The sequence below is a fragment of the Dasypus novemcinctus genome, chromosome 12 (assembly GCF_030445035.2).
Source record: "Dasypus novemcinctus isolate mDasNov1 chromosome 12, mDasNov1.1.hap2, whole genome shotgun sequence".
Classification (NCBI taxonomy): Eukaryota; Metazoa; Chordata; class Mammalia; order Cingulata; family Dasypodidae; genus Dasypus; species Dasypus novemcinctus.
The window spans coordinates 25,502,874-25,574,962 of NC_080684.1; the positions used below are offsets into that span (position 1 = coordinate 25,502,874).

At 37.6% G+C, this 72,089-nt stretch overlaps 1 protein-coding gene across 1 annotated transcript; it reads left to right on the forward strand.

Annotated features, from left to right (window-relative positions):
* Positions 1-30,797: 30,797 nt before the first annotated feature.
* LOC101430359 (olfactory receptor 6C74-like) lies at positions 30,798-31,736 on the forward strand. The gene has a single exon (XM_012518531.2). The coding sequence runs from the start codon at positions 30,798-30,800 to the stop codon at positions 31,734-31,736; it is 939 nt and encodes a 312-aa protein (XP_012373985.2).
* The last annotated feature ends 40,353 nt before the right edge of the window (positions 31,737-72,089 follow it).

Below are 72,089 nucleotides of genomic sequence, written 5' to 3' on the forward strand. Positions count from 1 at the left end.
AATCATGCACATGTGAAGAATTCCCAAACAACACCCCTGTATCAACAAACCACACTGTGGTGGAACTTTTGTTAAAGATTATGAGATAATATCCTGAGATTATTACCAGATACACAGCATATATTTGGCACACTTTTTCCATACTCCTCCATTATTAACACAGTACATCTTTGGCATAGATGCATGGATATTGCATTATTACTGTTAACCATTGTCCACAGATCACTCCAGTTGTATTTTTTCCATGCTTCTCCACATTCCCACCACCCTGCAATAGTGATTAGCTAACAAAGAACTCTCTTGTTTCTGTACCATCACCACAATTCTCATTCACCTCTGGGTTTACCGTGCTATTCAGTCCCTAGATTATTCTCTAGACTTCTGTAACTGGTATTTACATCCCTAGTCTATCATTTTCAGCCACATTCCCATTTATAAACCAGCAGTTACTCTCACTATAATGTGTTACCATCAACTTAACACATCTACATACTTTTATAGCAAAGTTAATTAAAACTTCCACATACATTAAACATCAGTTGTCCATCTCAGTTCTGCTCTTATCTTCAAGATTCCACCATCTAATACCAGGTCTTGAAGACATTTTCCTATATTTTCTTCTAGAGGCTTTATTGTTCTCACTTTTACATTTAGGTTTTTGATCCATTTTGAATAATTCTTTAATAAGTATGAGATAGGGGTCCCTTTCCTTCTTTTGGCTATGGATATCCAGCTCTCTAAGTACCAATTGTAGAAAAGACTGTTCTGTCTGAGCTAGTTGGGTTTGACAGGCTAGTCAAAAATCACTTGAACATTCATGTGATTTCTGAACCATCAGTTGGTTCCTTTGGTCTATGTGTCTGTCTTTATGCCAGTATCATTCTGTTTTTAACACCATAGCTAGATAATATGATTTAAAGCCAGGCAATGAGAGTCCTCCAACTTTTCATTTCCTTTTAAGATGTTTCTGTCTATTCAGGGTCTCTTACCATTCCAAATATATTTGATAATTGTACTTTCTATTTATTTAAAAAATACTGGTGGAATTTTTATTGGCAGCACATTGAATCTATCTATCAATTTGAGTAGAACTGACATCTTAATGTTTTCCAATCTGTGAGCATGGAATGTTGCTCCAATTTTCAGGTCTTTTTAAAAATTTTTTTAACAATGAGTTGTAGTTTTCTGAATACAATTGCTTTACATCATTGAACTTTATTCCTGAATATTTGGGTTTTATCTGTTGTATTTTATTTTTGCCACTCTTTGGACACATTTAGTTACTTTTATTTATATAATCTTCATTTGTAGACTCTCTTCCAGGCCTCTTTCTCTTGCCTTTTCTTTTAATGATGCAGCACAGCCTTTAATATTTCCTGCAAAGCCTGTCTCTTGGTTACAAGCTCTCTTTCTATTTATCTGTGAACATTCTAAACTTAGCCTCATTTTTGAAAAAGAATTTTGCTGGATATAAGATTCTTGGCTGGGAGTTTTTCTCTTGTAGTAACTTAAATATATAAGACCACTGTCTTCTTGCCTTCATGATTTCTGATGAGAAATTGGTACTTAACCTTTTTGGGTATCTCTTATATGTTATGCATTGCTTTTCTCTTGCTGGTCTTAGGATTCTCTGTCTTTGGCATTTGACATGCTGATTAGTATGTATTTCAGAGTTGGTCTATTGGATTTATTCAGACTGGAGTATGTTGTACTCCTTGGACATGGATATCTATGTTCTTAAATAGGGTTAGGAAATTTTCTACCATTATTTCTTCAAATATTCCTTCTGCTCCTTTTCCCTTCTCTTTTTCTTCTGGGACACCGATGACATGTTTGTTTGCATGTCTTTTGCTGTCATTTAGTTCCCTGAGACCTTGTTCAATTTTTTTTAATACTTTTGTTTACCTGTTCTTTTCTGTGTTTGCTTTTAGAGGTCATTTCTTTAAGCTACCAGGCCTTTCTTCTGTCACCTCAAATCTGCTATTATATCATTCCAGTATATTTTTTGTTTCATTTATTGTATCTTTCATTCCCATAAGATTTGTTCTTTTTCTATGTATGCTTTCAAATTCTTCTTTGTGCACATTCAATCTCTTCTTAATATCCTTAGTCATTTCATTGAGTTTATTAAGGAGATTTGTTTGAACATGTATGATTAGTTGTCTCAGCTCCTTTATGTCATCTCAAGTCTTATATTGTTCCTTTAACTGGGCCATACCTTCCTTTTTCTTGGTTTAAATTTTAATTTTTTGTTGGTGTCTTGGCATCTGGCTTACTAGAGTATTTATTCTCAGTGTATTTTGTCTTTTTAGTTTAAGGCTTTCTTGCTCTTTCTTCCTTGCTGGTTGTCTAGAAGGAGACATGGATATAGTTGTTGCTATAAGTTGTGGAGTCTAAAGCTGCCCTCATTGCCTCAGTGACCAGTGAAGCTTTTCCTAATTTTCTCCTCTCCTAGCGGTTTGAGTAGAGTAACAACCATGTGTAATAATCCAGGTCATGTGAGCCTAGACTCTCGTTGCCCAAAAAGACTGATGAAGCTTCAAGTCCCTTTATCCCCCGTCTGGAGTGGAGATGGTGGTGCAGATGTGAGCAGAAATCTATGCCATGCTGGTTCAAAATGATCACAGTTGCCCAAGTAGACTTCTGATTATTCAGTCATCTCAGCTAAGTGCACCTTCATTTTACCAGAGAGGTTCATACAGGGCCCACCACCTTCCTCCCTGCTAGAGATAGAGCTAGTAGTTCAACCCAAGCACATCTCTCAACTTGAAAAATGATTCTTCCCTCAATAGTGCCTAGATCTGTTTTGACTTTGCAGAGAAGCAGCAAATATTTTCAATATATAATAGATAAAAATTTCATCCAATAATAGTGTAGAGTTTTGCACACAACCCAAAACACCAACTTGTTCCAAAATTGTGAAACTGAATCCTCACCCAAAATCTAAAACAAAAAATGAATTTTGATGTTGATGACATATTGTTTAAGTCAACACATATAAGAAGAGAAAGGGCAAGAAGAAATGTGAGGTGTTGGAAACAAAAGCTGAGTGAAAAACTACAATCACTCTGGTAGATGTTTATACTAAGAGTATAATGGAACATAAGGAAAAGCTCCATGTGGATTCATATGCACCTGTCTGGATGCACCAGATCCTTCCATGGCAGATACAAGTACAAGGAATAGACCAAGGTGGCCATTCCTGTCATTCTGGTGTTAGAAGGTCCATGTCAAAGATGATATTGGAATTTGGTGGGATGATGTTTGAATGGCCAGTGGCATCATAGGCATGGAATGAGGCAATAAGACAGTTTGGATTTCTCACTCAACTCATCTGCCACACTTGAATCACCTCCTGCTTCCCTAGCATGAACTTAAAGGGATGGTTTCTGTCCTGAGAAGAATCAAATTTCTTTCCGTCTTCAAGTATCCCTGTGTAGTGCACATGCAGGTCTGACAATGCTTCAGGAAGGTGCACCCATTTCCAATGAAGATGGTCTCCACCTGCACTCCCATGGTGGTGGAGGACTCTAGGCAGTTGATGTGTTCAAAGGGCAGACCTGGCAGGAGTTTTGTGACCTTTCTCATCCTTCTGGGTCTACTTTTAGGTTTTGCATAAACCTTTTTAGTTAGCTTTACTGAACATCTTCACTTCTTCACTTTATTCCATGCCACTCTTTCCTTTCCATTTCTTTAAACTGAAAGAATTTTTTTAGAATTATTGTAAGGTTGGTCTTTTTTTTAGAACATTCTTAGTTTTTTATTATCTGTGCATATTTGAAAGTATCCTGTATTTTTGAAGGACATTTTTGCTGGATAAAGAATTTTTGCCTGGCAGTTTTTCTCTCATTACCTCAAATATATTATATTACTACTTCCTCACGTCAATGGTATATCATTAGAAATTGGTATTTAATCTTACTGAAGATCCTTTGTATATAACAAATCATATTTCTTTTGCTGCTTTTAGAACTTTCTCTTTATATTTGGCATTTGACATTCCAATTAGTGTGTGTCTTGGTGTTGATCTATTAAGGTTGATCATTAGAAATTGGTATTTAATCTTACTGAACATCCCTTGTATATAACAAATCATATTTCTTTTGCTGCTTTTAGAACTTTCTCTTTATATTTGGCATTTGACATTCCAATTAGTGTGTGTCTTGGTGTTGATCTATTAAGGTTGATCTATTAAGGTGTTGCTCTATTAACAACCTTTTGGTTGTTAATTTGGAGTATTTCTTTATATATTCTGGATAATAAACCTTCAACAAATATGTGGTTTCCAAATATTTTCTCCCTTTATGTAGGTTTTCAATTTACTTTCTTGATGAAGTGCATGCTTTTTGAACATGTATATTTATGTCTTTCATAAGAATTCAGAATTTATTTGGCCATTAATTCCTGAAACATTCTTTTTACCACTTTCCTATTCTCTTTCAGTGGTGCCCAGGATGCACATATTCGTATATTTCTCTGTTACTCAAGTCCCTGACACAGTTTTCCATTTTTTTCTAATCTTCTTTTATTGAGTGCATGACTTTGATTGTATTGTATTCTTGTATGTTTATTCTTTCTTCCATCTGCTCAAATCTTGTTTTCTATGTTTAGTATATTATTTTCTTTGTTTAAAAATTTTTTTTAGAAAAGTTATTAGTTTCCAGAACAATCATCTCTAAAGTACAGAACTCCCATATACCACCCACCAACTCTTTGCATTTTTGTGGAACATTTGTTACAATTGATGAAAGTATATTTTTAAAATTTTACTATTCTTTGAAGTCTTTGGTTTAACTTATGATTCACTGTGTAGTATATTTTATGGATTCTTTTAAAAAGTTTAGTCTGTTACCATATATATTCTGTAACACTTCCTCTTTTAATCATATTAGTATATATGTGTGTGTATGTGTATATATTATAAATATATATGTGTATATATTATATATGCTGGATATGGATATGGATAAGAGTTTTGGTTAGCTATGATTTCAGTAACAGATACTATTGTTTTCAGTAATACCCTGGTAATCAAATGGTCACAGCACTCAGAAAATAAGGATTCTCGAGGGAGCTGGTAGTTCACACATTATATCATCTGGGCTCTGAGACAGGGCCTTTAACAAGACTCCAAAAGAGACACATCCTCTTCCTTGACAGCAAACCTTCTGGCTTTCCATAGATACCACACCACTGAGCTGCAGGGGTGTGTGTGTGTGTGTGTGGTGGGGATAGCTCCAATGTAATATACCACAGACCTCACTGCTTTTTAACTGAAGTCTGTTTGTCTTGGATAGATGGTTTTCACTTTAAATGTGACTTTGATTAATTTACAGTGTCCTAAAATCATTTATTATAGTTGTTTTGACAGTAAAATTTTATTCTCATAGGAGAGAAAATTCATTGAGGTACTTAGTCTGCCATTCCAGAAATAGATATCTCATCATTAATTACTTTTAAGCATTCCTCACAACTACAGATATGACTGGTATTTCTACCTATATTGTGGAAGTCAACACTTAAAGTGCTATTTCCCAGAAGTCAACCTTTAAAAGGTAGTAATTATGAAATATATATTTGTCTTACTGAAGTATGATGACTAAATTAGCCATTACAAATAAACATGTCTTTGTATCTGTTTTCCTGGAATTTTTAAAAAAATTTTCTGTTATTGGTATGCTTTATTACCACAAGTTGATATCACATTAGTTACAGCACAAATTAGTAGTCCAGAAAAAGCATAACATCATTATAGCCACCACACATCTTTCTCATTTTGTGTACATATTAAAATAATCACGTGGAAAACCTTGAGGTATGTGGTGTTTCATTGGATGTTTTTCATAATAAAAAATAGAGTCTCACTCCATTTTTTATGTTTGCCTACAACTTTTAAGCTTTATGCGTCCCTCTTCCATTTTGTCACCACGTCGGTGCTGCATTTGATGACTTCTACCAAGCCTGTGTTACAGATGTAACTAACATAAGACAAAAAGTTTATATATTTGGCATTTAGGGACTGGCATATTGGATTAGGGGCCTCCATTAAGTGGCTTTCAGTCAAGTTTCTCATCCCAGACATATCTGCATCTTTAAAGGAAAAGTGTGCCTTAATTCCAGCATAAATTGTGACTAATGTAAAATTCAGAGGAATGTCTCTTACCCTGACTGTTGATTGTGTGATTCAAGCAGGCCTTGACTCTCATTCTCTACAATTTTTAAGGCAAGACTTTAACCTTGTGTGATATATGGACCCATTGAGGGGCTTCTCATGAAATTACAGTTATTAGAGAATGAAAAGCAAGTCATTACAGAGGGAAAAAAATGCTCTTATGAGGCATGCTGAACTCTATACTCCTAAGAGCAGTTTTGCTGCTGATGCTGCATATTCCTCTATTGTAAAAAAAGATGTTAATCTTCAGAGATATAGGTAAAAGCATCAATAGCATCACAGTGATTCTGTCACATGGTTAACTCCATCATTATGATGAAAGGCTCCTAATCCTTATGATACTGATTTGAGGATATTTTGAAGGGAAAAAAATTAATAAATTTGTAAATATGAGCAGGGTAGAGAGAACCTCTCCCACAGAGTCTATCCAATAAAGAGGAATGAGAGAGAAAGAGAGAAAGTGAGAGGGAGGAGGAGAGAGAGAAAGACAGACATAGAGAAAGAGGAAGAGAAAGAGAAGGAAAGAAAGAAAAAGGAAGAGGAAGTAATGGAGGAAAGAAAAGAGGGATGGAGGAAGGAAGGAAGGAAGGAAGGATGGATGGAAGGAAGGAAGGAAGGAAGGAAGGAAGGAAGGAAGGAAGGAAGGAAGGAAGGAAGAAGGTTGCCTTTCTCCTAGATATCTTTAGATCCTGGGTTGCCTTTGGGATCAACTGAGTGAACACCAATGGGATTTGGAAACACTATGGATGATATTGCCACCATCATAACTGCTCAAGAACAGTGGATAGCTCCTACTTTTCAGCCTTTGAATGGTATATCCCTGATAAACAATCGGACCTAAATATCAGCACAACTGGTTGAACTTGAGGTAGGCATTTTAACACTTGATGTTTTGGCCAACATACAGCCCTGTCTGCACAATGTTACAGGATCTTGGATCATTGTCAATTGTTTGGCCATCTGGTCTGGCCAATGGCATCAGTGACAATTATTTTTTTAAGTTTACCCCCTTTGGGATAAAAAATTCTTGGAATCACTTGCTTCACAGATAACCAAAATATAAATCAACACCATATATATACATATCTGTACACCTACTAAAGCTTTAATACAAGACATTACCATGATGTTCATTATTCCCTTTGGAATTTCAGACAACACTGATAGTGACAAAGACACATATTTCCCTTCTCAGAATACAGAATGCTTGAGTATTGAACAAGGCATTAAACAGAGTATTCACCTCTGTTTTTTTACAGGCCTCAGGCTATAGGCTTCATAGAGGGTCATAAGAGCTTACTTAGACTTGTTCAATTATAGTTAAATAAAGCATGGTATTTTTCAGTCATCAGTTACACATCACAGATGAATTTTATTAAATTGTCTTATATCATTTTTGATTTTTTAACTCCTGACAGTTATTAAACTTCATCTTCTTCACCTCCAATCCTGTCTCTTTCCCTGGTCTCTCTCAAGCCATTTTTAGAGCTGTTTGAAATTCATGGTACTCCTCCCAAAAGACACATTATGAGAATAATAAAATCTTTCATAGTTGTTTGGTATGTGTGTGGGTGTGTGTTTATGTGTAATGTCATCAATGTTGGCAGCCAAAAACTTTTTGGTTATTATTTATCCTGCATTGGTAGGTTGATCACAAAGTTACATTAGGCCCAAATAAGGATAATGTTTCTCTTCGTGTAAGAGAATAGACTAAATCATGGGAAAATGTTATACTTTATTATTTGATGTAAGCTATGGTCTAAATAATGTGAAGGATAAAATTTGGATATTTCACATGTGATATAAGATATTTCACATGTCACATAAAATAGCCTCTAAACAGTTAAGAATGAAAAGAAATGCAAAATTGGCTAGTTGGTAATAATGGTGACTAAGTTTGATAGAGTTATTCTTGTCTTTTGATTCTCTCTGATTTCAACAGGAGCTGTGTTATTGAAGCATGGTAATACACAATAAAGTGATAAAATAATACTGTTCCTAATATTAACATCAGGGAATAAGAAGAATTAACTGGCTAATAAATCATGTATTTGCCCAAGCAGTATGAAGTAATCACATAGTATAAATAATATAGAAGAATTGTAAATTGTAGCATAGTAAGAAAAATAATAGAGAGAAAAGAGGATATAACCTGGAAAATTAAAATATAATTGGAGAAATGCATAAATAATCAGGGATTTGCAAAAACAGGGTTAGGGAGAGAAAAATTACAGAGAATATTAGATGCTCAACATCATTAACCGTTAGGGGGATGAAAATAAACTCCAATCAAACAAAACATCTCAGGATGATGCTGGTAATTAAAAATACAAATAATGGCTATTGATGAAAATGTTGAGAATTTGAATGCCTCACACATTCTTAGTAAGAATGTAAAATAGTTCAATAAATTTTCAAAATAGCCTGACAATTCCTCTAATTATTAAACATCAGCAAGTTGGAAGAGTAAGAATTCCAAATGCATGTCTTCTCGCAGAAACATTGAAAAATATTCATGAAGTGTTAGAACCAACTATCTAGGAACTCTAGAATACAGTCAACAGTACACAATAGCCAAGTGAATGTTGACTCATGAAAAAGACAACCTAAAAACAGTGGAAAAGTTGCATGTCCTTTTATTTGCTCTGGAACTACCCTCTCCTTTTGCCTGTATGCTCCAAGGCCTGTGTAATGTCAGCCCATGATCTCAGTGGAGGTCCCTGGTATCTAGTTATAGAGGCAGTAAAGTGCAACTAATGTCCAAATTAAGTGGGTGTTAAGCCTGTTTCTACTGTGTAGTGGCTCCCTGAAAGACTGACTTGGGCACTAGCTTTTTTGTTTTTTGTTTTTTGTTTTTTCACTAAATCCAGAACTCACTTGGAGCAGAGAAATGGTGTGGAGAAGTGTCATGGTCCTAGGAAAATGCAGCCAGTTGAGATGAAAGATTCCAGGTCACAATAATAGAGCACCAACACCTGGGAAGGAAAGCTTAGAAGAAAGTTAGGGGAATTAGAACATTGAGGAGCATTTGTGTAGAATGGGGAAGTTTGAAAGTCTGTGCACGACAAGGCAAGATGCATATTCAAAGAGACTTGAGAAAAACCTGAGCACCCACCTTAGTCTGATATAGACGCTCGGTGTAAGCTGGTCTCAGTGTTGAAGCAGAGCCAGAATACAGAGTCAATTTCAAGGACAGGGAGGAATTTGTTTGGTTCATTGGTTGATGGTGGTTGTTGTTTCTGAGTTCCTGGTATTCAAGGAAATATCTGTTGATATACTACTTAATACCAGCTCTCCAAGTAGACTCAAGCTACTATATTTCTCTTCTTTTTTTACATTGGCAACCTCTTTAATATCTAGAGACTATATACTATAAAATTAGCATTCATTTGTCCAACATGTGCACAATATATACAGTACAGCAAGGTTAAATGAATGCACATACAGAGCAATGCATGATCAGAAATTCTGTAGTACACACTAGCAAACTACCTTTTGCAACTTCTTCCCTCTTAACTCCCTCAAACCAAAGAATAAGAGTACAGTTTCATTTCCAAAGACAATATTTCCCACCAATTTTTAAAAGCTATTTACAGTGTTCTTCTACTACCTATATTTTTAAGCACATCAAAGCACTTCTAAAATACTTAGAAAGACAAGATATGTCAAAGAAGAACTTACTTGTCCACTACAAACATAATATTGTTCAATAAAATTGCACACACATAGCAAGGTTATAATCTGAGGTATCTCCTAAACATGACCATCTTGGCCTGGAACTATTCCCCCCTCACTCCACCACCAGTTCAGAGGACAAGTATAGGCAAGTGTAATGCTTAGTGGTGGTTGAACAAATTCATATCAAAAGTCAGTAACAGAAAACAAACTTTCCAATGAATTTCAACACAAAGTATACAAAACATGCTAATTTTACTAACTCTACTTTGTCATACACTATCAACCTCTTTAACATCTGGATGTTGCAAAATTAGGAGTCATTTGTCCCCTATTTACACTATATATAAATCAAACAAAATGCACAGAACATAACAAAGCTTTGTCTGAAATTGTCCAAGTATGGATATACTAGCATATTACCTTTGGCAACTGCTTCCCTTCCACGTCCTCCAAACCAGTGAATGAGTATATAGACAGTAGTATGCTACTCACAGAAATGGTTTAACAATCCCATTTCCAAAAGACAGTATTTCCCATGAATTGAGCAAAACGATATTTACAAAACAATATTTTACTACTTCCACTTTTAACATATGTTGGGAACTTCTAAACATCTAGACAAACTAGATGATTCAAATAAGAACTTATTTTGTCCACTATACACAGAGCAGCCTTGACTAAACTGCACACATTTAACAAGTCATAATCTAAAAGTGTCTTCTAAATGTGAACATTCTGGTCTAAACCCTTTCCTTTTATCCCTACTCCACCATCCCTTCTTATAGGCTATAATGCTCAAATTTTCAGAAGACAATTTTTCCTAAGAATTTTAACACAAAATGTTATTAATTTACTATTTTTGTCATACATTGGCAACTTCTTTAACATCTGGAAGACCAGCTGTAAATAGGGTATGTTTGTTCATTATATACACCATATACACAGCAAAGTATAAAACCAAATGTTGGAAAGTAGGGACAATGGTTAATCTTGCCTCATTCTAAACCCACTAGCATAGAGCCCCTTCTACTTCCTTATTCCCCTCCCCCAAACCAGTGCACAAAACGTGAACTATTCAGAGAGGTGGTTTAGCTATTCCAAAAACCCCACAATATTTTATATGAATGTTAACAAAAAAGATATTTATAAAATGTCTTCTTTTATTACTTCTACTTTTTATGTATGTCAGCCACTTCAGAACATTGATGAAGAGATATTTTTAAAAAGTACTTAGTATTGTCAACTATACATAGAGTAGTGAGGAATAAAAATGACATTCTGAACAATGGTTACAATATGAAAATATCTTCTAAATATGACCAGTCTGGCATAGAACCTTCTCATTCTCTTCTCAGCCTTCTCTGCTTTACATCCTCTAACCCACAGAATATGGATGTATGCCGCTCTCGGTGTTGCTTCCAGAGGCAGTCTAAATTCCATCTCCAATTCATTTCCAGAAGACATTTTTCTATGATTTTTTAAAATAAATGGTCATTACAAGACATGTGATTTTCTAACTCTACTTCATCGTAGGTCAGCAATCTCTTTACATCTAGAAAGCCTACATGGGAAAAAAGTTGAGAACAGCTTTTTCATATTATATACACAGGCCTTCTATAAATGGTAAGTAAATCTCCCCAAAGGGTGGTGGCCACTTCCTATTGGCCAAATATCTCATGTTATTCTACTATTTCTCTCTTTAAATATTAAGCAATGTCGTTAGAAGATGAGAGCCCAATGGCCTGCTCACCTTCAACCCGCCCTTGCCCAGGACTCCGCTCACCTTCCAGGCCCATTGATGCGGGAAGTGACATCTTGTCCACTTGGGACAGAACGACCACCCCAGGTCCCGAGTCTGTTCGGCCCCACGGTCTGTAAAGGTGGAAGACCTCGAGTGCACGGGCCCTGGATGCCTCCAGGTCCTCCTCATGTCCTTTCATAGCCCCCTAGTCTCCCCGCTGCGCCTGCAGCCCCAAGGGCCGCGTCCTCACATCCTGGTGGGACTCAGTCCTGGACGGGTTTGGAGGAAGAAACGTGGTGGCGCGGAAAGCCCAGGCGGAGAGACCACCCCGCCTACAGGACCTTGTGGGGAAGGGAGGGCAGGGTTCTGCTGCTGCCCCAGGGCCTAGTCCCGCCAGTGGGGGGGGGGAAGGCGCTGAGGCTCTGCAGGACAGGGGCCAAGCGCCAGCCCCGCACCCCAGATCCCCACAGCCCCTGTTATATCAACCAGTCTCAGACTAAAGTTCCAGTTGAGAGCTTTATTAGCCACACAGCAACAGCCTCATCCTACGCAGAGGGGAGAGCAGCCCCGAGTTGTGCTGGGAGAATGCTTATATAGGCCTTTAGGTTCAGGGCAGGGGGCAATAGCTCAGCAAGCAAGCACTTACAGAAGCAGGTGTTTGTGGTTAATTAAGTGCTGGGGATTCTATCAGGGCAGACAAGCAGTTGGGGAGTTCTTGTTATTTACAAGGGTCTGGGTCAGGTTGGTCTTTTGGCAGGGGCTGATGAAACTTTCTACAGGAGAAGGCCTTGAGATAAGGTTTTACAGTCAAGCAAGCTTGTTACAGAAGTGAGATATATGCGGTTAGGGGGCTGTCTAATTTTCCTCTCGGGTGGGGGTGGTCACAGGCTCCTACTTCTCCACACCCCGAGGCTCAAGTGCCCGGAGAGGGCAGCGGCACTCAGCTTTTCACCACGTGCTATGGGGAAACTCTCAAGCCATTATACTTCATCTTGTCTTCAGTAATGAGCACTGTTTACCATAATCATCACTTCCAGCCCCACAAATGCTCTCCATAGTGAAAAGTAGCAGATGCTACTTCACTTTTTAATTTTTTTAAAGATTCATTTTCTATTTATCCCACCCCTGTCTGTTCTGTGTGCCCATTCACTGTGTGTTGTTCTGTGTCTGCTTGTGTCAGCGGCACCCAGAACCTGTCTGTTTTGTTGCACCATCTTGCTGGGTCAACTCTCTGTGTGTGCTGTGCCACTCCTGGGTGGCTCTCCTTACAGGGCACACTTCTTGCGCATGGGGCTCCTCTACACAGGGGACACCCCTGTGTGGCATAGCGCTCCTTGCGCATCAGCACTGCGCATGGGTCAGTTCATCACATGGGTCAGGGGGGCCTGGGTTTGAACCTTGGACCTCCCATGTGGTAGGCGGATGCCCTAACCGTTGGGCCAAATCCGCTTCCCATATTTCACTTTTTATTAGCATGGTAGATCATGGAACAAGGTCAGACATTCCTGGCTGTGTATAACAATTTTTAAAATATATAAAATATAAAATATGTTCATATTTATATAGTATACAAATATACTTTATATCCATAAAGTATATAAATATATGTATAAGTATACAAATATATTTTATATTTACAAAGTATGCCTGCAAGTATACTTTGTATTTAAAGGTATGCAAATATACTTTATATTTACAAGGTTTAAGTGCATACTTTATATTTATAAAATATACAAATGTACTTTATATTTAGGCCTGGAATCAAACATTTTACAGACCCATCTCGGATTTCACCCAAAAAATATCCAACACCAGATCACCCATTTTATCTATTTTCTCTAAATACAAAATGTCAACTATTTATTTAAGAAAGTTGAAATGCTTTGTTATATCACTCCACTAAAGACTCATGATCTTTTCAAAGCAGAACCTCAATATATTCTGAAGACTACTTATTCATCCTGGAGCCACTATAGAATTACCTGGATTATTTTTAGTCCTCATTTAAATTCTGCCTTTTTATATCATGTTTTCCCATTGAAATAGAATAGAGAGTTATGGTTAATATCTCTTAATTTTAAATTGTAATGAGATGGATAATTTATAACCAGCAGATCATTATTTCATCAGTCTTTCCCTTGGCTTTAAAGAAAGTCTAGCTTTATAGGTAAAATTCTATATTCCTCCAATATTCTGCAAATGGCTTCTGAAGAAACCTATTTAAAATATGTTGCCAAAATTAACTGCATTGTAGATTCTTTAGTTATTATGTCTCCTGGGAGATATCAATTATTTCCTTCAATTAAAAAATACTTCCTCTAGCATATTCAAAAACAAATAAAATGTGTCCATTTCTTTTGAAGAAGAGAAGTTTGGAAGACCTGCATCACTTGACAATATTAGAAAAGCTGTGAAATACATGTCATTTGATTTCCAGGACAAATACTTTCAGAACACCAATTGGATTTTCTCCAATCAGTATTTAATAGATTTGACTTAAAAGCTTAAGACTTTTTCTTTCTTCCAACCATGAAGTCTGTTAGTCTTGTAAGGTACTAGTTTATATGTATAGATTCTTTTCTACCCCTTACACAAATCCACATAGACACATATAGATAATTTTTATATAGGTATACATATATGTACATGTATACATTTTTTATTAGCCAGCTCCATACTTGGCTAAAGGTATGGTGAACTAGGCACCATTCCAATGGTATCATATGTTCTTGCCTTCATATATGCTTGTTATGTATATGTAGCTTCATTGTCATTTTCACCTCCATTTGGTGATATTAGAAAGATCCTTTAGGATTCCTCACATCTAGACTTTTCCTGCTAGCCACAATCTTTAAATGAGTAACCACAGTTCTCAAGAAACACCAGGATTAATCATCCAAGCCCTTTCTTTGTCTATTATTTCTGGATTATACAGTACATAGTAAGACAGGTTAATAATGACAGAAGGCATTGCCTTAACTATTTTTACTGTAAAATGAGTTTCTTTTTCAGAATCAATTTCATGGAATTTATAATACTGGATAAAGCAAATTGTAACTCACAAATGATGTTGCTGACAGAAGCACTGAGGAAAAGAAAAGCAAATGCATATTTAGGATAAATATATATTCTGTTGAGTACAAATAGATGCCCCCACCATGAAGAAATGTGTGTAAGAATTAGCATTTGATTCTATGTAGCTGGTTTCTCTCTCTAGTACATGGAGTTGTATCAAAAATTCAGCATTGTTCTCTGTTATTGGCAGATTTAATACTGAAAGCCTATAGTAGTCAGATAACCCCTAGAAAAGTGATACATAAAGTTAACACTTGCTACTTTGGACACATTATTTATGAGCTTATTAACCATATTGAGGAAACTCATTCAGGAAAATTGCTTAGTTTTCATTTAATGGGTCACCTTTATTTTGTTTTACCATGGGAAACAAATATTTAAATGCCCTGGTTTCATTGTAAATAGTTCATGCATGTATATCATTTGAATTTCTGCCACAGAAAATACAACATTCTCACTTCCAGAATGGGATATAATAATACTATAGTTTACTTTTAGCTAACTATATTATATGATGAAGAAACTTAAATAAATCAGTCACGTTTTTCCTTCCTTCAGTAAATGATCATTACAAATCAACCATGATATTTATATTATGTATGTGGTAAAATTTCAGGATCTTTCTTTTTTATTTTGTTTTATTTTTAAAGAAGTTTTAGATTGCATAAATGTTACATTGAAAATGTAGGTGATTCCCATATACCCCACTATCCCCCCCGCCACACACACACACACTCTTCCCCATTAAGAATATCTTTCATCAGTGGACACTTTCTTTTCTTGGAAGATGCTCTTGTTTTGTAAACTGATTCAAGTATTGATTGGGTGAAAGTCCATGGGCTTTTGTTAATTTAAGTCTGTCTTCTAATCATAAGACCTAGACTTGCCATGATTATGATGATGATGTCAATTATAAAATAAGAATTATCTCAGAGGGTTGTCCATTTATTTCTGTCCTAAGAATTTTGTGATTAATTTACTCTCTGTGGATTGCTATTTTTATTACCAGTCTTGGCATACTTCCCTTTTGCTTCTGGAAGTTGTGCTAGCACTTTGTGTCATTATTCCAAGATTTAAGGAAACCATTTCAACAACATGTCTTGGTTTTATCGCCAACCCCACTGCCTGGTCTCAACTTTGAACCCTCTTAGAGTTGTGCATCAGTCAGAGTTTTCTAGGGGAACAGAACCCAGAGGAGATATTTGTAAATTTTATAGGCTTGTACTTATAAAATTGTCTCATGTGACCATGATGATGCAGGAGTCCAAATTCTGTAGGGCAGACTATAAGCCGGTAACTCCTATGAGATCCTCAGTGAATTCCCAAGGAGAAGTTAGCTGTCTAAAGTAGAGCTGAAAATTCCCTCTCCTGAATGATGAAATCACTTCTCCTTTTAAGATGTTCAGCTGATTGGAGGAGACATCTCTCATTGCCTAAGGCAATCTCCTCAGTTGATTGTCAACTAATCAACCTTAAATGCAATCAATTCACTGATGATTTAAGTTTGATAAATGTCACCACAGTCAGTACAATTAGGCCAGTGCATGTTTGGCCAATCAACTGGGTACTACTACCTTGCCAAGTTGACACATGAGCCTATCACAGGGACATAATCTGGAGGTTGATGGATACTTCAAACATGATAAATGAATCCCAAGGGACCTATCTCATTCAATCTCTTTTTTTAATTAATTAAATTTGGGGGGGATGAGGGAACAGGGCTTGAAACCAGGACCTCATATGTGGGGAGCCGGTACTCAAACATTGAGACACATCAGCTTCCCTGAGTTGGTTTTATCATTTGTTTTGCTTGTCGTTATTGTTGTTTTTTTAGGAGGCACTGGGAACTAAACCCAGAACTTCCCATGTGGAAAGCATCCGCTCAACTGCTTGAACCACATCTGCTCCCCTCATCAAGCTCTTGATTCATTACTCTAATTTATATTAAGGAATTGGAATTTCAAATTTTATTGTGATAAGATACCCTTGAGTTATCTGTTTATTAACAACAGAGAAATCTAATAGAACCTATCCAACTTACAGAAGGTGCATAGTGAATCCAAAATTTCCATTAAATGTCCTCATTTGAATAAATCCAGCTCAACATAAATTCATGTTTCTTCCCAGGATTTGTATCATTAGGTTCCATTTCAATTCTGCTAAATTGGCAAAATCTTGTAACAGTTTTCATGTGTAAGACTTTTCCTTCTGAGTGAGATTTTGGTTATACTTTCCATTTCCCAAATAATATAGGTTCATATTTGGAGATAATCTAGGTGTGGCAAATTTGTAGATAAGAATTTTAAAGGTTACTCCTAGAAGTGATGAATTTACATGATTTCTAAAAATTATCTGTCTGCCTCATGAGGAAGAGCGATGCTTCTGTTGACAGGAGAGACTGGTTGTTACTTTTGGATTTAGTTACTTGGATTCATCTGAAGCAATACACAACTTGTTTTTAGGCTGTCTTTTTTCTTGAATCAACATTCAGTAGGTTGCTGTGCACTGTTGACTATTTTCTAGAGTTATCAGATATTGGTCTTATACTTTCAATAAGGAAGCATGGATTTTGACATATTGGTCATTCATTGTTTTCCCTCATATCCTTTAGTGATTTCTGTGTGTTTTCCTTTATCTCTTTCAGCATTTTAAAGATCAATTTTTAAAGCCTTTTTCCAATATATCAATCATCTGGTCCTCTTTATTGATGTTTTCTGCATTTTTCTGCATTTCCCTGGGACAAGCCATTATTTCCTGCTTCTACATTTGCTTTGTAATTGTACATTTCAATATCTTAAAGTATTAATCTGGAATTTAATCCTTTAGTTGTCTGTATATAGAGTTTATAACCAGTTCATATTATGACAGAGATTTTCTTGCATACCAGGAGCTAATATAACCAAAGAGAGCAATGTTACAACAGCATGCACAGTCTTTGCATTTTGCTCTTGATTTTCCAGTGTTCTTCTTCAGAGTTGAGCCCTCCTGTCAAGAGGATTAGCCCAAGATAAGTGTGAAGTGCAAGGTCAGCCTTGTCTTTTCTTAGCCTGTGTTTTGTTCTGAGCTTACATTTGGTAGTGGCCTTAAGAATTCCACACTGGAATTCAAATGTCCATTCTACTCCCTATGAAATAGACTTTCTCCCTCTCCTGCATGGTCTATTGTGTGATATAAGGCAGATAAGCCTTATTCCAGTCTGCTTTTACTTCATTGTTTCATATACTGCTTTAATTGTCCCTCCCTTGGTGGAGGGCTAATTCAGAGAGGGTGAACCCAAGATGGTTTACACAGATCAGCTTTTCAGGCTCCTCTTGGCTAACTGGTGACAACATATACACATGAAAGTATTCCTATAGGGGTTGATTTTTTTCCTGCAAGAGCAGTGCCATGGACCTATAACAGGCATGCAGGCTGGTTCAACCTTATAATAGGGAAAGGTAGAATAGAGGCCTGGAAGCATGTCAAGGTCTTCTTTCATCGCTTTTGAATCAATGTTTTCTTTATTCTTACCTTGCCCCATTACTGCAGCCTTGTAGTATTTTTGTTGCCATTAGGAAGGGTACTCACTTTAAAACTCCTGCTTTTGTCTGAGAGTAATTGGAATAATTGCCACCCTCAGAGCTGGCCCCATGATCTGAAGTAGCAGATCAAAGCAGTGGTCAGCAATCAGGCCACATACCTCTGGACTTTTTTAAGACTATGTCTTTATATCTCATCCTGGCACAAGCAAGTGGAACCAATTAGTGTGTTTATGGATCCCACTTCTGCCTGCCAGTGTTGAGAAATAAAAAGCATAAACTTGCAAAAATGTCTTACAAATCACTCCTGCCACTCCTTCTGTAAATCAGCCTGTGAAAACATGGCCAAGCAGGAAGATATCTAATAAGTAACTCCTGCCCCTATGTCTGTATATCAGCCTGCAAAAGCACAGCCTTGCAGCTTCATTCGGTTTCTGTAACCCTGCTTGCAAAGTTTTGCCTAGCAATGCATTAGCCAACAAGCAAAAGTCATGCTCATCCCACCTTGAAATCCTATATAAATCTATGAAAACTGAAAAACAGGGCTCAGAATTCGGAGACTGACTCTCCTCTGGGCCTGCACATCTGTTCCTTCACTTCTCTTGAGTGCTGGTTTTGGGTATGGTTCAGAACTGCTGACTTTGCTGCAACATTTGGTTCCCTGACCAGAAAACCCAACCATGCTGGCCCTTTGAGCCTCCAGTTTGGGACTGGTGGGTGTGGCCAGTGGAGATCTCCACACAAACAGGGCGGCTCACCTGTCACCTTGATAGGGCCTTCTTCAGTGAAAGGATCCCTGTGGGCCACATCCTCCATCCTGGCCTGACTCGGTGGAGAGGTAGATTGAGCAATATCAGGAAATGTTGGAAAGGTAAAGCCCTGGGATTCTAGGTCCCAGTCAGGCCCATCTCCAGATGGAAGGGAAGACTGATCACCTAACAAAAATCTCGAGATTTGAGGTTCCAGGATTAGACAGTCCCTTGGGTGGGTCTGTGTAAACTCTGAGTGATTGAGTGAACGAATGGGGACTGCAGAGGCTTGCCTCTGCTGCTCCAGTTTGTGTCTCCACAACCTGTGCTATGGAGTCCGAGTGGGCCCCATCCTGCATTTTACAGCTACGTCATATGGCGTCTGGACTCTACATGGATACCTTAGCTAAGACAAGCATAAGTTCTCATGAAAGACATGGACAGGCAAGCATCTGAGTGGCCTGGTGAGAGGTCCCCCTCCTTTGTTTGTCCTGTGACACTGGTTCAGGGATGGGATCATCACAGTCCGAATTCACAGTCTTAGAGTATATGTTAAAAAAACTTCAAGAAAGGAGTTTCTGGAGATTATGGTGTCTGTATGTCCCCAGGAACTCTTTGGACCTTGTGTGAGTTGGAGTGGCCCACATTTGGTGTAGAATGGCTCTCAGAAGGGACCCAGATGCAACCAAGATTCATGCAGTTTGGGGTGTAATCTCTGGGACCCCTGGCCACCCTGATCAGTCTCCCTACATTGATTCTTGGTTAAAAATCACCCAAAACCCTGCCCCCTTGGGTCCAATTCTGTGCCTGAAGGAAGGGTCAGAGCAGGTTCCTCAAAAACCCATTATTCTACAAGGACCTCTGGAGGAAAACACTTTACCTAGGCCATATGTTACAGCTGTCCAGGGCATCTCCCTGCCTTGGAACCTCCACAGGCAGATCTCTCAGAGACTCCTCCACCTTCAGTCTCCCTGGGCCTATCAGCTTACCCTGAGGAGGATCCTGAAACCCCTTTGGCAAGAAGACTTCAGTTCCCACAGCCTGCACTTCAGATGCCCCTCCATGAAATGCAGAGGCCAGCCCAGATCAGTGCAGATGGGACTGACCAATCTGGGAGGCCAATACTGTTTTATCAGCCTTTCACAACTACAGATCTTTTAAACTGGAAGCAACGTATCCCTTCATATTCAGAAAAGCCTCAAGCTTTTAGTGATTTCATGGAGTCCATTTTCCAAACCCACCACCCCACTTGGCATGATTGCCACCAACTCCTCCTAACCCTGTTCAATGCAGAGGAGAGATTCCGGATCCTCATGGAAGCCAGAAAGTGGTTGCAAGAACAGGTCCCCGCAGGTGTCTTGGAGCCAGAAGAATGGGCCCAAGGGGGGGCACCAGAAGTCCAATTGGCTGGGACTTTAACACAGATCAAGGGTGGGCTGTACTTCAGTAGTATCAAGAAGCCCTCCTCAGAGAGGTAATGGAAGGAGCAAGGTGGCCCACATGTCCAAAATGGCTTCTGTCATTCCAAAACCTGAAGAACCTCAGGGAGATTTCTATGAGCAACTCTGTGAGGCCTTCAGGATCTACACCCCCTTTGACCTAGATCTACACCTGGAAAGCCAGAGGAAGGTCAATGCAGCTTTCGTTACCCAGGCTGCACCAGACATCAGATGAAAACTTCAAATGATAGATGGATTCTCAAGGGTGAACATCAACCAGCTGCTTGAAGTTGCAAACAAAGTATTTGTCAATTGGGACAAAACTGTTGAAATGGAGGTGAAAAAGTAAATGAAACAGCAGGTCTCCCTGTTAGCAGCAGTCTTAGGGAATCCAGACCTGACCAATTGAGGGGGAGTACCCCAAAAAGGGGGGAATTCCTACAAGAGGGTGCCCTTGGCAAGAGATGAATGTGCCTACTGTAAAGAAACTGGACTCTGGAAAAATGAGTGTCTGCAGAAAGGCCAGACTAATAAGGGAAATTCTCCCAGAGGATAATACCGGCCTGTACCCCAAGACCAGCTGGTTGCTAGCAGGACTCAACTCTGAATAGGGGTGACCAAGCTCACTAGAAATTGGCCCCATGAGCCCATAGTCAAAGTAAACATTGGGGCCAACCAATGACTTTCATTCCCCAGAGCGAGGAATGGAGACTACATGAAAAAGAAAATTCAAGTCAAAATCTGGAGAGACAATTAGAACTGTACCCTGAGGTCTGGGCTAAAAAGAATTCACCAGGAATGGCCCAGAGCCATGCCTTTCTCATCATAAACCTAAAATCTGGGCGAGCCTTGTCCAACAAAGGCAATACCTGATCCCCCATGAGGTGCAATTGGGCATGGTTCACATAAACTGTCTAAGAAAAGAGGGATCTTCATCAAATGCCAGTTGCCCTGGAACATTCCACTTCTGCCAGTGGAAAAAACCTGATGTGATGGGATATCAACCCACCCAAGACTTGTGAGTGGTCAACAATGCTGCAATCACCCTGCACCAGTAATTCCTAACCCATATACCTTAATGGTGCAACTACCACCTGGGGCTGCCTGGTTTACCTGTCTGAATTTAAAGGATTCTTTTTTATGCCTGTGTGTGGCTCCCCAGAGCTAGTCACTATTTGCTTTTTTTTTCTTCTTCTTCTTTTTTTTTGCCTTTATTATTTTTTTAATATTACATTAAAAAAAATGAAGTCCCCATATAACCTCCACCCCTTCACCCTACTCCTCCCCCCATAACAACAATCTCCTCCATCATGAGACATTCATTGCATGTGGTGAATACATCTCTGAGCACCACTGCACCTCATGGTCAATGGTCCACATCATAGCCCACACTCTCCCACATTCCACCCAGTGGGCCATGGGAGGACATACAATGTCCAGTAACAGTCCCTGAAGCACCACCCAGGACAACTCCAAGTCCCAAAAACACCCCCACATCTCATCTCTTCCTCCCATTCCCTACCCCCAGCAGCCACCATGGCCACTTTCTCCACACCAATGCCACATTTTCCTCAATTACTAATCACAATAGTTCATGAATAGAATATCAGTAAGTCCACTCTAATCCATACTCTATTCCTCCATCCTGTGGACCTTGGAAAGGTTGTGTCCACTCCACTTCTATATCAAGAGGGGGCTTAGATTCCACATGGATGCTGGATGCAGTCCTCCTGCTTTCAGCTGTAGCACTCTTGGCTCCCTGGTGTGGTGGTTGACCTTCTTCAACTCCATGTTTTGAATGAGAGAATCCCAGGACTCAACAAAAGACTAATTAACTTGGAGTCAACAACCTCTGCAGGGCTTCAAAAACTCTCCACCCTTTTCAGAGAAACCCTTGTGGTGGATCTGGCTTCCTACCCATGGGAAAGTTTAAATTGTACACTTTTTCAGTACATAGATGACCTCTTGCTGGCTAGTAAGACAAAAGAAAATTGCTAGGAAGGAACTCGGGCTCTTCTACAACTTCTAATGCAAACTGGCTATAAAGTGTCTTGGAAAAAGGCTCAAATTTGCCAGCAACAGGTTAGGTATTTAGGGTTCATCATTTCAAAACGGCACCAGACACTAGTACTGGAATGAAAGATTATTTGCACTATCCCAACACCTACCACTAAAAGAAAACTTGAATTTCTGGGGGTGGCAGAACTCTATTGCATCTGGATCCCTGGTTATGTGCCTATGGCTAAATCTCTTTATGAAGTCCTCATGGGCCCAGAAAAAGAACCCCTCATCTGGAGTATAAACTAATAGGAAGCCTTCAAAAAATAAAAAGCAGCTCAGCCAGGCCCCTTCTCTAGGACTTTTAGATGTATCTCTGGACTTTAACTTTGTGTGCAAGAAAAACAAGGTGGCCTTAGGAGTCTTCACTCAAACAATTGGCCCTTGGCAGAGACCTATTGCCTACCTATCAAAACTGTTAGATACTGTAGCTGCCACGGGGCCTCCCTGCCTGAGAGCTTTAGCAGCAACAGTAGCCATTGTCAAAGAAAACAACAAGCTCACTCTTGGGCAAGCCATTCATGTCATGGTGCTGCACACTGTCATCACTTTAAATGAATTCATGCAGTCACTTTTGCCTATCCAACCACAGACTTATTCATTACCAAGGCCTGCTTTGTGAAAATCCCAGGATAATAGTAGAAATTGTACACACCCTGAATCCTGCCACATTCCTACCAAACGCAAGAGGAACTCCTGAACATGACTGTGCAGAAGTAACAGAAGAAGTGCATGGCAGTCACCCCAACCTCCAGGACAGGCCACTTCCTTGCCCAGACCAAACCCTATTCACAGATGGCATTAGATTTATCAGAGATGGAGAAAGGCTTTCTGGATATGCAGTGACTACAGGTGAACAAGTAGTAGAAGCAGCTCCCCTACCTAAAGGGAAGCCTGCACAGTGAGCAGAACTCTGAGCAATAATTTGGGCCCTACAATTGGCCACCAGGCAAACAGTAAACATTTACACTGACTCTAAGTATGCATTCACTACTGTACATATCCATGGGGCAATTTATAAGGAGAGGGGACTCCTAACTGCAGGGGTGAAAGAAATAAAAATTAAGGGCAAAGTCCTTCAACTATTGGAGACAATCTGGAAGCCAAGCTGGGTTGCCGTCATCCACTGTCCGGGACATCAGAAAGGAATGAATACAGTTACTAAAGGAAATATACCAGCTGATGAAACACCTCGATGGGCAGCCAAAGAGCCCTCAAACTGCAAGTCCCATCACTGGTGCCTCACTTGCCCCTTTTAGTGCAACATATTAAAAAACTAAACTATACCCAGGAGGAACAGGAGTGGGCAAAGAGAGAAGGAGGGCACCAGACCCCAGGGGGAAACTTGTTACTCCCAGATAGCTGTCTTCATCCCAAAGGGGGTCACCTACACCCTGGTTCAACAATACCACCAGCTCACCCACCTGGGAAAGACTGCTTTAGGAGCCCTGCTCAAGAAATATTACTACATTGCCCTGATGACATCACTTTGCACCACTGTTAGCAGCCATTGCCAAACCTGTGCTAAAAACAACCACTCCCAAGGTCCCCAGGCCCCAACCAGTATCCAACATACAGGAACTGCCCCTTTTAAAAACTTAACAACAGACTTTACAGAAATAAAACCAAGTTGAGGGTATAGACACTTACTGGTAATAATGTGCTCCTTCTCTGGCTTGGTCAAAATCTTCCCCATCCACACTGAATAAGCAAGAGAAGTAACTAAAGCTTCATTCTCAGAGATAGCTCCACAGGACAGGACACCTTTATCCATAGCAACAGTGGTCCAGCTTTCGTAGCAGCCATCATCCAAGAGCTAGCAAAAATATTAGGAATTAAGTGGAAGCTTCACACAGCATATAGGCCCCAGAGCTCAGGGAAAGTAGAACACATGAATTGGACCCTCAAAACCACCTTTACCAAGTCTGTCAGGAAACTGGTCTCCCATGCATAGATCTGCTCCCATTAGCACTCCTTAGAGTCAGATGCACCCCCAGGCCCTCAGGCTATTCATCTTTTCAAATTCCGTTTGGATGACCACCCCCAATTTTTCAAAACTTCAAGGGAAATCTCAGACTCTTAGTAGAAACTAGTCAGGATTCCACCCTCCAGCAGTTGGGAAAAACCCTGCCCCAAATACCAAAAATGTCCTGTCTTGGGATCCCATCCCATTGGGCCACCAGTATACCAACACTTACCTGGAGACCTAGTTTGGGTAATAGACTGGAAAAAGAAGCCACTCCAACCCACCTGGAAGGGCCCACATACTGTTATCCTAGTAATCTCCACTGCTCTGAAAGCTTCAGGTATTGCCCCTCAGATTCATCATACTAGAGTTAAAAGGACACACTCTAATGAGAAACAAGACAACTGGACTCCCCACACCTGACTGTTCTTTGAAAATCCAAATTGCCTGGAGCCACCGAGAATCACCATCACCCAACTAAATGGACTCCTGTTCCCATTGGTTTCTACTCCTCTTTGGACTGCTTGCCTTGCTGGTTGGGACTGAAGTGTAGCTGAAAGGACACTAATCTTAATATTGTATTTGTGTCTTGTAGGATGCTTTGCTACTTTAAGTTATTTTTTCTTCACTTGACTTGGGGCCACCACAAACCCCTACCACTGCTGTACTGGATGCCAAAAGGCCATAGTACTCACTGCTATACTGAGGCTAAAGCAGCTCAAGGGACAATGGTCTTCTGTCCCTTCCTTTAGCTATCACACTTATGTGCCAGCAAAATGTTACGATGCCCAAACGGTTACCCTATTTTCAGAAAACAGGCAAAAATTCTGGATGGGTGCACTGAAACACTAAGATAACTGCAAAACCTGGGTTAACCTAAGGGAAACTATATGCTGGACCTATCTTCCACCAATTGGCATGTTAGATAGGGGAGGAATGAGGGACCAAGCCCAGAAAGAAGTATTAAAACAGGTTCGCACCAAAGTCATCCAACTAGCCAAAGGCCCCAACTATCAATATCAGTGGACAAACCTCACAGGACTCCACCAACTTACTCAGCTCATAGCCCCTGCTCAGCAGTTGGAACAGCTAGTCAATACCACTTATACCCTCCTCCTTAATGCTTGCTGAGATTCTAACATCTGTTGGCTGTGCATATCACTCACAAAAAAAACTTTATAGAGACCCCACCTCCTCCAGAGTGGACCCCCAACCAAACCTTAGCTAAAATTAGAAATGAAGTTGCCCCTACTGGCCCCATGGCCCTCAATGTCTGGCTAGTTCTCTCAAAAGGCAGTAAAAACAATACAACCCGCTATTTAGGTAAAAACTCCAATTGAAGATCAGAATCAGTTGGGACCATCCCTTCAAACTTATGTACTATAATAAAACAGATAACTTGACCCAGTGTAACCTCCCAGGATTGTTCTTCCTATGTGCACATAGATGTTTAGAAGCCTAATTGGACAGGGAGTTGCATCAGGATGTTAACACTAGAAGTGTCAGTATACACAGAAAATGAGCTAGAACAAGCCGTAAACCTATACCAAGAGCAGGCCAAATGAGCTTGCTCACCACCAACCTTATAGGAGCAGGTATAGTCACAGGAATAGGAACTGGACTGGGAGGATGAGGTTCTTCCTTCAATTTTTATTACGAACTCTCCCAAGAATTAAATGAGGGTGTAGAATAGTTGTTTGACTCCCTAGTCTCCCTCCAGAGCCAAATCAACTCACTAGTTGCAGTAGCCATCCAAAATAGGAGAGCCTTAGACCTATTAACAGCAGAAAAAGGAGAAACACGCATCTTCCTTGGGGAAGAATGCTGTTACTACATCAACCAATCAGGAATAGTTTATACCAAAGTAAAAGAGCTAAGAGACTGGATTCAGAAAAGAAAAAAGGGAACTAGAGGAGTCATGGAGCTGGAAGCTGGGACAATGGTTCTCTTGGCTTCTGCCCCTAGCAGATTCTTTAATCACCTCACTCATATAAGTCACATTTGGCCCCTGCATACTCATGCCCTTATCAGGTTCATTAAAACAGCAATAACCCAGAGAGCAACAGTAAGAGTTCTGGCCCTCAGAGAATATAAACTATTTAGCATTAGTGACACCCTATAAAAGTATATAGGAGTGTCAAGGGGGGGGGGGGAATGTTGACAAATAAAAAGCATAACCTTACAAAAATATCTAAAAAGTCACTCCTGTCCCCACTTCTGTAAATCAGCCTGTGAAAACATGGCTAAGCAGGAAGATATCTAACAAGTAACTCCTGCCCCCGTGTCTGTAAATCAGCTTGCAAAAGCACAGCCTTACAGCTGCATTCTGCTTCTGTATCCCTGCTTGCAAAATTTTGCCTAAGAACACTTTAGCCAATGAGCAAAAGTTATGCTGATTCCACCTGAATTCCTATATAAACCTATGAAAACTGAAAAACAAGGCTCAGAATTTGGAGATTGACTCTCCTTTGGGCCCACATATAATAAATTTGTTTCTCCACTTCTCTTGAATCCCAATTTTGTTTATTTTTCTGTGGTTCAGAACTCCTGGCTTTGCTACAACACCAGAAAGCTGGGAGTTAGAGGATAAATATGGCAACAGGAAGAGTTGAATTTATTGTTATTTATAAAATATGCCAGCCTTTTCCTCCTGCTCTTTCTTTTATGATACACAGTGTACCACTATAATCCAGAGATTCAAATAGTTGATTCAGGCAGTTCCTGCCATTTCATTAGTTGTTTTGAGGAGGGATTGATTACTGGACAAACCTAATCCCAAATCTTTCCAAAATCATCTTTTGTCATGCATTATTTTTTAAAACCCTTATATTTTTCTCATAAGTTATCATTTTCAGGGATATAAAAGTGAAGGAGATGCTGATAAACTAAATCCAAAATTGAATTCTGTTATATTGAAGTTGTATTGTATTTAGGTAGAACCAACCTGATGCTTTTTCACTCCTATATGAAATGTGTGGCTCTACAAGGACTCTAACTAATGTCCTGTGATGGGTTTTTTGATTTATGCTTTCTTAGTACTGAGATTCTGGTTCTGTATATTTGTAGTCTTTTAAGAGATGGAGTGATTATCTCTTTATATTCCAATCCAATTCATCTTCAAAATTTGGCAAATAATATTCAACTCCAATTTTATTACTTAACTCTATCCAACTACCAAAGTCTCAACTGATTTTTTTCTCCACCTAAAATGCCCTATGTTTTGGATGCAGTTAATCTTGCAGACATGCAAAACCCCCGCTTAGGAAATAATTACTTACAATTCAATATTCCCTAGGGGGACTTTAGTAAGTTGCAGTTTGTGTTCTCAGTGGAGGCACCTTCCACTGTTATTTTTTGTTTTCTAAATATTGGCAGCTTTCTGGATCTACATTTTTAGCCTTGGATCTCACTCAACTTTAGAATTTGGCAGTGTTCTTTAGGGATAAAATTAGCCATTTATGTGAAGTCCATAATTTTTACAAGTTGCATTCCAACTATTCTGGAGTTCTAGTGGTTTTCTGGGTTTTTCTGGCCCAAAGAATCAACAATTTACTGTGGCCAAATACAATTTCTAATCTTTAACAAAAGATGCAATATAGCAAATGACCCCAGTGAAAACCTGTCTAGGAATGGTGTCACCTCTGAAAGGCTCTCTTCTTTCTCTAATTTTAATCTTTCTAGACTTAATTGCTTCTGTAATAATCTCTTATCTTTAGATCTAAGATTTCCTTCTGATTCACATTGGCTTTGACCAAACTGCCCACCCTGCTTCCTACTTCAGGTCACCACCAAGAGTCTTCCTCTGTTCCACAGTTGTGTATGACTTAATACATATATATGTATATTTTTAATTCTCTTATTCCATATTAATAGTAGTAGTTTTCTTTCTCTTATCAAATTGTAACTTAAATGCCTTCCTGCACTGTTCTTCAAAGTTCATAAGAAGATAGCATATTAAAACAAAAGTAAAGCAGAATATTCCTAGTTCAGTATTTAACTTTTCTAAATTTTCTAAAGAACATGCTATCTTCACTAAAGAAATTACTTACCTACAGATATATTTTAATTACAGATATCCTTCTCTATAGTAAATCTCCTTAGTTTTTTCATTAGAAATTTAACTTGTTTTTCCATCATCCTTTATACATTTCAGCTATACTTTTCTTAGCAAAGAATAAATAAAAAAAGATATTTTTTTCTTACATTTCCCAAAATGTAATTTATTAATTTTTATGTATTAATTGTGCTTTTATTTTTTAAAAATAAATCATCTTCGTGGTTTGGATGATATGTAGACAGAAATCTAGATTTTTTTTTCCTTTAAATGGCTGTTATTTAGTCACATTTTTATAATTAGGTACTTTTTAGAAAGTCAGGCTTGCCATTCTTTCCATGGCTCCCATTTTATTATATAATAAATATTTCACACTAAAAGTTCATGTGAAGAGATTGAGATGTATGTTTGAACTCAAAGGATACATATGATGAGGCACCTGCTGAATATTCAGTGAATCAGAGGTAATAAACTATGTTGTCATCAGTCAGTGGTCAACACTCTATCTTGATTCTCTTTTTGAATAGAAAATGAGAGATCCAGTTTCATCTCTTCAAGGAAAGAGATATTTTGTGTAGATTAAAATATTTTGAAAAACATTATTTATACTAACTTTTAAACTCGAGGAATTAGACTGCATATTAATTAAACATTTCAGATTTCTCAGTAGATACTGTAATGTGACTCAATTTTTTTTAGTTAATAATGAAGATATCTAATTAGTATCTTCTCTGCAAGAATTCCCAGGGTCCTACACTAATTCTCAGTAAATAATCTCTTATTAAAGGACAAAGATAAATCTATGGTGATGTGGAGAAAAAAACATTTTGCTTGACAAAAAGAATTAGGTACTCAATTGAATGACCAGAATTTTTAAAAGAACAATCTACTTTTTAAATTTGATATCAATAAATTGAATATCTAGGTTGTAAGTAAGCTGAACTCAGACATTATTAATTTTAATTTATAGGAATATCAGGAAAACATGTTTGAAATTTTCACTGTATACTGATTAGAGAGATGTTCATTGGGGTTTCTACATTTTACGAACTATTCCTGGATTTTAATGTGAACAAGGAATTCAGAGTAAGCAAGCAAAGAATCATTATATATTAGAAAGAAAGAAACACATTACTGGACATGTCATTCCTATTACATTTATGCTTATAATACAAAGAAAATTTCACAATTCAGAAATAATAGAAAGTAAGTATTTTTAGCATTTTATTATTTTTGTATGAAGTTATTTCAATGTTATCCTTTACAGTCTCAATATGGGGTCAAAAATTAAGATAATTAAATTCAGAATTAGAAGTAAAGAACATATTGCTTAATGATTGTATTTAATGTGCATGTGTAAAAGATTTACAAATTTTCTATTAGAATGGCATCATGAAAAAAATCTCAGTAATATCTGTTAAAACAAAACACTGACTGGTACATATTACTTTATAATTAGGAAAATATTAGGTACTTAAATATTACTGGATATAAAACATTGTTCCATAAAATGTTCTAATAATATTGAAGCTGATTGAATAATTAATAGAAATCATTCCTAATTTCATGCAAATTTTCAAGTTATATGTTGATTCTCATTCACATTGTGCTAAAATTCATAAAAGCTCATTACATTGAAATAGTTCTAATTAACAATAACAGAACAGAAAAATCAAGCAGAAATAGAATCTTCAGAAAATAATCATTTTTTTAAAATTAACTTAAAAATAATTTAGACTTGATTGGCAGCGTTAAGTGTGCAAGTATTCAGGAAAGTGATACCTTGCTGAAGAAGACTGAAAAGGATATATTTCAGTGATAAAGGAAAAGCAAGCTAATCTCACAAAAGGTTTTCTTGTGGATTCAGTATGATTACAGGAATTATTTCTCAATATGTTAAACAAAAGTTTAAACCAGAGACACTTAAAAATATGTGGAAAAGGAAATATTAAACCCATTCTGTTGAAAAATAAAGATCTGAAAAAAGAATTTAGAAAATTGGTAGCCAGAGATGGTAATATAATAAACAAGATTAAGCATGTGCTTGTACTACATGAAAAGGTATAAAACAGAGGAGAAAAAAAGTCTAAATTGGATGATGAAATACATACAACTGATGATTGAAGAACACACTTGATCCCTGAATATTTCTTATATATTCCCTCTTCTTATAGATGGAAGAAGCACTATAGATAAACAAGTAATGTTAGAAAAATGGTAAGCATTCACATGACTAACTTGACTCTTTCATTTCACTTTCAAATCTATAAACTCAGTGAAGCCTTTCAAACTTACAAATAATTATCTCTTTTTCCCAGATCAGATGTAATTCAGAAGGTTTTCAACCATGAGGAACCATACAATGGTGACAATATTCATTCTTCTAGGACTGACAGACGACCCCAATTGGCAAATTGCAATTTTCCTTTTTCTATTTCTCACATATTTATTGAGCATCACTGGAAATCTGACCATCATCTTTCTGACCCTGGTGGATTCCCATCTGAAAACACCCATGTATTTCTTCCTTCGGAATTTCTCCTTCTTAGAAATCTCATTGACATCTGCCTGCATCCCCAGATTCCTGGTCAGCATTGTGACTATGGATAAAACAATTTCCTATGATGCTTGTGTAAGCCAATTATTTTTTCTCATTTTCTTGGGTGCATCAGAGTTTTTCCTGTTGGCTGCCATGTCCTATGACCGCTATGTGGCCATCTGCAAACCTCTTCATTATGCAACCATTATGAGCAGCAAAGTGTGCATCCAACTAGTTCTTGGATGTTGGTTGAGTGGGGTGTTAGTAATCTCTCCTGGACTTATAATGGGTTTGGATTTGGAATTCTGTGATGCCAATGTTATTGACCACTTTGCATGTGACTATTCTCCTGTCCTAAAACTCTCCTGCACAGATACCCAGGTCATAGAATTGTTAAGTTTTATTTTAGCCATTGTCACACTCCTGATTACATTGGCTCTGGTGATACTCTCCTATGCCCACATCATTAAAACAATTCTGAAGATCCCTTCAGCCCAGCAGAGGAAAAAGGCTTTTTCTACATGTTCTTCCCACATGATTGTTGTGTCTATCTCCTATGGAAGCTGCATTTTTATGTATATTAAACCTTCTGCAGAGGATAGGGTATCTTTAAACAAAGGGGTGGCAATACTCAGCACTTCAATTGCACCTGTATTAAATCCTTTTATATATACTCTAAGAAATAAACAAGTGAAACAAGCTCTGAAGGATATGTTTAAAAAAAGTGCCTTCATGACCTTAAAATAATAGTTTTGCCTTTTATAAAAGCATAGTTCTATACCTTATAGAAAATTCCAGCATATATCAGCTACCCTTTTAACATAATCCTTTATTTTATTTTATTTTTTATGTGATGAGGATGAAAGATCACCAGAAACAGCCTTTTAGTGCTAAAACCTGTATTCATGATAGACCTTTATTCATTGCTATGCTCATTTAATTCTTTTAACTTAATTATTTGATTTTGTTTAACCTCAAGATATTACACTATGAATTCACTTTGGAAACATAGTATCTCCATGTTTTTCTAGAGTAAATGTACTTACAATAAAGTCCACTTATGATTTTAACAAGCATTACTCATTTGAGTCTCCAGGAAAGATTTCTTTCTTATATCATACTGTGTAAATATTTTAGCAAAATATTGGTGTTTCCAGAAATGTAATAATGAGCTTCAATAGAAATATTCATATTCAGGTTTAATGGTGACATCTAAAAAATCTCTAAATTTCTGTTGATCAGGAAATCGAAGGAGGATTTTTCATTTAAGAAAGAGGCTTTATATCAGAAGCTAACTTAATTTATGCAAAGTCACACAGCAAGGAAATACTAGAACTTAAATTTGCATCTAGGTTTTATCATTCAAATCACATGCAAATAATAACTGCAAAATTGCCATTACATGAGCATAATGGGATTATTTGATTTTGAAAATGTGTGGGAATGAATGACAACTATCTTCAGACATTTGAAAATCCATCTTAGGAGGCAGAAAGATTGCCTCTGTATAATGGTAGAGGATACAAACAAAACTAATGTTTGAGATTTTTGTGATATATATTTTTAATCATATAGAACTGTTATTCATCTGGTAATATTTTCCCTTATTTTCTCTCACAATTTTATCTTTACATATGTCCTTTCATTTTCTGTTCTTTCTTTATTTTTATTACAAATATCGTAGTGAATAATCAGACTCTCTTGAGAGGTTTCATTCCCTCTAAAAGCTATACTTTTATTCAGCATGTATCTCCACAAACCACTAAAGTTAGAAAATCAGAAGAGTAAACTATGGAATTTTATTGTATCAAATTTTATTTCTTATAAAACAAATCCATCATTCTACTACTTTTACCTTGATTCATGTGTTTTCATTGTATATACTTATAACAATTATTCAAGGTTTAATTATCTGTGTCAGACAGTGGATTGTCAACTCAGTGAAAATAAGGGCTATAACTCATTCACCACTCATTTCACAAACCCTAGCTCATAGTCTGATACATAATACTGCCCAATTATATTTAAATAGTAATGCCAACTCCAGAATTATAAATCACTTAAATTTATTTTAATGCTTGCTTGTTTTATCACCCGTTGTTAGTATTGTTTGTCTGAAAGTTTCCTGCATATATTCATGTTTATTTTTAAAGTAAACAAAAGGTATGTCTTATGTTTACAAAGGCAATGCTGTTTATGTTTTAAATGCGGTTACAGATATTTCACTTTAGTTACCTTTTCAATTCAATCTGACAATATTTTAATTCAATTGCCTGTTTAATAATCACTACATATTGTTTTTCATAGTTTAGCATGAGATATTTCTATCTATAGCAATCTATCACTTTCTATCTATATCAGAAATTATATTTTATATAAAAATTTCATTCTTCTGGTAGATATCTGTGTTTTCTCTTCTTTTCTATCACTTTTTTCTCCTTGAGTAATTCTAATCATCCACATTTTGGACTCTCCATTATTTTCATTATGTTAAATGCACTTTTGGTACTTCAAAAACTGTTCTTCTAATTTTGAGAAAGTTTTTTATGTTTGTTCTCCTAATCACGGTTTTTAATCTGCTACAATGCCAAATTTATTGGAATTTAAGGATTTGTCTTTTAATTCTATTTTAGCTTATTTCATTGCAAAGCATTACTAAGCATCTTCTTTTATGCTTTTTAAAATATCCTTGTTTATTTTTCTGTCTCAGTGGTGCTGTAACCCAGATTGTACCATTGTTTAGCTTTGTGTTTCTTTTTTAATAAAAACATATATTTTTTTTATAGTATTGAACTTGCCAAACAATCTCTCAAACTTACTTCTGTATCTGGCACTTTTGAGAAACAGCTTTTTCTTCTTTTTCTTTTCTGCTTCCCTTTTTTCTTTTCTTTCTTTTCCTCCCTCCCTTCTTCCCTTCCTTCCTTCCTTTCTTCCTTCCTATAGCTTTTTCTTCATTTTCTTTTCTGCTTCCCTTTTTTTTCTTTTCTTTTCTCTCTTTCCCTCCCTCCCTCCTTCCCTTCCTTCCTACCTTCTTTCTTTTCTTTTTTGATAGTGAGTTGGGTGCATGTTAATTTTTATTCATTTTATTTTGCTTTGTTTTATATATTACACACTAATTTTTTCTTTGTGTTTTTTTTTCCTCCCTTTCCTCTTTGTTACACCCAAATTTTCTTCAATGTTATATACCGATAGAACAGACAGTGGTATACAGCTCCACTTATTATATCTCTATTTGACATATTCCACACTCCATTTTCCAGTTTGCTTTATCCTCTGAAATAAAAGAATCAATAAAAAATAAGAATTATCAACAGTTTCCCTAAAAGGTTTGTATTTGTGTGGGTCATTTCAAAATCTATGGAATTACTACTTTAATTGTGGCCCTATGTATTGATTAGTGAAACTCGATTATGAATGACAACATTGCACAGACTATTTCACAAATTAAAACCTATGAGGTAGAGATAAAGCAGACAATTTTCTTATGAAACAAAACAAAACCCTGAATCTTGGGTCAGAGAATGGAGAATTTTTGAAACATTTTCCTACTATTCTCATTTGTATTCTATTTCCTGAAGTGATTCCTTCATACGTTTGTGTCAATGATGATTATTTTCATTTTCTTCTTATTCTGTTATATATTTGAATATTTTATAAATCCACAGCAACTCTTCTTTTTAAGTGGGTACTATTTATTGCATTCTTTGCAATTTTTGTTTTTAATGATGATGAGCATTTTCATTATAAACTATCTGCAAGTGTTTTATAACTATGTTGATAGAGATTTCAGAGGACAATTCTAACCAAGTTCCTCTTTAAATCCTAAAACTTCTTTCTCTAGAAACTAAACTACATCATTTCTACTTCCCCATTTATCCATTGTCCTGAAGTTACTGAAAAGTTCTGTCCAACAGTATTCCTCTACCTATTCTCGTCATCAAATTTTATATACTTTCCACCATTTACAACTGCTTTACCATATTTTCAGATGAAGAAAAAATCTACTATGCATAATTTGGCATCTTGAACTAAAGGCTCTTAAATTACTATTTCTGCAGACAAGTCCTCTCTTATTTAAAGTGAGATTTTAGATATGCATACAATGACTTTTGCAAGGAAGCTCCAAGGTAGTATATCTGATGCCCTAAAAGTGATTTCTAATCTTTTCAAGTGCATTACAAAGCAACTTAATTTTAAAAATCACAAAAAGTACAAAACTAAAATTTTCAGAATTCCTTACCCCATTTAGAATTAACTAATTTCTTCCTGTCATTCATGGAAACATAAACCTTTGATACTGGATAAAATGTAAACAAACCTATGAAACAAAATGAAAGTAAATTTGGTGGGCAGCATCATATGGAGTTAAATTATTAATCCTAGTTAAATATTAATGATAACAACAACAGCCTTCTGGGAAGATGGAGGACGTGAGAGGCAGAGGTATCACTCCTCTCCCCATCAAAATAGCAAAGACTGTCTGCAGACCTTTTCCGGAGCTCAGGACACCAGGATAAGGTGATATTGCACTAAGATGAGAGAGGGGCAAAGTAAAGGAATCTCAGCTAACTGAAAAATACTGTGAGAAAATCAGCAGCAGCATCTGGTTCCCACCCCTCCACACTCAGAGCAAACAGCAGCCTGTGGACTACAGTGGCTCTGGAATGAGAGAATTGATTGCAGGGGCCCTCTTCTCCAGGAAAGGGGAGAGGGAGGAACAGATTGTAGCCAGTTAACTGGTCTGCTGCATTGGAGGGGTCACACACTTCCAGGCCAGGTGAGACCATGATATTGTTTGCACTGAGAGCTGCCAGGGTGCTAAATATAATTTGTCTTCTCAAACATCCTCCCCACTGCCTTGGGCTGGTTGCTGAGGAGGCAGAGCAAGGGACGTTGCACCAGGCCAAGGGAGGAGAACAGTTTCTGAGAATGTTTTTTGTGGCACTCTGCCAGCCCCGAGGATATTGCTTCTGCACTACCCACTTGGGAGTTATATTGATTGTATCCCACCCTCAGCATCTTATGTCTGAGCTGAGAGGTCTGCCAAAGTGTGCCATCTTCTGGCAGACAAGAAAAGTATATGAAAACTAAAATAATAATAAATAAGTAAAAGAGACAACCAGGTACCTTTACTGATCCCCTCTTGAAGGACTTTGGAAACTGGCTTGCACCCCATTACTGGGTTCTTAACCATGGTTTGAGGAGTTAAACAGGGTAAATCCTAAATATCTAGAACAATTTGAACCAAGAGTCAAAGAATAATGGTAGCATACAGCTACTTAAATGTGAATCCCTAAGCAAGAGAGGTAACTGAACACAGTAAACTCAGCATCAGAATCAGATCAGTAGACAACAGCAAAAACTTACAAACTGTACTAAGAAAAAGAGATGATGCAGGCAAAAGAGATACAGGACTTGAAACAACTAATCAATGATGTTCACACCAATCTAAATTAAATCAGGGAGTTTATGGGCAAAATGGCTAAAGAAATAAAAAGCATAAAGGAGACACTGGGTAAGCTCAAAGGAAAATATGAAAGCTTCGATAGAAAAAGATTAGCTTGTGGAAATGAAAGACAAAATAAATGTGATTTAAAATATAATAGAGGAGCTATTAAAATGGAATGGAAATCATCAGAAAAAATTGATTTTTAATAGCAAATAAAACAATCAAATATTTAGGAATAAACTTAACCAAAGACATTAAAAAAACTGTAATGAGAAAACTACAAAACATTGGTAAAAGAAACCAAAGAAGACTTAAATAAATGGAATTCTGTGTTCATTGTTTGGAAGACTAAATATTGTTAAGATATCACTTCTACCCAAACTGATTTACAGATACAAACAATCCCTCCAAAAATTCCAACAGCCTTTCTTGCAGAAATCAAAATCCAAAAATCAAATTTACTTAGAAGGATAAGGTGCCCAAAAAGTAAAAAGTGCATTAAAATTGGCAGACTCTCATTTCCTGAATTTAAAGAATATTACTTAACTATAGTAGTAAAAACAGCATGGAATCAGCATAAGGGCAAATGAATTGACCAATGGAACTGAATCAGGAACTCAGAAATCGACCTTCACATGTACAACCAAATGATTTTTTTTAAGATTTATTTTTATTTCTCTCCCCTTGCCCTCCCCCCCAGCTGTCTTCTCTCTGTGTTGTCCACTTCTGTTGTTGTCAGCAGCACAGGAATCTATGTCTCTTCTTGTTGTGTCATCTTGCTGCATCAATTCTCTGTGTGTGCAGCACCATTCTTGGGCAGGCTGAACTTTCTTTTGCACTGGGCGGCTCTCCTTAGGGGGTGCACTCCTTGCACATGGGGATCCCCTGTGCAGGGACGCCCCTGCATGGCACGACACTCCTTGCGCACATCAGCACTGCATGTGGGCCAGGTGCACACGGGTCAAGGAGGCCTGGGGTCTGAACTGCAGACCTCCCATGTGGTAGATGGACACCCTAACCACCGGTCCAAGTCCACTTTGCAAGCCAAATAATTTTTGAAAGTTCTGGTAAGCCCACCTAGCTGGGCCAGAAGAGTCTATTCAAAAACTAGTGCTGGAAGAATTGGATAGCCGTATCCAAAAGAAAGAAAGAAAATCCCTGTCTCACACCTTATACAAAAAAAAAAGAAAAGAAAAGAAAGGAAAACCTCAAATAGTTCAAGCACCTAAATAAAAAAAAAATAGCCATAAAACTCCTAGAAGAAAATGAAGGAAAACATCTTCAAGATATTGTGGAAGGTGGTAGTTTCTTAAACATTGCAACCAAATCATGAGCAAAAATAAAATAAAAAAATAGATAAGAGTAAACTCCTCCAAATTGAACACTTTTTGTCCTCAAAGGACTTTGTCAAAGGGTGAAAAGGCAGCCAACTCAATGGGAGAAAATAATTCACAATCAAATATCTGATAAGCATTTAATATCAATGATATATAAGATCATACAATTCAAAAATAAACAGAAAAACTACCCAATTTAAAAATGGGCAAAAGATTTGAAAAGACAATTGTCCAAAGACGAAACATAAATACAGAAGAAACACATGAAAAAATATACAATATCACTTATGATTAGGGAAATGTAAATCAAAACTACAATGAGATATAATTTCACATCTATTAGACTGGGTGCTGTTAAAATCAGAAAACACTAAATGTTGGAGAGGATGTGGAGGGATAGGAACACTCATTCCCTGTTGATAGCAATACAAATGGTATAGTCACTGTGGAGGATTGTTTGGTAATTCCTAAAGAAGTTAAATATAGACCTGCCATGAGACCTGGTGATACCATTGCTTAATATATACACAGAAAAAACTGAAAGCAGTTACTCAAAAATACATCTGCACACCAGTGTTCATAGCAGCATTATTCACATTAGCCAAAAGTTAGAAACAATCTAAGTGTCCATCAACTGAAGAATGGATAATCAAATTGTGGAGCATACACACGATGGAATATTATGCAGCTTTAAGAAGAATTGAAGCAATGAAACATGTGACAACATGGTTGAGTCTTGAGGACATTATGTTGAGTGAAGCAAGCCAGACACAAAAGGACAAATACCATACGATTGTTCTATTATAAACTAAATATATTATAAGAAATATATTTAGTGAAATAGGAATACAAATAAAATTGCTTATATAAAACATTTTTCTTTGAAGTTGAACAAATGTACAAATGTAGGATAATACTATGAAATGTTAATATCAGACTAAAAAAAAAAAAAAAGCAAAGCATTATACTAAATGAAGGAGACCAGGCACAGAGTATTATATGTTGTATGATTCCATTTATATAAAATGTAAATATAAGTAAATTTATTAAGATTAAATTAGATTAGTAGTTCTGTAGGGCTGGGGAAGGAATAGTAAGGGGCATGGTGACTTTCTTTTTGGAATAATAAAATTGTTCTAATATTTTTAAGATGATGAGTGTAAAATATTGTCATTATACTAAAAGCCATTGATTATACACATTGGCTAGAGCATATTGTGTGTGAATATATCTCAATAAACTGCTTAATAAAAAATAATTGTGCAAGTGTTGCCAAAATAGCAGCTATGTACAAGAATTTTGTCTGTTTTTTGTTTACTGTTATTATTATTATTGAAACAATGATTGAAATGATGAACACACAAATCTGTGGTTATATCAAACACCATTGATTGTATACTTCATATGAATTATATGTTTTTTAATATATATCAATAAAATTGATTTGTTTAAAATATATATATTTATAAAAGAGAGGTGCACAACAGCAGATCTGAAATAATGGAAGAAAGAATCAGTGAACTAAAAGACATAAAAATTGAAATTGAAAACAGAGAAGAACAGATCAGAGAATGAAAAGAATGGAAAAAATTGAGCAGTGACACAAGGAGTTGATTGATATAATGAAGTACAAAACAATACATGTTATGGGAGTTGCAGAAGGAGGAGAGAAGGGAAAAGGAACAAAAAGAATTTTTGGGGAAATTGCGACGGCTTGCTCGGTTGGTAGAGGTGGAGTCTGGCTGCGGACGAGGGGTCGGTCCAGCTCTGGGCGAGGGGTCGGTCCTGCTTGGGACGAGGGGTCGGTCCCACTTGGGATGAGGGGTCGGTCCGGCAGCAGACGAGGGATCGGTCTCACAAGGGGTTGCGCGGTTTGGCTGACGGGGTCGCCCGGTGAAGCCAGCGATGAAGGGGTCGCCCGGAGAAGCAGGCGACGAAGGGGTCGCCCGGAGAAGCAGGCGACAAAGGGGTCGCCCGGAGAAGCAGGCGACGCACTGGGGACAAGGGAGGCCAGGCCCTTGTCGGGGGCTCTCAGGACTGGAGGGCACACGGCAGAAGAACTACCGCGGAGACAAGGTAAACACGTAAGTCCACTTTATTGAGGGAGAGGCAACAGTTTTATAGGGGCTGGGGAAGGCTGATTGGTCGAAGCCACGCCCTGTTCTGATTGGTTGCCGGAGAAAGGTCAGTGGGCGGTACTGGACGGGGGAGGGGTGGTGGTTAGGGATTGGCTGTCGCTGTTGCTGGGGGAAGGGGCAGGGTTTAGGGATTGGTGGCTGCTGTTGCTGGGGTGGAGGGCAGACTTGAGTTTCCCGCCCACACCTGGCTGTTGCTGCTGTTGGGGGAAGGGAAAAGGGCAGACTGGATTTTTCCGCCCACGCCTGGCTGTTGCTGCTGTCGGGGGAGGGGAAAAGGGCAGACTGGATTTTTCCGCCCTGTGCCTGCACAGGGAGAAGGAAGAAGAAGGGTGCCGCCCCACAGGCATCGTGTGGCGCCATCCGGGAGGAGGGGCGGCCGCGGAAGCACGGCTGCCGAGAAGGGGAGACCCGAGGGCACTCTGCGCCCATGCCGAGCTTCCTTCAGGGGTGAGTCCGACCAGCCACCCTATTATGGGGGCAGCGGCTTGGCCTACCGCGGCCGCTCCCCTGCCAGGCCAGCAAACCACGCTTCAGCCCGAGGGGTGACCGCAGAAATAATGACTAAAAATCTCTGTCTCATAAAAGACATTTATATATATACATATGTCCAGGAAACAAAGTATAATCCAATTAAAATAAATCCAGAAAAACCTAACCCAAGACACATAATACTCAGAATGCAAAATGCCAAAGATAAAGAGAAAATTCTGAAAGCAACAAGGGAGAAGTGAAGCATAACATACAAAGGACAGACAGTAAGCTTAGTGCAGATTTCTCTTCAGAAACCATGGAGTTAAGAAGGCATGGTATAATATAATTAAAGTACTGAAAGAAAAAGTGCCATCCAAGAATTCTTCATCAATCAAAACTGTCCTTTAGATATGACAGTGAATTTTAAATACTAACATAAAATAAGAGAGTTTGTAACAAGAATCCAGCTCTGCAGGAAACACTAGAGGGGGGTTTGCAGACAGAAAATAAAAGAGAAGAGAGAGAAAGTCTTGGAGGAAAGTGTAGAAGTGAAGACTATCAGAAAAGGTAAACAAATGGGTAAAAAGATGAACAAAAGTGAGATATAATATATGAAAGTCAAAGGCTAACAGGTTGAAGTACGTAATGCATTTACAATAATAACATTGAATGTTAATGGATTAAACTACCCAATCACAAGACATAGGCTGACAGAATGGATAAGGAAACATGAGCCATCAATATGCTGTCTGCAGGACAGATGCAAGGTAGGAAAAAGCCTGAAAGTGAAAGGGTAGAAAAAGATATTTCACATAAATAGTAACCAAATGAGAGAAGGGTTAGCTATAATGGTTCTGACAAGATGGACTTCAAAAGCAAAAAAAAGTTATAGGAGATGCAGAAGACCATTATATATTAATAAAAGGGACAATCCACCAGAAAGTTGTAAGTCATAAATATCTATGCACCAATTAGAGTGCTCCAAATTAAATGAGGCAAACTCTGAAAAAAATAAAAGAAGAAATAAGTGTGTCTGCATTAATATTTGGAGACTTCAGCACACCACTCACATCTATTGATAAGAGAACTAGACAGAAGATTATTAAAGAAACAGAAAACTTGAACAATATGATAAATGAGCTGGACCTGACAGACATACACAGAGCATTGTACCCCAAATCAGCAGGCTCTACAATCTCAAGTTTTCATGGATCTTTCACCAGAATAGAACACATGTTGGACCACAGCACAGCTCTCAAGAAAATTAAGAAGATTGAAAAGCACAAAGCATTATATCTTATCATAATAGAATGAAGCTGAGAATCAAAAATAGGTGAGAAAGGGGAAATTCACAACTGTTTGGAGGCTAAACAGTACACTCCTAAACTATCAATGGGTCAAAGAAGAAATTGCAGGAGAAATTAGTAGATATCTTCAGACAAAAGAAGATGAGAACATAACTCATCAAAACTTATGGAAGAGAGAAAAGGCAGTGCTGAAACGAAAATTTATAGCCTGAAAATTTAACTACACATCTGTTGGAACTAGAAAAAGAAGAGCAAAATATTCCCAAAACATGCATAAAGACAGAAATAGTAAAGAAAGCAGAAATAAATGAAATTGAGAGGAAAAAATCAATAGAGAAAATCAACAAAACAAAAACTGGTTCTTTAAGAATGTCAATAAGAATTTTTTAAAAAAACCTTAGCAAGTCTAACAAAGCAAAGAAGAAACTGTAAATAAAATTAGGGATGACAGGGGTGACATTACGACTGACCCCATAAGGATAAAAAGGATCATAAAAGGATATTATGAGAAACTGTACGTCAATAAATTAGACTGCTAAATGAAATGGACAAAATTCTAAAAATGTACAAACAACTTACATTTTGACTCTACAAGAAATATAGGAACTCGGTCAATCAATCACAAGTTATTGAATCAGTCATCAACAATCTTCCAACAAGTAAAAGTCCAGGACCAGATTCTTCTGAGGTGAATTCTTCCAAACATTTTGAGAAGAATCAATATTAAATCTGTGTAAACTCTCCTAACAAATTGGAAAGGAGGGCTAATTACCCAACATATTTTATGATGCCAGCATCACCCTAATACCAAAGATAGACAAAGATCCTACAAGAAAGAGGTTGTTGATGTGGGAGGAGTGGGGTGAGGGGGACGAGTGGTATATGGGGACCTCATATTTTTTTAATGTAACATTTAAAAGAAAATAAAGAAGAAAAAATAATCTAAAAAATGAAAAACATCCTACAAGAAAAGACCAATCACTCTAAGGAATATAGGTGCAAAAATTCTCAACAAAATACTTGCAGTTCAAACCCAAAAGTGTATTAAAAGAATTTCACACTACAATCAATAGGTTTTATTTCTGGTATGCAAGAGTGGTTCAACATAAAAGAATCAATGAACATAATACTCTGCAATAACAAATCAGAGGAAAAAGCTACATGATCATCTTGATTGATGTAGAAAATGCATTTGAAAAAATCCAGCAACCTTAATTAATATAAATACTTCAAAAGATAAGTATAGAAGGGAAGTTCCTCAATTGTAATAAAGGGCATATATGAAAACCCCACAGCCAACATCATACTCATTTGAGAGAGGTTGAAAGCTTTCCCTCTAAGATCAGGAACAAGGCAAGTATATCAACTGTCACCACTGTTATTCAACATGGTGCTAGAATTTCTAATTAGAGCAATTAAGCAAGAAAAATAAATATAATAAAAGGCATACAATGGAAAAGAAGAAGTAAAGCTTTCACTAGTCACAGATGACATGATCCTATATTTACAAAATCCTGAAATAACTACAACAAAGCTATTAGAGCTAATAAATGAGTTCAGCAAACTGGCAGGATACAAGATCAACTTGCAAAAATCAGTAGCATTTTCATATACTAGTAATGAGCAAGTTAAGAGGAAATCAAGAAAAAAATTCCATTTACCATAGCAACAAAAAGACACAACTATTCTGGAATAATTTAAACCAGGAATGTAAAGAATCTGTTTTAAAAAATCTATTAAAGAAACATTGCTAAAAGAAATCAGAGAAGATCTAAACAAAGGAAGTACATTTTGTGTTCATGGATTGAAAGATCAAACATTGTGAAGATGTCAATTCTACCCAAATTGATTTATATATTCAATACAATACCAATCAAAATTTCTACAGTCTAACTTACAGAAATAGAAAAATCAAATGCCAAATTTATTTTGAAGGGAAAGGGAGTTCTGAATAGTGAAAAAACCTCCAAAAAAGATCAATGTCAGAGTACTCACACTTTCTTGCCTTGAAGTGTATTATAAAGCTACAGTGGTCAAAACAGCATGGTATTGTCATAAAAGATAGACACAATTATTAACAGAATCAAACTGAGATTTCAGAAATAAATCCTTACCTCTATGGCCAACTGATTTTTGATAAGGCTAACAAGCCCACTTTTCTGGGACAGAATAGTCTCTTTAACAAATGGTGCTGGGAGAACTAGATACCCATAACCGAAAGAATGAGAGATGACTCCTATCTCACTCCCTCTACAATAATAAACTAAAAATGGATCAAAGACATAAGTAAATATACGGAATGTATGGAAACATTCATAAGACATTGTAGTAGTTGGGGGTCTCTTAAATCTTACACCAAAGGCATAAGCAACAAAATAAAAAATAGATAAATGGGACTGCCCCAAAGTTAAACCCTTCTGCATCTCAAAGGACTTTAAGAAGAGGGTAAAAAGGCAGCCTACTCAATGGGAGAAAATATTTGGAAATCTACACATCTGACAAGGATCTAATATCCATGATATATAAAGAGATCCTACTACTCAACAATAAAAAGACAAATGAACCAATTAAAAATGGGCAAAAGTCCTGAATAGACATTTTTCCAAAGAAGAAATACAAATGGAAGAAAAAACACATGAAAAAATGTGTCACTGCCTGTTAATGAAATGCAAATTGAAACTACGAGATATCATTTCACACCTAATAGAATGTCTGCTATTTCAAAAAGCCATAAAATTACAAGTGTTGGGGAGGATGTGGATAGATAGGAACACTTATTAACTGTTGGTGGGAATGGAGAAATGATACAGCTAGTGTGGAAGTCTGTTTTGTGGTTCTTAAGGAAGTTAGACAGAGACCTACTATGGGACCTGGCAATACCATTACTAGGTATATATACAGAGGAACTGAGAGCAATGACACAAAAAGTCATCTGTATACCAATGTTCACGGTAACATTATTTACAGTTGCCAAAAAATAGAAACAACCCAGGTGTCCATTACCTGATGAATAAAGAAATTGTGGTATATATATATGCACACAATGGAATCTTATTCAGCTGAAAGAATAAAATCAATTATCTAGCATCTGACAACATGGATGAAACTGGAGAATATTATGTTGAGGGAAGCAAGCCAGGAACAGAAGGATAAATATTGTATGATTTCACTATTATGAACCGAATGTAATGAGCAAACTCATGGAGTTAATAGCTAGAATATAAGACACTAGAAAATAGAATGTGGTTAAAGAATGAAAAGCTGAGATTTAATCTATGTAGAATTGGTAAAAACTTGTTTGTAAATGTATGGAAATGAACAGAAACGATGAAAGCACTTCATAGGATTTTTAATTGGTATAAATAACATGTGGGTATAATAATGGTTTATTTTATTTTATTTTATTTGAATACTGAAAATGCTCTAATATTGATTGGAGTGATGACTGAACAAATCTATGATTTTACCAAATGTCATTGATGGTACACTTGAGATAAATTACATGGTTTGTGAACACACACACACAAAAAATAGAGTGGGTTGATGAAAAATACATCAAATATAAAGTATGGACTATAGTTAATAATAATACTTTGATGATGCACTTTCATGATTTGTTGCAAATATTTCACAACAATGGATTTTGTTTGTTGTGGAGTGATGTATGGGAGCATTCTATGATGTTATGCATGCTTGTATTATAAGTTTCACAACTCTACTATACATAATATTTATGTATGTTCATATATGAATGGTGTACTTCAAAAATTGTTTTTAAAATGAAAAAATATATATAACAAATCAATGTAAAATCTACACACTCTCTCGGTGAACCTCAACTAACAGCATTTATCCAGGGAAAATCATCTAAACTTGCATCAGCATAGAGTTGCATGCTGTATTTATTCATTGAACAAATGTTTATCCAACAATATAAGCCAGTGTTTTAGGATCTGAAAAGGTAGAGTTGAACTCACTTGCAAAGTAAATTCTGCATAAATTATAAAAGAGAAAATATAACATATTATGACCTTACTATATTTGTCATAAGCTAATCACATGATGAAATGATTGAAATATGTCATCACCAATTCTGAGTATTATAATTGTTTGAAATGAGGTAAAAATTGCCTAGAATATAATGTACCAGATTTCAATATAAAGTATAATGAGTTTGGTCAAATGGGTATATTTATCTCTCTCTCTCTCCATATATATATATACATATATAACCACAAGAGCAGTAGATATCTGATAATTTATGAATGATAGATTATAAATAAATGAATCAAATAATCACAAAATGGGATCAGATATAAAGTGAAATTTAGTAAACAATATACTAGTTGTATCTCTATATAACTACTATAATGAATAGGAGAATATCTGCAGAATAGTGTTTTCCATTATTTCTTTTATTGCTCTGGGAAGAAGCTTCATTGAACAGTTCGAACATATATATTTTACCTGAATAAATAACTATGAGAATGCCTTTCCCAATAATAAACTAAGGAAAAAAGTCCCCAGAGATATAAAACACTAAGGAATGTACACCACACTTAAACAGAAACATTTTTAATTGGTTAGCATTGGGAGATTTACTGAGATGGTTAAGAAAAATAGCAAATAATCAAGGGAATTTATTTGAGTTTATAGAGTATAGAGCTGGCAGACACATTCCCATTATTATAACAAGTCCTAAAGCTGGATGAACTGCAAATTAATGACTTTGTTGTAAAAGCATACAAAAAAATAAACTTGCAGTACAATCAATTAACTTCAATAGCTAGAGGGAGATGGGTTCCTAGAGGGAGAAACAGGAACCAAATGTTATTTATATGTTGCAGAAACCAGCCTTAACATCATATTAACCTGTAAAAAGATCCAGTCTAAACAGAGAATTTTAATGAATTTCTAAAGGCTGAATGTGGCCTCCAGGGGAGTGTGAAACCTCTAGGGGTCCAGAGAGAGGGGGATTTGGATTCTCACATGTTTCCTGCAGGAAGCCCACCAGCTTCTCACAGGTACAATCAAGGAGAATGCTGAGCAAGCATCCCACCTGGTGCTAGCTGGGGGAGGTCAACAGCAGTCCCTTTCACACTCGCTCAGACCCTTTCCCTTAAGGCCTCTACAGAGTGACTAACCTTCAAAGAAGGACCACAGCAATTTAGTAGAGGGCAGCTGCGGTGAGAATGGAAGGGCAATCACCATGAAGTTTTGTCCCAACCCACTTCCCTTATCTCTATTTTGGGTGAAAGCCTCAGACTTAAGGGAGAAGAACCATGATATTGTAGTCTAAGAGCCCTGGTGGAAATCCGTATGGTTGGGGGAGAGGAACAGGAGGGAGAAAATGTAACTCTGGGAAGGGCGGGAAAATTTGTGAAGGCCACAAGCCAATGACCCATGTTCATATCACTTGCCTAAGACCAGCTTAACTAGCAGATCAGAACATGACACCTTTTCCTGCTTCCTGCTGCCCATACCATGCTAACAAGTCTGGAATGAACATAACAGTGGAATTCACAGCAGAGCTACAAAAGACAGATTCTCTCTGGGAAGAGTGCAAAGTTGAGGGGCAAAGACAAGAAGTAAAACTCAAGCCAAGAGGGTACAGATGTTCAGGAAAAAAACTCTATGGCTAATTAGGACACAAAATAAACAAATATCACTAAAGAAATCAGAAATCTTTGATAACTGAAGATAACCATAGAAACAAAAAACTACAAAGAAAACCCAAACCTGGCTAGATTAGTGCAAATGTTCACAGTAATGGCCCACCAGAAGGAAAGGCATGTTCAACCTCGAGTATAGTTACAAAGTATAACTCCACTCTCAAGTGTCTTAAACAATATCAAATCCTTATGCAAAAAGTAATGACACATACTAAAAGGGAAGATATATCATCCAAAATAAAGAACTCAGACATCAAAACTGGAATCTGGTATGACAGTGATATTGAAACTATCCAAAAAGGAACTTAAAATGGAAATAACCTTGATTAATATGTGAAAGACTAGTGGTCAAAATAGATAGCATATGCAGTTTTATAAGTAATTTCAGCAGAGAGATGAAAACTATAAGAAAGATTAAAGTGGAAATACTAAAAATAAAAAAAATAAGAAAAAGCACATAGTAACAGTGATGAAGAGTCCTTTCCACAGGAAATACTTGAAGACTAAGCACAGTCAATGAAGAATCAGTGAATCTGAAGCTAGGTCAGTAGACATCACCAATTCTAATCTAATGCCAAGTGGATCATTCTAGTTTTCTCCAATTTTGTCACTCCAACCTCCAATTCCAGATGTCAAAAACCTGACTCCCACCATCCAACATCCTCAAAAAAATATATATATATATCCTTTGTATACATAGAGTTGTTTTAGAATTGCTAACCTGTAACTCTGTGGAAACCAACTTTGCCACCTAGGACACATTACTTATGTGATGTTCTTTTTATCTTTATTTTTACTATGTACAATCCTCTGCAAAATCACTTAGTTCAGCATTTTTTTATCCATCCATTTTTAGTTTGCTATATCTTACAAATTGTATTGCTTCTATATTATTTTTAGCAGTCTAAATTTCATTCTGAGGTCCATCTTATATAATATTTAAAAATTTGCATATACTGAAGCTTAATCTTTGTAATTGAGAATTTTATGAATTTTGACAAATTTGTAATGGCATGTATTCATCACTACAGTATCACACAGAAGAGTTTTACCAACCCCAAACCCATGTTTTTATGTATTCAATTATTCCTCCCTCTCAAACAACTGACAACCACTGATCTGTTTAATGTCTTTATAATTTGGCACTTTCTAGGATATCAGTGTATGCAGACATTTCAGACTGCCTTCTTTATTTAGCAACATGCATTTAAATGTCCTCTACACTGTGGATGGATTGAGAATTTTCAAGCTTAATTTTTTAATCACTGAATAGTATTCTATTGTTGCTCTACAGTTTTTTGTTTGTTGACTTTTAATCTATACATCTTTTGGGGATATAATACTTGTTTCCAGGTTCTATTGATTGTAAATAAAGCTTCTATAAAAATTTCCATGCAGGTTTTACTGTTGACAGAAAAAAATTATTACCATTTTATTTAAAATTGTAATAAAATTATCTATAATGCATATATAAAATCATTTTATGGATCATAAAAATTGATATTACTGATTTCATCTATTCACTGTTCTCAGTGGAACACAGTATTTTTTAACTTTCTTTCGAGTTGCTGAGGTACATGTTAATTTCATGGGAAACTGGAGGATATTTCAACTCTAATTATTTTCAATTAAAATGTGTATATTTTAGAATAATAAATATTATCTATTTATTGATCAGCTTTTATTGATCAGCTTTTATTAATGTTATCACTATGAAACATGGCAAATGATAAATGTCAACAAATGTATCTTGCAGGTTACGCATTCTAATAAACTTTAAAAAATGATAAAAATTTAGATTTGCTATAAATATTTAAAATAGGCCTTTTTGGTGAGTTCAAACCAGTTTTACACGGGTTTCCACCATGTGCTAACCAACGTCAGTTGGGGAAGTGCTAATTCACACGACACAGCTGCTCCCTGCATCTTTCTGCTCCTAAGGCCTTCAGTCACCTCCAAATCATGTGGCATGTGTGGCTGAGTCTTCCCTGCCATGTGAGGTCTCACTCCCTGTCACTATCATGAAAGGAAGGAACCTCAGAGAGAACACTTAGTGGGGCAGAGCCCAGGCTAATGTGAAGGGACTGTTAGCTGGTGGGAGATAGAGACATCCATATCTGCTTTTTTACCATGTGCAGATAATGAGCTTTTTGTTCATTTTTTTCTTGGTGGTGTTAATGAGCTTCACTTTTTAGAACAGCTTTATATTTACAGAAAAATTGTGAGGATAGTACAGAATTCCCAATTAGGCTGTATCCAGTTCCTCTGTCAATAACATTTTCATTAATATGGTACATTTGTTATAAATAATTAATGAATATTGAAACTTCCTTATTATTACTGATACATTATTATTAATCAAAGTCCATATATCATTCAAATTTTCTTAGTTTTTACATAGAGTCTTTTTCTGTTCCAGGATCCCATCCAAGATACCACATTATATTTATTTATTTATTTATTTGTTTGTTTGTTTGTTTGTTTTTGTTGTTGTTGTTTTGGTTTGGTTTTTAGGGTTTTTTTTGTTCTTTGTATTTTGTTTTTTATTTTTAAAGAAGCTTTAGATTACATAAATGGAACATAAAATTGTGCATGCTTCAGCAGGATTTCTACTGCCACACTAAAAAGTATCTCAAACAGTAGGGCTCTTGAGGGCTCTAGAGGCATCCAGATACTATAAGCAGGACAGACAGGCACAGGAATTTGGCACCCTGTCAGTGGGCCTTACTTTAAAGTTTATGCTCTCCAGTGTAACAGAGTTAGACTAATTATAGTTTTCCTACATAGAGCTCTTCTGCCCCTTTAATTTGAATCTATAATTAGCACTATACTTGTTATATATATGTCCAGAAATTTAAAACTTTGGTCCTTTCATTTTCCAGATAAGGAGTTAAGTCCAGGTATGTTATTGGGACACACTGCAGGGAAGATGACAAGAATTGACTTTGGAAAGAGCCTCTAAATCAGATCTCTTCTTGGTTGTGTGGAGAGGCACCAGGAGGTTCTGTCAAGTCCTTACAATTTTGATGCTGCTTACTGTGGTGACTCTTGTACAAGTTCTGGAGTTGGACACCCCTCTGCTTCTCTTCTTGACTGTTTCTTTGACCCTAATAAGATTTTATTAGAAATGGAAATCTATTGTTTTGGTTTTAATTAAATATATAATTTATTTTTGCACATTGTAAAATTGTGTATCCTCAATAAACATTTTATTTTAATATTCTACATCAACTATTCTCTTGAATAATTTCATTTTTCTAAATGTAGAGGCAGCAAAATTTCAAGATTTTAAATTTATTAAATTATCATACATAATATACATTTACATAATTAAAGCAATTTGCTAATAAGAAATGTCTTCTTAACTTTCTTTTGAAGCTCCCAATGACTCTGTTGTTGAGCTGACATCATTCACACATTTGTGAACTACCTCTCCTAATGGAGACAATGTTTTATCAGTTATTGCTTTACAAATATTTTCATGCATATATAAAGAAACTTGAAATTGAAAACAAGGTACACTTATTTAGACATATAACTACTTGACCTAAGTGAAAATTCAAGGTTAATAGAGAAATATGTGAAGACATCTTCAGGATGCTTTCATGATTAGATCTTAATATTTAGGGAGATTTTTCAGAAGATGACCAGTAATTTTAGAGACGTTCCTTTTGATTACTCAGAATCTTTGTATCTTTAAGTTTTCATGCTTTATTATGTCTCCATCATGGTAGATGATAAATGTCAACAAAAATTTGACAAGTTACACTGTTGGGGACGCTTAAGACAGCACTTGCCTTCAGCAATATCAAAGAGCACATAATGGCTGCCAGAGCTGATACAGTAACGGTCTGATACAGTAACAGCCTCCTTCACGGAAGAAGCTTCCCACCCTTTCTCGCAGTTACTACCCAGCCAATGCCTCAGGCAGTCAGTGCGACCACCAATCAGTAATTGCCTCCTAACCTTACTTCTGCCATTTCCCTCAGTAACAGCCAGAACCAATCACCTTACCTCTGCCACTTCCCCCAGCAACAGCAGCTGCCAATCCCAGACGGCCACCTATCCTTACCCGCCACCCCGCCTCCTCCCTAGAGTATATATGCTCAGCCTCTTCAATAAAATTTTGCAGCAGCTTGCAGCTTGCAGCTTGATATGAACTCTGTCTGGCTGTCGTCCTTCGTGTCTCTTGTCCCATAACATTCCTCCCTGACCGGTACTCGAGCCCCCCAGTGTCCCGCGGGCCGGGATGACCTTCACAGCTGGCGCCACGTGGGGCTCGACAGCCACGCCAGGACAGGAACACCGCTTCACCACGGAGGGAGAGCACTCTCCAGACACTCGGCCGAGGAAAAGGCCAATCTTCAGTGGCGGAAAGGAAGACTACAGTTTGCAGTTCTGTAGCAGCAGAAAGAAAGGCAGTTCCGTAGCAGCGGGAAGAAAGAAAGTTCCGCAGCAGCAGAAAGAAAGACTAGCGGAAACTCCACAGAAGAGTTCAAAACAGGTAAGCCCCCCCCCCTTCATTATGGGACAAGGATCCTCCACTCACCTGTTGTTTATTAGCCAAGTAAAAGAAGCCCTCAAGACACGAGGAGTTAAAGTTAAGAAAAAGATCTTATTTGTTTCTTTGATTTCATACTCAGAACCTGCCCTTGGTTTCCCCGGGAGGGTACTATCTATCAAAAGTGTTGGGGAAGGGTAGGAGATTGTTTAAATGACTATTATAGAACATTTGGTCCAGAAAAGATTCCGGTAACAGTCTTTAACTATTGGCAGTTGATTTATGATATGTTGAAAGTCACCCCTCTTGCCCCAGATATTAAAAACATTATCAAAAAAGGAGAAAATACCTTAAAACTACATTCCCGCCCCGCTTCAGTCTGCAGTGCCCCAGATAGAAACATTATCAAAGAAGGAGAAAATATCTTAAAACTACATTCCCGTCCCGCCTCAGTCTGTAGCTCCATTACCATTGACATGCCCAAAGAGCCACCAATTAGCCCTACCGACCCCCCACTCACTCCTTGAGCGCCCCAGAAACTTCCCATAATGCCTTAGAAGGCGCAGATTCTAAAAACGGCGGCATCTCCTATAAAAAGGGTGAGCCGCGTCACCTCCCAGCCTTCCACCCCCCCCCCCCCTTAATGCGGTCACCCTGCAGCCAACTTTACACCCACCCCTCCTCTACCCGGTGGCAATTAAATCACCACCGCCCTTGCATGAAGCCGTTGCCGCCTTTAAAGATTCCCTCACCCGGCAACTTGAGCAAGCCACTGAACTGCTTGCCGGTGTTCAGTTAGCCACCCAAAGCGTTTTATCTCTTACATTTCCCAAAACTGCAACACTCGCCTTCCCGGTCACCAGAAGCCAGGCCCGACAACCGCCCGCCTCCTCTAGCAAAGCCCGCCAACGCTCTGGTGCCCAGGATGGCGACCAAGACCAACCTGATTCAAACGCACAAAATGGCAACGCGCCAGCAGACCATGAAGCTCAAACTGGTGACCAGGACGAAAATGGTAGTGAAGCCAACTCCCATTCTGATTCTGGTTCAGAGGATGAAAATGCCCCAAATGCCCATGAGAGTGCCCCCCCCTCTAAACCCACCGCTAGATACAAGCCCCTTAGTCTAAAATATCTAGAAAAACTAAAAAAAAGTGGTGCATTCCTATGGCGCTACCGCCCCTTTCACGCTCACTCTCCTCCAAAGCTTGAGTGATCAAGAGCTCTTGCCCAATGACTGGTTCCAACTAGCCAGAGCAGCCTTAACTGGTGGTGATTTTCTGTTATGGAAATCTGAATATGAAGAGAATAGTAAAAATTTTGCCGCCCGTAATATCCGTAAGGCTGACTCTAAAGATTGGACACTAAAAAAGTTTTTAGGTCAAAAACCCTACCAAACTAATCAGAAGCAGGCTCAATTTAGTTCTGGCCTCCTTGCCCAAGTACAAATGGCCGCGCTTAAAGCCTGGAAAAAACTTCCTCAAAAAGGCGCTACTACTTCCTCACTTGCCAAAGTTGTGGCAGGGTGCCGAGGAGCCATACACTGAGTTCCTTAGCTGCTTACAAAACACTGCGAGTGCCTGTTTGGAGATAGTGAAAGCGAAAGTGACTTTATTAAACATCTGGTTTTCAAAAACGCTAACGCTGCGTGTCAGGCTGCCATTCGTCTTTTCCGCAATACTGACCTCAGCAATTACATAAAACTTTGTGCCAATATTGGACCTACCCAAACCCTTGGGCTAGCCATTGGCGCAGCCTTTCAAGATCTAAAAAAGAGTCTAGATAGTCCCCCTGTGTGCTTTACCTGTAAGCAACCTGGTCATTTTGCTAAACACTGCCCCAATAAAACTGCTTCCCGCCCCCTCACCACTCCTTTAAGCAATAACAACATCAAGCGCCCGTCCTCTATTTGCCCACCATGTAGAAAGGGCTTCCACTGGGCGTCTGAGTGTCAATCCCAAACAGACATTAATAATCAACCCCTCAAACCTCAGTGGTAGGGAAACTACCAGCAGGGCCAGCCCCAGGCCCCAGCCAAAACAAACCCAGGGGCAACGCAGTTTGTTCAACCATCCCCACCCACAATACCTGCACTCCCAACTATCCACCACGCCGCAGCAGTATCTCCGACTTATGGAGAGCAACAGCAGGGAGTGCAGGAATGGACCTCTGTGCTGCTTCCGAGGCAATACTAACTCCAGATTACAATCCCCTCCTCATATCAACAGGAGTCTATGATCCATTACCCCCAAATACTTTTGGCCTCATTCTAGGGAGGGCCAGCGCCTCCCTACAAGGAATTCAGGTCTTCCCAGGTGTGCTAAACAGTGATTTCAGAGGCAAAGTAAAAATAATTGCAGCCACTTCAAATAACATAATCCCTGTTCCTGCCGGCACCCGGATAGCACAGCTTATCATTCTCCCTATTCAACATGTTAAACATGTCAAATTTCAAAAAGCTTCAGCACTCCACTGAAGGCCCTGGCTCCTCTGATATTTACTGGGCACAGGCTATAACCCATAACCCGCCCACCCTAAAATTAAAGTTGAATGGTAAATCTTTTGAAGGCATACTGGACACAGGAGCTGATGCCACAATCATTTCTTCAAATCACTGGCCCAAATCCTGGCCCCTCACTGCCGCTGTCACTCATTTGCAGGGAATAGGTGAGGCCACCAACCCCCTTCAAAGTTCGCAAACCCTAACCTGGGAAGATAATGAAGGGAATAAGGGAATGGTTGTCCCATATGTCCTTCCCAATCTCCCTGTTAATCTGTGGAGTAGAGATATCCTTACCCAAATGAAAGTCTTTATGTGCAGTCCTAATAATACCATTGCTGCTCAAATGCTTAAAATGGATTTCCTCCCTGGCAAAGGCTTGGGCAAAAATAACCAAGGGATTAAACAACCCATTTCTTTAAAACCTAATACAAACAAAACAGGACTTGGGTTCTCACAGGATTTAACATAATGGCCATTGACATCCCTGTACCCCATGCTGAAAAAATCTCTTGGAAAATTACACAGCCAGTATGGGTTGATCAGTGGCCTTTAACCCTAGAAAAAACCCTAGCAGCTATAGAGTTAGTACAGGAACTTGCTGCCGGACATGTTGAGCCTACCCAGTCCCCTTGGAATACCCCTATTTTTGTTATAAAAAAGAAATCAGGCAAGTGGAGATTATTACAAGACTTGCGGGCCATAAATAAACTATGGTCCCCATGGGAGCCTTACAACCTGGTCTCCCTTCACCAGTGGCTATCCCTTCAAACTTTCACAAAATAGTTATAGATTTAAAAGATTGTTTTTTCTCCATACCCCTCCACCCTGAGGACAGGCAACATTTTGCCTTTAGTGTTCCTCAAATCAATTTTCAAGGCCCAATGCCCCACTTTCAATGGAAAGTCTTGCCACAAGGCATGGCCAACAGCCCCACCTTGTGTCAAAAATTTGTTGCTACAGCCATTAACCCAATCAGACAGTCATGGCCGCAAATTTACATTCTTCATTACATGGAGGGACGACATCTTGTTATCAAGTCCAGACTTGTCCAAGTTACATTCCTGCTATCAAAGCCTTCTTAAACACCTAACCGCAAAAGGTCTTCTAATAGCCCCTGACAAAGTACAAACCTCAAATCCTTTCTCTTATCTCGGATTTGAACTTTGGGACCAGCGAGTTTTAACGCCCCGCATTAAACTGCGAACCTCCCATTTACTAACATTACACGATTTTCAAAAACTTTTAGGAGATATTCAATGGCTCCACCCCTACCTCAAGTTGCCCACTGAAACACTAACCCCGCTCAATAACATTTTGAGGGGAGACACTAGTCCCTCTTCTCGCAGAACCTTAACCCCAGAAGCAAAGCAAGCACTTGATGCTGTCAATCAGGCTATACAAAATCAAACTTGCTACCAAATATACTGCCGCCCTTTAACATTTGTAGTCCTGGCCACCACCCACACACCTACAGGTGTTTTCTGGCAGTCCTATCAGAATCAGTAAAACGGGCAAGGCCGCCCATTACTCTGGATTCACCTCCTAGCTGCTCCTCCAAGAGTATTGTTGCCATACATTTTTCTTATAGCTACCCTTATAACTAAAGGCAGGCAAACCAGTCACCAGCTTTTTGGTAAAGACCCAGATTCCCTCATTCAAGATCCATATACTCAAGATCAAATTAATTGGCTTTTCCAAACTAATGATGATTGGGCTATTGCATGTTCCTCCTTCACAGGTGACATCGACAATCATTATCCAGCTAACCCGTTAATCCAGTTTGCCAAAATCCACCCTCAACCGATGACCAGGCAGTTTCCAACAACCAGAGTGCCTCCACCTTGAGTATACACTTTCCAACCCCATCTTCTGAATGATTCTCTATTTCCTCCTTATATCTTTTGCCTTATTGACAGTATTTTCTGCTATCTATCTAGCCACTGTTGCCCCGAAGGATTGGAACCTCGGCCAGCGACTTTTACTTGCCATTGCTTTCCTATCTGTCATTTCCATATATACCTCATTCATTGTTTTTCTCTCGCAATGATCCCGCCAAGCCTGTCCCTGTTCAGAGTCATCGCCCTCTTTCTCCTTTTCTTCCCCATTACTTTCACCAATCCCAGCCATCAGCCTTTTAATTGGACATTAAGCCTCTGGCAACAGGAAGTAATCCTTCATTACAATGTCACCTCAGGTCCCCCGTCTTTCACTGTACCCGGGTGTACTAGCTAATCATCAGGGCTGCTGGGAGTCTAATCAAATTTATGGCCACTTCAACCATCTTATATCAGGCTACTACATCTGCCCTACCTCATCAGGTTCCTCCTCGCGTTCCTGCCACGATCCCGCACACTATTACTGTCCCTATTGGGGGTGCAAATCCATAGCATTTGGATGGTCCGGGGCCCCTAACCAGGACCCTCACCTTTCCATGGTCGATTCCCAATGGCCTAACATCACCCTACTGGTAAAAAATCCTGATGACACTCAATGGCTTAGTGGCCGGACATGGGGAATACGGCTCTATATGTCCAGTTATGACTATGGCTCCTTTTTCATTATAAAGAAAAACCAAGCCTCCTCCTCGCCGTCCTCAGTTCTAGTCGGCCCCAACCGGGTTCTCAATCCCCTCCCAACCACCCTCACGCCGTTGTCACCAAATATCTCTCATTCCAGCATTTCCTCCATCAACGCCTCCCTCCTCAACACTAATGCACTTCTCCTGCATAACCCACTGTTAGCCCTCCTTAACGCCACATTTCTCTCTTTAAACTCCTCTAACCCCAACGGTACCCAACGCTGCTGACTGTGCTTCTCCTCTACATCTCCCTACTATGAAGTTATAGCCACCAGTGCCTCTTACAACACCTCTATAGACAGCAATCCCGCTTCCTGTAATTGGAACCAAATGAAAATCGGACTCACAGTCCAGCTCGTCTGCCAGAGTGGGCTTTGTGTCACTAAGATCGGAGGCTCTATTGCCCCATACATGCATTCCCTTTGCAACATTACTGCCAATCCTCAGCCAAATGCAACATTTCTAATACCCCCCAATAATACAAAATGGCTGTGTTCCTCCACCGGACTCACCCCCTGTCTTAGCATCCAAACCCTTAACGCCACCCGCGAAACCTGTGTACTTGCTATCATATTCCCCCGTATTCTCTTTCATGAAAATGACCAATTCTTTGACTCCTGGCAGCGTCACCTTCTACCAGTCTATGTACAAAAACGAGAAGTCATCACTGCCATCACAGTCGCTTCACTTCTAGGTCTCGCTGGAGCCGGCACCGGAATTACAGCCCTCACCATGCAACAGACATCTCTCTCCTCTATTAGGCAAGCCGTGGATGAAGATATATCCCGCATTGAAACCTCCATCTCCCATCTAGAAAAATCCCTGAATTCATTGTCCGAGGTTGTCCTCCAGAACCGCAGAGGTCTAGACCTCCTCTTCCTTAAGGAAGGGGGGAATTTGTGCTGCATTAGGAGAAGAATGCTGTTTTTATGCCAATCATTCCAGCCTTATCAGAGACAATATGGCCCAGCTTAGAGAGGGACTAGCAAAGCACAAAAGAGAAAGGGAGGCCCAAGGAAACCTCTCCTGGGGATTTAATGGAATCCTTCCTTACATTCTCCCCATACGAGGCCCCTTAGTAACCATACTCCTGATAATATATTTTGCACCTTGGGCCATAAAAAGAATTATACAAATGAGTAAAAGACCAAATCGACTCCGCTCTGGGCAAGCCTATTCAAGTGCACTACCATAGACTCCATCTTGCTGACCAAGGCATATCCTCGAAATATCAGGACACTGTCCAGCCCCCTCCTACGGGAGCAGCATGAAACTGGAAAATATGCTCCTTGCCAGGCAAGAACAATGCCTGAGCTGAGGATGGTACCACTCGGTGCGAGGCAAAGCACTGCAAAGGAGGGCCAAAACAAAAGGCTGTTTTCCAGCTCCTTAAGAACCATGCCTCATTAGCACAGGGGTTCGCTCTGGGCAAATTAGAGATTCGCTCGGCACAAATCCTACTCCAAAATCCCCTCCCCAGAAAAACAGAGCCACAAACGGCATTGGGAATGAGGCCTCTACTTCCCCCAGCAGGTTAAAGCCAAAAGAATGCTCAACAAGCACTCTTCCTCCAAACCCTTTTAAAGAAAAAGGGAGGAGATGTTGGGGACGCTTAAGACAGCACTTGCCTTCAGCAATATCAAAGAGCACATAATGGCTGCCAGAGCTGATACAGTAAGGGTCTACAGTATACTCAGCCTCCTTCAAGGTTCGGGCCCTTTCTTGCAGTTACCGCCCAGCCAATGCCTCAGGCAGTCAGTGCGACCACCAATCAGTAATTGCCTCCTAACCTTACTTCTGCCATTTTCCTCAGTAACAGCCAGAACCAATCACCTTACCTCTGCCACTTCCCCCAGCAACAGCAGCTGCCAATCCTAGACCGCCACCTATCTTACCTGCCACCCCCCCTCCTCCCTAGAGTATATATGCTCAGCCCCTTCAATAAAATTTTGCAGCAGCGGCAGCAGCAGCAGCAGCTTGCAACTTGCAGCTTGATCTGAACTCTGTCTGGCTGTCATCCTTCGTGTCTCTTGTCCCATAACATTCCTCCCTGACCGGTACTCGAGCCCCCGTCAGTGTCCCACAGGCTGGGACGACCTTCACATTACACATTGTGCAAAATGCAAATTCAGTGGTGATTATTCCATAATCATGAGGTCGTTTTTCATTCATTACTGCTTAGAAGTTTATTTCAGATGAAAAATGAATAATATATACTAAAAATTGCCAATGTTGTTGGGGATTGAATCATTTACCCCCAAGAGGATTGCTCAGTTTCTAACTCCTGGCCCTATGATTGAGATCCCATTTGTAATAGGACCTTTGAAACTGTTATTAGTTCAGGTGTGTCCAAACTGTATGAGGATGGGCCCTAATCCAATATGGTAATTGGACAGGGGAAAAGGGGACCTTGGGAGCTAGCCAGATGATAGATGTAAATGGGAACTGAAGAAGAAAGGAGAAAATGCCATGTGCATTGCCATATGACTGAAAAACAAGGAGCCCCAAAGATTGCCAGACAACAGGAAGATACTGACCCCAGGTAGAAGCAAGTCCTCTAGTCTGTCCAACTGTGAGCCAATACACTCTTCTTGTTATGCCAACTCATAGTATGGTATTTGTTTTAGATGAGAAACCAAAACAAATGGTCACCATACATGCACACAAGAAATGGCAAAATGAAAAATAAAAACTTTATTAAGAATGTTTAGACTTCTCTCACCCTCTATAACCTAGCAGAGTTTCTTCACAACTAACTTCTAGTTTAAGAGTTTTCCACTGACCCAGCCATCAGGCTACCTGGGGATTTAAGTCTTAAAGCCCATTATAAGGAATGGCAGAACTGGCTGGTACTTCATGTAACCTGTGGTAACCACATTGTCTGATATGTCTCTCATTGCTTTCACCCTCCAACTCCACATTTGAAAGAAGTTAGCTCTACCTATCCACTTATGTCCTGGTGAAATTGTGGTTAAAAATAATCAGGAGAATAGTGATAGTTCTTGATTGTCTTTCAGATTTAACCTGTGTTTAATTAAAAACGATAGCCATTGACTGATTCACAACTTACTTTGAGACAATATAAATGCAAAAGCTAGAATTAAAAAGTGTAGGACTCCCAAACCAAGCCTTAGTAATTTTATAACAATAATTTTTTAAAATGAAATAAACAGGAATTCAAAATATCAAGGGTTGTCAGTGTAATAGGTGTAAATCCAAACTTTAACAGAAAGTCAGGAGTTATGGTCACTGATAATGTGTGAATGACATGGACAATTTTCAAGTGGAGAGACAGCAAAAGCATGTGCAAAACAAATGTGAGGAAAAAAGGTATAGGAAAATAAGCCCAAGGAAAAAAAGGTGGAACTCTCTGATTTATAAAGCTTAATATTGAAATAAGCCACTTGTGGGGAGTGGATTCATAAAACTTTCATGATTGCCTTGGTAATTCTCAAATGTACTCTTTGTTTAAAATGGCAGCAATACTTTCTGGTTGTTGAACACTTTCATTATCATTTTAATAATGCAAACCTCTATGGAATCAAATGAAATGGATAAGACATGGTTGTACTAAGACTGTTCTTGAAAAGTAAGTTCTTAAAATGCTTCTTAGGTTATACTGTGTATGGAAAATGTCACCAGATGTTGCTCAAATATCTTTCAAAATTATTGTACAGAGTGGAAAAATGTGAGGACTAATCATCAAGCCCTATGCTTGAACTAGTAATATTTCATAAATTATTCATAATCTTTCAGTCTAAGAGACAATCAAATTCTCCTTTTTTCACCTTAAACATCTAACACTTAACAGTGATTAGGATTGAGGTGCTTGTACAGAACTTGTACAGAATTATTTCACTAAATTAAAAAGTATCCAGTGCATTGGATGTTATAGAATGCTTATTTAGAACTGAGGTTGCAATTCAGAATGTGGGAATTCAATTGCAAAGAAAACACTATAGTTGTTGTGGTTAACTGAGTGAATGTTGAATGCCTGAATAAAAAATGAGTAAATGTCTGATCGAATGTGATGTATTACATTTTTGGTAATTTCACTCATCTATCATCAAATAGTTGTTTAACTATCTGCTGGATAATAACTCTTATAGAGATTATTTAGAGTTCAGTTGTGATTAAAGTAAGCTGATAATCTTGCTAAAGAGACAACTGCACATGTATAGTGAATTTTACAAAGTTTGTAGTTGTTAAGACTGAAAATTATGTAAGTAAAATTTGCTGAAGCGCTGAGCTACATGGTGACAAAAAGGCTTGAGTTAGAGTGCTTTACCTGAACTGTAGACTGTATAGATTTAGGGGGAAAAAAAATACAGTAGGAAGAGATTGGAGTTAATCTACTCCAATTTTCACAAAAATGGCTTTGAAATGATCCACAAGAGATTGTTATTCATTTCCTTGTTAAACGTTAACAAGCTACTAGAAATGAATATGATTGCTTAACAATTCAACCCCCCACAATTTTATGAGGTCTAATTGTTACATGTTTTCTTTTTACTGGTAGTTCTAAGAGCCTACTACTTGTCCATACACAATGGAGACAGATTCCCCATGTTCATATCACAAGGCTACTCACAAATGGTTTTACCTTGAACATATTATTTAAATGGCCTTTGTCTGAATTTTCCATTTTTAAATTTTTAAAAAAATTTTAAAGATATTTAGATTACATAAATGTTACATAACAAATATGGGGGATTCCCATATGCCCAGCTCAGCACATTGCCCATATTTACCCCCAACAACATCTTTCATTAGTGTGGTACATTCATTGCAATTGATGAACACATTCTGGAGCATTGCCACTAAGCATGGATTACAGTTTACATTGTACTTTACACTCTCTCCCACACAATTCTGTAGGTTACGGCAAGATATATAATGGCTTGTATCTGTCATTGCAATGTCATTCAGAACAATTCCCAAGTGCCAGTTCACCCTGTAATATACCTGTTTTCCCTCTCCCTGACCTCAAAACCTCCAGTGGCCACTGCTTCCACATCAATGACATAAGTTCTTCCATTGCTAGAATCGCAATGAGTCTATAGTAGAATACCAGTAAGTTGACTCTCATCCATAGTTCATTCCCCAAATCTGAGGATTCTGGGATGGTGATGCCCACTCCACCCCTCATTATGGACTTCTGTCCATATGGTCAATGGATGGGACTCTCTTGCTTGCAGTTATAGCCTCTCCTCAGTTTCGTGGTTGTCCTTCATCAACTCCTTGTTATTAGTAGTTGTCCTGGGTGAGTCCAATGAACTGGAGAGTAGGTGTTACAACTCCATTGAGCCTCAAAGCCCAGGTGGCACATGGATAGCCCAAAGATTTAAGTCTCTTGGACATACACCTACCAACTCCAGCACCAACTATAGGTTCAAATAGAAGGGACCAAAGAGCCAAGTGTAGGGAAAATGCAATTGAGTACAATTCTGTCACACTGGGGAAAACAAACTCCAAAGTAGGGCCCACTGGCAAGGCACCAAACTCATGAGCTATCTGCCCTGACCATTGTTCCTGGGTGTATCTAGACTCAAAGATGCCCTACTATTTGGGGTAGTGTCTAATTTGGCAGTCAATGAGATCTGGCTAAGATGAGCATAAGCGTAACTTCTGCAGTGAACTCCCAACTCATTTTCAAGACTTTTAACCATATAAACTCTTTTGCCTTTACCTTTTCCCCTTTTTGGTCAAGGTCTTTTTCCAGTTGCATTGCTAGTTGGTGCTTGGTAGTAACGTGCCAGAGAGGTTCATCCCTGGGAATCATGTCCTATGCTGGGAGAAATTTGTTGCATTTATATAATCTGAGTTCAGCTTAGAAAGAGGCTTCATTTGAGCAACAAGGGAGCTCTCAGGAGGTAACACTTAGGTACCCTACAACACTAGGCTAATTTTCTATTTCAAGAGTAAAGTTTTATAAGCACAGTCATTAATATCAAAGGTCCATCAATGCACCATACTCCTTCACTAGCCATTGCCTCTGTATTTGGGGGATTCTTGCCATTCCATCAGATAATGTGGCAGATATCCCCATAATGGGAATTCAATATTCTTTCAGTTATTTGTGAATCTCTGCCCACTGTAACAATGCCTCAGAACATAAACATATTTATATGCCTTATATATATGATCAGGTGAACCTCCTTCCAAGTATCACCCATCACTGATATCCCACAGAAATGGTCCTCCCCTGCCACAGTTGTAACCCTTCTGTAACCTGAAACTTCTTCAAAAATAAAGCCAATAAAATAGCCAAAAACAATTAATAAAACTTAATAAAGATAGCTTTTTAAAAAGCAAATAAATACAAAAAAATTAAAAATTAAAAAATTGGGGATAATAAATAATGAAAAATTTTAAATTTTTTGGACTTTTTGCCTTTTATCACTATAAGACCTGTTGTCCTGTACATACAGTGACACTTTCTTACTTTATTCCCCCAATGTCTTACTTTTTTCATTTTGTCATCAAAGAAGTTTTAGGTCACAGCAAAGTCATACAGAATAAAGGGGACTCCCATATATCCAACATCCTCCCCCTTTCCCCTTACCCTATTATTAACATTTTATATATGAATGGTGTATTTATTACAACTAGTATACTAATATTGAAACATGTCTACCAACCATGGTCGTGGTTTACCTTATGGTTTACAGTTGAACCATACACTTCGAAAAATTTTGATGAAACTTAACCTAGCCTGATCCATCATTGCAAGATAATAAAGAACACTTCCATTGCCCTGAAGTGATGCCTATTCCATCTATACTGTTCCTCCCTCCGCTTCCCCTCATGACCCATGGCAGCAACCAGGATTCACTCTTTGCAGGGCCAGATTCAGAGTTACTTGCAACAACACTGAGTACTTGACACACTGGTCTGTTCTTCCCTGCTGGGCACAACCCATTTTCTCAAGAGGATCCCTCCTCTCTATTTGAGAACATAGTGGGCCTCCCCAGGATGGGAGTCCAATGCCTTCCCCCTAATTATATGGTTTTCCACCCACTGATATAAAACACTATGCCAAGATGGACACTCACACATTCCCTAGAAGCCTGCCTCAGGTGAGCCCTGTCCCCAAATCCTCCACATCCAATGCCCTGAATCAGTTACTCTATATTTTCCTTTTACCACAAGAAAATTGCCAACATTGTAGTTTCTACCATGTACCCACCAATTACCAGTGTTCACCTCCTCCCTCCCCCAGTTCCACAGACAGTTCAAACCTCCTTCACACCTTACCCTCCTGACATACTTGCACTGCCTAACCCAATAGTATTGCTGCACCACTGCCATGTCCCTCCACTGCATAACTACACACTTCCACTTTATCATAGATTTTGCCCATATGAGCATTGGCTCACAGCTTTCTTCTCTGTATTTCCTGTAAACCTATATTCCAGACTCTAGCTCTGAGAGTCTGCTCAATTTTCTTAATTCATATCAGTGAGATCATGTAATATTTGTCATTCAGTGCCTGGCTTGCTTCATTCAACTTAAGGTCTTCAAGACTCATCCCTGTTATTCTATGTGCTAATTCTGTGTTCCTTATTACAGCTGAGTAATATTTCATTGTATGTATATACCACAATTTGTTTATCCATTCATCAGTTGAAGGACATATGGGTTGATTACAACTTTTGGCAATAGTGAATAATGCCACTAGGAACATTGGTGTGCAGATATCTGTTCATGTCCTTGCTTTCAATTCTTCTGGGTTTATGTCCAGCAGTGGAATTGCTGGATCATAAGGCAATGCTGTAGTCTTCTGAGGAACCACCATACTGTCCCCCACAAAGTTTGCAGCATTCTTCATTACCACTAGTACTGGATGAGGATTCCCATTCCTCCACACATACTCCAACATTTGTAGTCCTCTTATTTTTTAATAGCCACAGTCAAATGGGTGTAAGATGATATCATTGTAGTTTTTATTTGCATTCCCCTAATAGCTAGTGAGGTTGAGCATCATTTCATGTGCTTTTTAGCCATTTGTATTTCTTCTTTGGAGAAGTGCCTAATCAAATCACTTACCCATTTTTTTAATGGGTTGCTTGTCCTTCTATTTTTGAGGTGTAGGATTTCTTTATATATGCAGGATATTAGGCCCCTATCAGATAAATGGTTGCCAAATATTTTCTCCCATTGGATAGTCTGCCTTTTCATTTTATTTACAAACTCTTTTGAGGTATGAAAGTTTTTTTAATTTTGAGGAGGCCCCCTTTATTTGTTTTTTATTTCACTACTCATGACTTGGGTGTGAAGATCATGAAACCATTTCCTATTACATGATCCTGCAGATGATTCCTATATTATTTTCTGAGGTCTTTATTGTCTTGGCTCTTATATTTAGATCTTTGGTCCATCTTGGGTTAATTTTTTACATAAGGCATGAGATGGTGTTCCTCTCTCATTCTTTTGGATGAGTCTATCCAGTTATTCAAGCACCATTTGTTGAAAAGGCCATTCTCTCCCAGTTGAATGGGTTTGGTGGCCTTTTTGAATATCAGTTGACTGAATCTGTGAGGATCTATATCAAAACATTCTTTGTGCCAGTACCATGCAGTTTTTCCCCTATAGCTTTGTGGTATGTTTTAAAGTCAGGTAGTTTGATTCCTCTGATTTCTTTTTTCTTTTTCAATATGTCTTTGGCTTTTCAAGGCCACTTGCCCTTCCAGATAAATTTCACAGTTTTTCCAATTCAGTAAAAAATGCTGTGGTGATTTTTATTGGGATTGAGTTAAATCTATAAAACAGTTGGGGTAAGATAGACATCTTAATGATGTTTAGTCTTCCTATCCATGAACAGGGAATATTCTTCCATTTATTTAAGTCTTCTTTGACTTCTTTTAACAGTCTTGTGTAGTTTTCTGCATGTAAGTTGTTGACATCTTTTGTTAATTTTATTCCTAAGTATTTGATTCTTTTAGTTGCTATTGTAAATGGTATTTTTTCTTGATTTTCTCCTCAGATTGCTCATTGCTGATACACAGAAGCACTGCTGATTTTTGCACTTCGGTCTTATAACCTGTGACTTTACTGAACTCATTTATGAGCCCTAGAAGCTTTATTGCAAATTCCTCAGGGCTTTCTATGTATAGGATCATGTTGTCTGCAAACAGTGAAATTTTTACTTCTTCCTTTCCAATTTGGATGTCTTTTATCTCTTTCTCTTGTCTAAGTGCTCAAGCAAGTACTTCTAATACAATGTTAAATAGGATCAGTGAAAGTGGGCATCATTTCTTGTTCCCCATTTTAGAAAGCTTTTTGGATTTCTTCTTTGAATATGGTGTTGGCCATTGTTTTATATATATATTCTTTATCATGTTGTGGAAATTTCCTTCTATTCTTATCTTTTATAGTGTTTTGATCAGGAAAGTGTGTTGATTTTTTTTTTTTTTGTAGAATGCTTTTTATGCATCTACAGAAATGATTGTGTGATTTTTTTCTTTTGATCTGTTTATGTGTTGTATTACATTGATTGTTTTCTTATGTTGAACCATCCTTGCATACCTGGGATGAAACCCACTTGGTCATGGTGTATAATTTGTTTGATGTGCTGTTGAATATGATTAGCAGGTATTTTTTTGAGGATTTTAGCATCTAGGTTCATTAGAGAAATCTGTCTATAGTTCTCTTTTCTGGTGGTGTCTTTGTTTGGCTTTGGTATTAGGGTGATGTTGGCATCATCAAATAAGTTAGACAATGTTCCCTCCACTTCTAATTTTTGGAAGATTTTAAGTAGGATTTGTGTTAGTTCTTCTGGAATATTTGGTAGAATTCACCTGTGAAGCTGTCTGGTCCTGGGCTCTTCTTAGTTGTGAGGTTTTTGATTACTAATTCTATCTCATTGCTTGTGATTGGCCTGTTGAATTCATCAAGTGTTTCTTTCATCAATGTAGGATGATTATGTGTTTCTAGAAATTTGTCCATTTCCTCTAAATTATCCATATTTTTAACATATAATTTTTCAGATTATCCTCTTAAAATACTCTTTATTTATCCATGGTGATATCTCCTTCCTCATTTCTTATTTCATGTATTTGCACCTTTTCTTTTTTCTTTGTTAGTCTAGCTAAGGGTTTGTCAATTTTATTGATCTCCTTGGAGAACCAGTGTTCGGTTTTCTTTTTTTCTAGTGCTTTCTTATTTTCAATTTAATTTAGTTCTGCTCTAATCTTTGTTATTTCCTTCTTTCTTTTTCCTTTGGGGTTAGTTTGTTGTTAATTTTCTAATTCCTCCAGGTGTACCAGTAGGTCTTTTATTTTAGCTCTTTCTTTTTTTTAATATAGGCATTTATGGCTATGAATTTTCCTCTCAGTATAGCTTTTACTGCATCTCATAGGTATTGATACATTGTGTTGTCATTTTCATTCATTTCAAAGTAGTTACTGATTTCTTTTGTAATTTCCTCATTGAACCATTCTTTGTTTAAGAGTGCATTGTTTAATTCCATGTATTTGTGTCTAATCTGGCTCTTTGGCAGTTACTGATCTCCAGCTTCATTCCATTGTGCTCAGAGAAAGTACTTTATATAATTTCAATATTTCTGAATTCACTGAGATTTGTTTTGATTCCTAACACGTGATCTATCCTGGAGAATAATGTATGTGCACTCAAGAAGAATGTGTATCCTGCTGTATTTGGGTGTAATGTTCTGTATATGTCTATTACATCCAGATCCTCTAGTGTGTTATTCAAAGTCTGTTTCTTTATTCATTCTCTGTTGAGATTTTGTATTTAATAGTGGTAATTGTATATTAAAATCTCCCACTCTAATTGTAGAGGCTTCTATTTCTTCACTTAGTTTTTCCAGTATTTTCCTCATATATTTTGAGGTGCATGGTTAGGTCCACAAATGTGTATTAGTATTCTCTTTTCTTGATAGATCATCCATTTTATTAATATATAGTCTCTTTTGTCCAATATTAGCCCTGCTATTTTTTGTTTATTTTTTGCTTGTAGAATTTTTTTTCCAACAATTCCCTTTGAGTCTCCTTGCACACTTGGTTTAAGGTAAGTTTCTTGTAGACAGAACATAGATGGGTCATATTTCTTTATCCATTCTATCAATGTGTCTCTTGACTGGTGAGTTTAATTCATTAACATTTAATGTTATTATTATCAAGGAATTACTTATATGACCCATATTTTCTTTAGGTTTATGCACGCCATATGCTGTTTTTATTTCTCTTCTTATCTTTTTATTTGTTCTTACACTGTCCTCCAACTCTCTTTCTCCTGTTTTTTCCTTTTGACATGCAGAACTCCCTTCCATATTTCTTGAAGTGCGGGTTTTTAATTGACATACTCTCTTAATTTCTGTTTATCTGCGAATATTTTAAACTCTCCCTTGTTTTCGTAAGCCAGTTTTGCCAGATAGAGAATCTTTAGTGAGAAGCTTTTTTCTTTCAGCATCTTAACCATATCCTTCCCCTGCCTTCTTACCTCCATGCTTTCAGATGAGAATTCAGCACTTAATCTTATCAAGCTTCCCTTGTTTGTGATAGTTCTCTTTTCTCTTACTGCTTTCAGTAATCTCTCTTTTTCTTGAGCATTGGAGAATTTGACCAATATATGTCCTAGAGCAGTCCTGATAGAATTTTTCTGTCTGGGTTGTGCTGCATTTCCTGGACATGTACATCCATTTCCTTCAATAGGTTTAGAAGTTTTCAGCTGTTTTTTTCCTCCAATATTCCTTTTGTCCCTTGTCTCTTCTTTTTTCTCTCTGGGATGCCTATGATGAAAATGTTTGTGTGTTTCATGCCGTCATTCAAAGTCCTGAGTCCTTGCTGGATTTTTTGTATCTTTTTATCTATCTGTTCTAATATCTGTTTGACCTTGGCTCTATTGTCTTGTACATCACTGATTCTTTCCTGTTCATGTTTGAATCTACTGTTATGTGCTTCCTGTGTATTTTTTTTTTATTTCTTGTACTGTGCCATTCATCACCATCATATCTATTATATTTTTATGTTTGTTTAAAATTTCTTGAGTATGTTCTACTAGTGTCTTCTTAATATCCTTAATTTCTTTCTTCCCTTCATTAATTTGATACATTGATATTTGTTTGGATATCTCTAATTAGTTTTCCATGTTCTGCAGTTCTTCCTGTTTTTCAGTTAGTTCATTGGACTGCCAAATGTCTTCCTGTTTCTTAGTATGGGTTGAAATTTTTTGTTGGTTTATAGGCTTCAATTTATCTTGATGGGTTTGTTCAATTGACTAGCTTCTATTTGTAATCTAGGGTTCTATTTTGCTGTTTTTGCATGTGTTGCAAGTATTCACTTTGACACTGTTCCTTTGTTCTATTTCCTTGCTCTTGTCTATGTATGGTTTTTCCTTGGGCTCTTTATCTCTCTGCCAAGTTTCCTCCTGATCAGTGCCCTGAAGCCACCTGTTCTGTGGGTTCCCAGATTAGCTCACTTGGGTATGAATTTGCTTCTCTCAGACATTTATTGTGAGAAAGCTGGGGAGTGCACATCTAAGCCAATGCTATCTTTTGAGTTTTCCATTTTTAAAAAGAGTGGCTTGATAATAAATCTTATGTAACATAAAGAACTAAGAGGATTTTTATTAATAAAATTGTTTCAATTATTGTATAATACTTTAATATATATCATTGCTCTTTAGAAATATCTTCATCTTTAGTATACAGATAAAATGCAACTCACTTTTCATGAGATAAAATTCAAGAACTTCAGGGAAATTATGTTCCCAGCCCTTTCTCAACATCAACCTGTCATTTTCAGACTCTACAATACTCTTTCTTGAACACTCCTCTTTATATGCCTTATAGACACATTACTATAGACATGTTATTATTATTATTATACCTTACTCTAATTTTTGTAATAATTTTCAGAAGGAAGTCCATCAATGTGCAGCTCAAATATACATTTGCATATACAGGAATATTTTTCCTTATTACCAATATTTCTATCACTGCAGTGAGTGATAGCAATTGTCAGTATGTTACTTAAATACTATACCTATCTCATGTTTAGTGTGTACACAATGAATTGACATGGGATTATAATGGCATGCACATTGTAATTAAATAGTAATCAGCAGTGTGTTATTGAATAAAGGTTAGAGAACACTTTGAGTAAGCTCATAAGGTACAAAGTAAGTGGTAAATGTGGTGCTTTATTTGGAAATTATTTTTCCAATAGAATATCTGTTCTAAAAATTGGGTTCAGAAGTTTGAATTACAAGAAATAGTGTGAAGAAAATGGACTGATTCTACATTTAATAGAATGTGGAAAGCACGGCAGAGAATTTTAATGACAAAGTCGGTGGTTACAACATTTTTAAAAGGAACAACATATTTCACATAAAATATTTTTCTTGAAATATTCATTAGAAAGATGGTTCTAAGTTGGATTAAATTGAAAGCAAATGGGTAATTTGAATCATAACTATAACTATAGTAATATCATGGAAAGATGAAAACTATTGTGGTGGTTAATACCAAATAAAAGACCTTACTTAAGGATTTTTGTTGCAGAATTTTACCACTTCAATCTTGCCTAATATCTGGACTCATGGTTTTTAAAATCTGAGGCTCCAAAATTGTTTTGCAAACCATGAAATCATAGACAAGTTAATTTTGGAATCACAGTTTATACATATATAAAATAGAAATGTTAATATTTCCTTTTTTGGTGGGTTGTGAATTTCATTTGAGTTGGGTAATTTAGCTAGTAAATGCTATAATTATTTTTAATTTTGTTTCCTGGATCTAGGAACTAATTTTTTGGAACTCTAAGATAAGGGTACAAAACAGTTACCCCAGAAGAGCAACTAACATTAACTCTGTTGCCTATGATGGAGATTTTTTCAGGTATGTACTTGAGATTCCAACTAAAAAATAAAAAATAGCCATGGGTTACCAGAGAATTTGATCAGTAGTTGTAGACTCATTTATCAATAGCACATAAGATATATAATTGCTTCTCCTCTACATTTGTAGCTGATAAGTTTAAAATTAATTTCACAGAATCCCAGGATTGTTATCATCTTTCCTAGCATGCCACTTATTTTTTCTTTACCTCTGAAAGAATAATGTAACCCACATATAAAAATAAATAAACACCTTTCTTTCTTGATAATGTTACTTACTGGCCAAATAACTTATTCGTGATATTCTAGTACCAGACCACTGATCACAGCTATATCATAACACAGTAGTCCAAGACATTTGAAAAGAGGCAGTAACTCAGAAAATTTAGAAGATGAAAAAAACCTTGGTTTATACAAAGAAGTGTGCAGTGAATGACATCAAGTGTCTGTGGACTCTCTACCTTTCTTGTTACTCAATTTAATGAAAGAAAGAAAGAAAGAAAAGACAGAAAGAAAAGAAGAAAATGAAATAAAGAAAAAAAGAAAGAAAAGAAAGAAAGAAAAAAAGTTCAATTATAAGGTGCAAAACTGTCTTTAGTGAATTCCAAATATTAAATATATTGACTTAATGCTGTAAGAATGTTTTAGATATCCTTTTGCATTTGAACATATTCTCGTTGTCCATGATAACATAAGTAGAATCAACTATATAGCAATACTGAAAAATCTCTGAGAGTTGTTACTGAAAAAAGGTAAATTTATCATATACAGTTCAGTAAGTTACATCTTATAGAAGAATGCAACAATAATTAAGCACGTATGATCTGTAATCAAATTAATATCCTAATAGTAAAATGAAGTCTTACTATTTGTGTGTTTCTGAATATGTTTCTTAATTCCCTCTCCAGCTTGATTGTCTCAATTATAAAATGGACAGGCTAAAATTTCCTCATGGGAAATTTATGAAGATTAAATGAGAGTCTCTATTTTGCAATGCTAAATTCAGTACAATCAATTCACATTTACTAAGAATATACCAACCATCCTAATTTTCGGGGTTTAGGCAAAAGTATAAGGACAAATTCTGAATATTTATGTTTATTTTTCTAAATTAAGAAAGCATGACAAAAACAAAGACATTTAAATTTTGTTACACATATTTAAATTATGGATTAATTAGAAACTGGAAATTGTGAAAAGAGAATTTGCCTCAATCAAAGTTATTCTAGATGTAGAAGATCCTATTGAAAAGAATAGGGTGCAGGGGCACATTATGCAAAGATTG

What these genes read in the sequence shown, in the direction of transcription:
- LOC101430359 (XM_012518531.2), top strand. Translation starts at nt 30,798, where the DNA reads ATGAGGAACCATACAATGGTGACAATATTCATTCTTCTAGGACTGACA.